The sequence below is a fragment of the Nicotiana attenuata genome, unplaced genomic scaffold (assembly GCF_001879085.1).
Source record: "Nicotiana attenuata strain UT unplaced genomic scaffold, NIATTr2, whole genome shotgun sequence".
NCBI lineage: Eukaryota > Viridiplantae > Streptophyta > Magnoliopsida > Solanales > Solanaceae > Nicotiana > Nicotiana attenuata.
Window position 1 is genome coordinate 11,709 of NW_017672099.1, and position 72,089 is coordinate 83,797.

General features: G+C 38.6%; 3 protein-coding genes and 1 non-coding gene across 6 annotated transcripts; all 4 read left to right on the forward strand.

Moving 5' to 3' along the window:
- The first annotated feature begins 1,761 nt into the window (after positions 1–1,761).
- LOC109211812 (glutathione S-transferase 2-like) lies at positions 1,762–8,546 on the forward strand. Of its 3 annotated transcripts, XM_019375394.1 has the most exons (11): positions 1,766–2,116; positions 2,235–2,332; positions 2,469–2,568; positions 2,693–2,749; positions 4,345–4,430; positions 4,549–4,620; positions 5,119–5,172; positions 5,266–5,341; positions 6,528–6,589; positions 6,996–7,055; positions 8,206–8,546. In XM_019375394.1, the coding sequence occupies exons 2-11, from the start codon at positions 2,312–2,314 to the stop codon at positions 8,302–8,304; spliced, it is 687 nt and encodes a 228-aa protein (XP_019230939.1). In that variant the 5' UTR covers positions 1,766–2,116; positions 2,235–2,311; the 3' UTR covers positions 8,305–8,546. The 3 variants fall into 3 exon arrangements, with proteins under 3 accessions (XP_019230938.1, XP_019230937.1, XP_019230939.1); XM_019375393.1 differs by having other exon boundaries at positions 1,762–2,332; positions 2,472–2,568; XM_019375392.1 differs by having other exon boundaries at positions 1,765–2,332.
- A 22,812-nt stretch (positions 8,547–31,358) lies between these two features.
- On the forward strand, positions 31,359–31,832 carry LOC109211809. Its single transcript, XM_019375388.1, has one exon. The coding sequence runs from the start codon at positions 31,359–31,361 to the stop codon at positions 31,830–31,832; it is 474 nt and encodes a 157-aa protein (XP_019230933.1).
- Positions 31,833–33,513: 1,681 nt separating this feature from the next.
- Positions 33,514–37,150, forward strand: LOC109211816 (methylsterol monooxygenase 1-1-like). The gene is made up of 5 exons (XM_019375398.1): positions 33,514–34,095; positions 35,431–35,756; positions 36,003–36,150; positions 36,494–36,526; positions 36,852–37,150. Exons 1-5 carry the CDS (start codon positions 33,766–33,768, stop codon positions 36,918–36,920), a joined length of 906 nt encoding a protein of 301 aa, XP_019230943.1. The 5' UTR covers positions 33,514–33,765; the 3' UTR covers positions 36,921–37,150.
- Positions 37,151–37,498: 348 nt separating this feature from the next.
- On the forward strand, positions 37,499–37,571 carry TRNAK-CUU. The gene has a single exon. It is a non-coding gene; the product is annotated as a tRNA-Lys (tRNA).
- Positions 37,572–72,089: the final 34,518 nt, after the last annotated feature.

A 72,089-nucleotide genomic window follows, 5' to 3' on the forward strand; every position in this document is an offset into this window, starting at 1 on the left:
CCTTAAGTATTTACGTTGGCAGTTAGTTTTGTTTGTTGTAGCTTTATCCTTCTTTCTTTTATTTGTTCTATCTGTCCTTCTAATGAAATTTTAATAATGAAGTTATACTTAAATTGTTAGAAGACTCCAAAAGATCTATTTTTTCATGTGTGTTCTAATTTTATATGATAAAATGAAAGAACAAAAAACTGTGTTTTAATACATTTATGTTTGAGTAAACTTACGTATCATGGAAGAAAAATCATAAGAGTAAATGCATATGGCATCTTAGGCAAGATGCGCATAGTAAAATTCCTGCCACATATTTTACATAAGTTGTTATATATACCTGAAAGGAAACTAATTGCTTTTGTTGAACAAATGAATGTTAACAATTTGATTTTTGTCTAATTCAATGCAATTATCAGTTTCATTTAATATTCTGTAATCTATTTTTTTGTCTTATATATTCGGTATACCAATTGCTATATCTTAGGTAGATCCTGAAATTTATTAATTCTTTTACCGTCTTCATTTTATGTTGTCTATAATGATTATCAATTTTGCACTTATTTTCTTGGGTCAATGTTATTGTGGTATGTATCACTCACAGTAAGAAAATAAGTGACTAAATGTTCATGGACGTAGATGCACTCTTTGATATGTGACTGCTCCTCCAATGTCAAGTTTTAAATCTATTATCTGCTTTTCTGCTGTAAGTCCTATGTCTAGAACTCTACTCCTTTCGCATCCTAAAGTTTGTGATATTTTACATGTATATGCATTGGGCTCAGTTCATTAGCATATTTATCAATATGATGGTAATATGACTACTAGTTGTTCATGGAAACTATGACTATTCCACATGTCCTTTTTCATTTGTGGAGTAATCTGTTGAATGTTGCTTAACTTTAGGTGAACTTTGTGAATCTTTTTGGTGTTTTAGCTTTGCATCATTACTATTAGTAAGGAAAACAGTACAAAAGAGGGTTGCTCTTTTTCCTTATTTTTTCTTTCTTTTTTCTTGTCATCTGTAGAATCAATACAAAAAATATTTATAGCAGCGATTACACATAATTCTCCTAACTAACTTTTTAAAGCTAAGTTGCAGTATTCTTTATCATTCTCTTTATCTTCTTAGAAACATATACAAGGATATTTTGGTTTGCAGAATCACTTTACTACAATCAAACGTGGCATTTTATTGTGGCTACTTAGGAAATACTTATGTAAATCCTTGATCTGGACAGGTACTAAAAATATTTCCTTTTCATTCTGAGATTATGTTACTTCTAGACTGGATTGCAAATTGCGGAATTATATTATTTGTCCTTTAATCACGTTTTTTGTTGTTCACAAATTGCAGAGTATTTCTTGCAAACAAGTACTATTCTTTCAGCCTTAGTCGATATCCTTGATGAAAAAAGGATTAGAAAGACAACTGTAAATGTTTATGATTTAGTAGAATTCATCTTCTCAAGTAAATCACATCTATTCTTTGATATCGGATAGGCTCCACCATTTGCCACTAGCAGCTTTTGTAGTTACAAGATTCTAAGCAAACTATAGCCTGACTATAATGAAGTAGTTGTTATCCAATTTAACCCCTAATAATTGAGGTACTTAAAAATTCTATTGATGATAATTCAAGTAAGTTCTTTAATTTATGTGATCAACTAATGTAGAAGCATACTTTAAGTCCTTGTGGATTAGTAGGAGTATATTTTCAACCTATCTTTAATTTTTTTTTGTTAGGTAACTTATCAAAAGGAAGTGGCAAGCCGTTGGATATATTAGCAAATCTAAATGAGTTACCTGGTTTTCCGCCTTATGAAGAAATCAACAAAAAGACCAAATATCTTATGGTCAAGCCCTTTTTTAGCAAGTCACTTGGGATTGATAGCCCTTGGCAACAATAATATAGAGACAACCCTATGAAATTCTTCTCTTTGTTGTTTCTTTTAATTGTTTTGATTGCGATCCATAAATTTAATTTGCAATATTTATCTCTCTCCGCTCTCTTTTTTTCTTTGGATCGATTGCGCGGATAGTTATACTAATTATACTAAATAAAACATCCTCGCCTTTTATTAATTTAGATCTACAGCAGAGAACTGAAACAGTAAATTTGACTAAAGTGAGTAGAGCAATGAAGATTAATCCACCAATATTTTTGCAAATTAACAGATATTATCTTAAATTAGTCAAAGGTGATAATTTTCCGAGGTACTTTTTTCAAAGATGGTTTGGTGCAGATTTTTCTCACACTGAAACTCCAACTACCAAATCCAATATTGATGCTTCATCAGCTGTTCCCATTTCATCTTCATCCATGGAATCCAGTTACTCCCAGGTACAATTTCTTTCTCCCTCTTTTCACACACACCCACCAAAAACACATAGTTGAAAGGAGCAAATTTTATGTTGAACAAGAAACTGAAGGCATAACTTTTTATATAGTAAATTCAAATTTCAATGAATTTTGGCAGAAGATGGCTGCTGATTCAACATGGGTTTCAAAGATTATATTGTATTCTTTCTGGCAAAGTTCATGTTCTTGGAGAGTTCGCTTTGCCTTAAACCTCAAAGGTCTATTCTTGGCTATTTCCCTCCTACTAAGATACAATTTTAATGTACTAGTTTCTTTTCTTGGTTTTTCAACTGAGGAACTGTTTGACTGCTAACTTTGTGTTTTAGTTTATGGGGTGCTCAGGACTTGCTTATGAATATAGAGCAGTCAACATTGACAAAGGAGAACAGTTTACTTCAGGTATTATGTTTGACTTTTTGCTAGTCATTTTATTGAATTGCTTGGTCAGAAGTACCAAAGGCTTATCTTGAAATGCAATATTATGTTGATAAAAGAAAATGTAGTTAATGAATACCAAGAAAGCTCATTCCTTGTGGTGCGCCCGCAATGTCTCAGCAGATGCTTACATCGCGCCTGAATATTGGCTTATCTTTCTCCTGTGATAATTAGTTATTATGTGCTTAACTAGATATAAAGATAGTAGCAGCTGCCATATTGTTACAATAAGCACATCAGATGTGATTGATGGTTCAATGTCATGGTTCTTCCTAGTCCCTTTAGGTGGAGCTTTTGATTACTTATAAACAAAAAACTTATAGCTCTTGATTTTAATAGCGATGAACATAAGTTGCAACCATTTCAATAAAGAATATGAATAAGCTGTTTGACTTAATTTTTTAATGATTACAAAAAAAAAAGCGGGTTGACTATAACACTAGCTTGTGTGGATTATACCTCATGATTTTTATAGTGATGGGCAGAACTAGCAGCTATTTCCCTGAAGGGTAAGAATAAGAGCCCGTTTATTTCCCCGAAGGGTAAGAATAAGTTGTTTGGCTGTTTCTGATCAGTCACACTGATCAGAAGAACAAAAAAAATCTCATTGTCTGTGGGTTCTACCACCCCAGGAACCTTCATGAGGCTACCATATCTGTCTGAAGTTCTTTATTTTGCCGGTACCAATAAGATTCATCTTCCCCATTTTTATCCACAGGGTATCCTTTTCTCAGCATATCTTTCAAATTTATCTTAAAATAGCAGCTGCTTTTTAGGTCCTGATATCTAGTTTTTGTAGCTCAACCCTACCCTCCTTTCCAAGACAGCAAAGAAATGTCCAATTGACCTTTCTCTGATATGACTAATATTACCCCTCTCTACGGCGATATATGCCCATCTAACCACACACTTCCTTTGGTAAGGATGCTGGGCCAGTATCCTAGATTCCTTATATGCGAAGAAATATCCTTTCAATAAATTAATAACTTCCAGTACGAGTTAGCTCTCTGTTTTCCGGTGCCTGATTCTTCGTGTAATATAAGATCTTTTTTAAGTTAAAGGATCAGGGCATCCAATAAGTAACAGGAAGTCTTACAATGTGAAATCCGTAAATATTATGTAATTAGGTAGCCTCGGTTTGATTAAGCATAGGTATATATGCGCAAGCTCTTGCCGTGTTTGGATAGTAGAAAGAATCAAAGTAGACAAACTTAATCCAGAAAAAGTATTGGAGACGAAGCATAGAAGCATCTACTTAATTACATTAGAGGACATTCTCTCTTGATTGAGCTATGGAAAGCTAGTTTCTACTTCAGATTTCTACTGCTTAAGATTGTGATACCAGCTTCTGCTATCCAGTTATGAGTAATGTGAAAAAGTTCTGTTCCATTTATTTTTGCCCTAACGTGACCATAAACACAATCTTCTGTAGCAGTCAGTGATTCACTAGCGCAGTTTCTGAACTTGTGCAACGCTTCCAGAATAGAATATTGGTGGTATCTGCATTATCTTTTTGTTGCACCATTATATCTGGCTAATATCATAAGCATAATTTGCAGAGTTTGAGAAGTTAAATCCTCTTCATTATGTTCCTGTATTGGTTGATGGCGATGTGGTCATTTCGGACTCCTATGCAATTTTACTAGTAGGTTCTTTTATGTGTGAATAAGATCTTTTAAGCTCATGCATTCTTCTTTGATTCCTAACCCTGGCACCATCACAAATGATTCAGGTGTATGCTAATCTCTTTTCTGTTTGGCTAGTATTTAGAAGAGAAGTATTATCAGAGACCCCTGTTGCCAGTTGAACCTCAATTAAGAGCTCTCAATCTTCAGGTTAGATCCAAGTGTCTGTGGATCCTTCAGTCAGAAGTCCTCAAAGGGCATTATGAACTAATCAGGAAAAAACGTTCTTAAAGGGCATTTTGAAGAAAACATTTTAGAAATAAAAATGAGCTTATCGTGTTGCATGTGTTTGCTTATTATCTTGAATCCATAAGGGCAAGGTAAGGAAGGGGAACCTTGGCGTAACTGGTAAAGTTGCTGCCATGTGACCAGGAGGTCACGGGTTCGAACCGTGGAAACAGCCTCCTGTAGAAATGCAGGGTAAGGTTGCGTACAAGACCCTTGTGGTCTGGCCCTTTCCCAGATCCCGCGCATAGCGGGAGCTTAGTGCACCGGGCTGCCCATAAGGGCAAGATATCTTGAAGAAGGGAGATATATATTTTCTCCAGATTTAAGGTTGATGAACATTGACTTGTGGGCAATTTGTTCTCAGCAGCAAAGTTGGTTAAGACTAGGATAAAAACTGTGCACGCCTTCTTTTCTCTGCAGGCAGCAAGTATTGTCAGCTCTAGTATGCAGCCACTTCATATGTTGTCAGTGCTGGTATTCTCTGGCTCCAGCAGTTCCTTTCTGTGCTATGAGTTGCCGAGGAGGTTGTTTTGTCAGGGCAAATAATAGTTGTCATTCATTTTTCAGAGATACATGGAGGAAAGGGTTGGTCCCGAAGAGAAACAATCTTGGGCAAAATTTCACATACAAAAAGGTTTTAGTGGTAAGTTTCTTTGGAATTTCCCCTTGATTCTCTTGATATAAGTATGTTATTTGCTTTTTTCCTAACCGTCTTCTAACATTTATCCGCTATATCGCTATAGCTTCAGGGAACTATATCATTCCTTCCTCCATACTCAAAACATACTTATAGCAAGAGAATCTAGGGGAAATTCCTTGAGGCTTTATCAAGGATTTCATTGAACTATCACGTCCTTGCTGAAGTTTAAAATTTTGAAACTAACGTCATTTTCTTAAAAAAGAAAGGTAAAAATGGGAAATTAAGTAAAGCCGAGCAGGCTATCCTTACTTGTGTATCCATTGCAGGAAAGGCGCTCCTGTGGATTAAGTTGTAAGCATGTTCTATTTCCCATACCCATTTAGCCCACATGAAGAAAACAGAAGTCGCCAATAAAGCCTTCAAGTTAATTTTGATGCTTGAGCTTTGAGTTATTCTGGTACATAAGAATTTTCATCGTTGTAATATTTCAAAAAAAGAATGTTCATCGTACTGACTGAAAAAGAATGTTCATCATTGTTCTTTTTTAAAAAAAAAGAATGTTTATCATCTGGAGTCTCTTGTTCCAATTTGTTTCACATAGTTTCACTGGATTGGTTATAAGGAGTTAGTTTGATTTGCATATTTTATATGTAGCGGGGTAGTTTTGGCTTGTAAATAGAGCTTGTATAATAGGGAAAGTATCAAATGAGTTGGATTTCAATTTCTATATTACTCATTGAGTTATTAAAACTTGATTCCCTGTAACTTTTTGAATATGGTTAGTTGTACATATGCTTCAAAAAATTTGGATATCCAATTGAACATTTATTGGGTTAATTTTCATAAAAAGTATCACAGGGATCGGGATAGAGGTAATATTCTTCTTAATTGGTGACGAATTTGTTTTTTCATGAGTCAAAGGAGAAAGTTAGTTCTGAATTGGATAACAGAAGGATCTCTTTCAGCCTAACAGTGTTCAATATGCCCATTTGCTTAAGCTTCTGGTGTTTAGACAAGATGATTCTCTTTTGCTATAGATCATGATCCTTTTTCCTGTAGGTTCTAGGATAAGAATGTGGCAACTAGGCCTCCTCGTGTTGTCTGATGTAGGGGATTTTGTTTCCTTCTGTAGTCTTCTTCATCCTATTGTTTAATTGGTTCTGAAGAAATTACTTCTTTTTCGGAGCAGCTCTTGAAAAATTGCTCACAGGATCTGCTGAAAAGTATGCTACAGGAAAAGAAGTATATATGGTATGTTCTCAACACTTCTATGCTTGCTTGATAACATTGCTCTATTGTGAAGCTGAATTCATTGAGCTTCTATAAATGAATTGGAAAGTAGTAGAGGTAATATTTCCAGTTGTGAAGTGATGTTTTCGTTTTTTATGATGATAACATAGTTTTGTGTGCATACACAGAAACTGGAAATCCTCGTCTGGTGCATCATTTAGATGAACTTTGTAGTTTGGATCTAGAAAATTTTATTGTGGGTTGACTATTTTCCTGAGTATGGTTGTTGCTTCTCTCAAATAAAGGAGATCAGGGTATTATTTTGTTTCAATGAAAACAGCAATCACAACAACAGTTAAAACAATAACCTTGATTATATTATTCCTAAATGATCTTGGAGCTGATATTACACGGTGGAAAATTGCAGGCTGATGTGTTTTTGGCGCCTCAAATTGCAGTGGCTACTAAAAGATTTAACATTGACATGGTAAGTTTTGGTGGGTGTTTTTGTGAATACGGTGACAACTAAAATTGCTATTAAATGGATATGGGTCATTTTTTTGGCTGCAAAATGACTACCCATTACTTGTTTAAACTCTATTAGTTCTTTTCTATCACGGGTTCAAACCATGGAAACAGCCCCTTGCAGAAATGCAAGGTAAGACTGCATAGACCCTTGTGGTCCGGCCCTTCCCCGGACCCTGTGCATAGCGGGAGCTTAGTACACCGGGCTGCCCCTATGCATTGGATTTCAGTGCAAACAAACTTCATTGTCCTTAGCTGCAAGAGAGCCAAGTTAATCAAACTCTAAAGCTCCAACTTGCTTAGCCCTATTATACTGGCCATACCCGGCTGGACTAGTTTGATACACATGCTCGAGTTTGAGATTGAACTCTGGCCGATTAATTCCATGGTTGAGCTTGGCACAGCTTATTTGTCTAAACAACCAAGCTTGAGCTCGTTCGTGAACTTAGTTGACATGAAGATTGGCTCCGAATCATTTTTTGTCTGCGTGAGCCACCCTTATCCTATTCGTTTGAGTACAGCTAACACTCATCTGACTTTCTGTTTGTTTGTAATAAGTGAGCCGAGTTTGAGATTTATACGGGTGGATATCGAGCTTATGAGATGGGTTGAGTCGAGTTCTGTTATCTTGAAATACTACTATTTTCATGTAAATAAGATTCTTGGCAATGGTGTCTTTGGTATGACGTAAATCGTTTTCATGAAATATTCTCCTTATATCCAATGAATTACCAAAAACTAAGCAACTTCTGTTTGTTGTGGAGAACATTTCACATCACACTTAACGTGGATCATGCTTTTTTTCCTGGGGATATATACTGTCCAGTCATTGAATCTAACAATGTCTTCTTCAATTTTCTTGTCCACTCACTCCCCTCTCCTCACCCTCCCCTCAACCTTCCAAGAAAACAAACAAAACAAAACTTAAAATACTCAATCAGCAGGTGGTTTAATGAACATATCTACCAAAACTTACTTGCATTTTCTATCATTTTAATGAGCATATCTACCAACACATAATTGTAGTTTTATTTGCAGTCTTTCTTTTTGGAATAGAACTTCTAGTATTCTGTGATTTGATTTGAAATGCACCTTACGTCGTCTATGTGCAGTCCCAGTTTCCCACTTTAACAAGGATATATGATTCCTGTAAGGCGTTGCCAGAATTCCAAGCTTCTTCACCGGAGCGACAGCCTGATGCTGCCCTGTAAGCTATGCATAATACTGAGTTGCAAGAATATTGAAGTCTGCTAAATGTGATGAAGTTATAAGCAAAATGTAAAACCTTAACTTGTGTTTGGTATGATGTAAAAATATTTTCATACTATGTTTTGGTTGAACATCTTTTGAAAGAAAAGATTGTTGACGAATCTTGAAATATGAAAGTCACTAATCACATTGTTTTGTGATGTATAAGAAATTCAATTAAAATCAGGGATTTGTTATTGTAGAATTTTTTTTTTCAGGTAGACTTTTGAATCAACGTGGGTCTCTTTTGATGAACGAACACCAACAATGTATAATTGGTAGATTTGACTGCCACCTCCTATTTGAGTAAGGAATGAATATCGGCAGGGGAAGAGTTAGAGTGCCGAGAGCGGTTCGGTCTAACTCAGTAGCTTTGGTTCGAACCTTGTATTTGTCTTAAAAAGTTTATTGAAATATGTATAAATTAGGGATTTTTTCATTCCTATACACTATTTGAAACTTTATTACCATTAATCTCCATGTTTAGCTAATTACGTGACACAAACAAGTTTTGTTTACCAAATATATACAATCCACCTTAAAAGGCTCTCAATCCATTATTTGTGGTTTCAATCAAGGGATTTAATTATACCTTCTTCCTTTTTTTCTCTCCCCTTTCCCCTTTTCTCTCGAGTAAAGTTTTTCAATTATTTTTCTGTTGTTGATTTTAAAATTAATTTTTATTTTCGAAAACCATTTTTACAAATACGAAGCAAACTCCACGTAATTAATAGCGCTGAATGCTGATAATGGAGATTAAAAAAAGAAACAAGAACATAAGATGTAAAAATTCAATTAAGGGCCATTGAAGATGATGTTTCACTGAGAACATGAATCTTTGCCAAATCATGGATTATTGACCTCTGAAATAGCAGTTTTTTCTCCCTCTAGTTAGTTGATCTTTGTTTCTATTCTCTTAAGTAACTTTGATTGAAGCTAAGTTCACACTCTGTTTCTTATAATCACTTGAAGACGTGTGGGTAAATTAGTTTAATCACAGTTGCCGTATTGGTTCTTCTCTGCTACTATGTTTCTCGGAGGAAGAAGGTGCATAAAGGTGTGTGCAGCAGAGCTAATTTCACAGTGTTGTATAACATTACAATGTAACAAAATGTTTTAAACTCGCGATGGAGTCATGGTAATTGCATACTTTTAAAATGTAAAAGTATAATATATACATAATAATTATATATTATATAACTTATCTACAACTTTCATACATTATTCTACCTAGTTATATACAACTACAATATCATACCACGTAAATACAATTTTTATACAATATGTCTTTTGTATATTTTGTATCTGATTTATACGTAGTAAAAACAAATTTCATACAACTAATTATATATTGTACAACTTATTTACAACTTATCCACAACTTTCACACATTATTTCTACCCAGTTATATACAACTACAATATCATACAATTTAAATATAATTTTTATACAATATGTCTTTTGTATATTTTGTATCTGATTTATACATAGTAAAAACAAATTTCATACAACTAATTATATATTATACAACTTATCCACAACTTTCACACATTATTTCTACCCAGTTATTTACAATTACAATATCATACAACTTAAATATAATTTTTATACAATATTGTTCAACTTTCATACAATATTGCCGCCGTTAGGTGTGTATATATATACACACCTTCAATTCCTGCAAACTGTAGATGTAATTTTTTTTCCCCTCCTTCTATCTCCCGAATGTTAAAACTAAAAGCAAATGAAAATTTTGACCGAACAGATCTTTATTTGTTCTATTTGGGCAACATTAGTGCTATTAATCCTTATAAATATTAAGTTTTTACGGTAAAGAGTGAGTTATCTTTTTAATTTATATATTTTAAAAATTACAACACATCACACATCTCTTAAAGTAAAATATTTATAAAATTATTTGACTTTCTAAGAGGTTTTTGTGTCACATAAAAGTAAAGTAAATAAGTAATTATGATGCTGCTTAAGGAAATTTGCCGCCGTTATTATTCGGGTGCATACTGGATAACCTGTTTACTGTATAATAGTTCGTAAAGATTACATAAACATAAACATAAACAAACCCAGTATGTTCCCACCAGGTGGGGTCTGGGGAGGGTAGTCTGTACGCAGACCTTACCCCTACCTAACAGGTAAAGAGACTGTTTCCAAAAGACCCTTGGCTCAGGAAGGGTAATGAGAAGAAGTGGATAGCAAGAAATGAAGAAAGAGGGAAGAGAAAAGGAAAAGGGAGAATAAATGACAAGTAGTACCAAATACTAGCAACAAGGAATACAATATCTGAGGCGAAAAAAAATCATATAACGTAATAAAAATCTAAGATTATGAAGGGGCATGCGTGCTACTAAGACTATCGGTGAGCAACTAAAAATTACCCACTAACCTTCTACATTAATCCTCGACCTCCGCACCCTCCTATCAACAGTCATGTCCTCAGTAAGCTGAAGCAGCGCCATGTCCTGTCTAATCACCTCTCCCCAGTACTACTTAGGCCTACCTCGACCTCTTCTCAAACTCGTCATGGCCAACCTCTCACACCTCCTAACAGGTATCAATGCTTGCTCTCTTAACATGTCCGAACCATCTCAGCCTCGACTCCCGCATCTTGTCCTCCACGGAAGCTACTCCCACTCTGTCTCGAATAACTTCATTCTTAATCTTATCTCTCATGGTACATCCACACATCCATCTCAACATCCCCATCTCTGCTACTTTCATCTTCTACACGTGGGAGTTTTTGACTGGCCAACACTCAGCCCCATACAGCATAGCCGGTCGAACCACCACTCTATAAAGCTTGCCCTTAAGTCTTGGCGGCACGTTCTTATCACATAAAACACTGGAAGCGAGCCTCCACTTCATCCATCCCACTCCGATGCGATGTGCGAAATCTTCGTCAATCTCCCCGTTACCTTGGATAATAGACCCGAGATACTTAAAACTCGCTCCCTTGGGGATAACTTGAGCATCAAGCTTTACCTCTATGTCTGCTTCATGGGTCCCGTCACAGAATTTGCACTCCGAGTATTCTGTTTTGTTTCTACTCAATTTGAAACCTTTAGACTCCAAGGTCTGTCTACAAACCTCCAACCTCGCGTTAACTCCGCTTCGCGTCTCGTCAATCAACACAATATCATCAGCAAATAGCATGCACCAAGGCACCTCCCCTTAAATGCGTCGCGACAGTACATCCATCGCCAGGGCAAATAAAAACGGGCTAAGAGCCGATTTTATTGCGCCCCTTGAATGAATAGTTCGTAAAGATTGCCGCCTTATTTATTGTTATGAGTATAAATGCCCTTGTCATTTCTCCTATTCAGTCATCCCCATCAAGCCAGACAAATAAGTTGCCTCTATTTATGAATTCCAAGTGCTACAACACCTCTGTACACGTTGAAATCCTTTGACATCTGTTTATAGTCCAAATTGAGAAACTCACATGCACTTTTAGACCTTTAACTAGAGAATCTTGAGATTTTTTCTTGTACATCCAATAGGCACGAACCACCTAAGTAAAGATCTATATATTATATATGTTGAAGATGCCTGTATATTGTATATAGTTGACGAACGTTAAAAAATATATATTTGCATTAAATATGAAACCACATTCATAAAGAAGTTGTGAAAAATGCGTCTCTACAGAAAGAGTTGGGATAGAAGATAAAGAAATGGGCAGGGCTGAGCTAGCATTCTGGCTACGGGTTTGGCGAACCAGTAGATTTGGTTCTAACTCTTTATTTATCTTGAAAAATTTATTAAGGCAGGAATAAGGAAAGGAAAAGGAAAGAAGGCTGCGGCAGAAAATAAGGAAAGGAAATAAGAAGAAGAAGCTAGCTAGGGTAAAAACAAGAGTATATTCTCTGAATTGATTCCTCTAAAGCAGGAATTACAATATATATAGATAGGGTGAGTGAGGTACAATAGCCTCCTAGCACCCGTACTCCTGCATTTGGTCAGTTGGACCTTTCGTAAATAAGACAAGGAAAATTACAGAGCTAATGTGTAATAACTATAAGTTGAAATTTAAAACTAAGTGGACTAAAGTAATAATTTCTCAAACTTCTTTCCAGCTCCTATTTTAACTAACTTAACCGCTCCGTACTCCTCCGCAAGCACGAGGACTACTGCCTTAAGCTACTCGTATCAGATCCCCCTTGTCAAAATCTTCCTTGTCCTCAAGGAAGGAAAGATGGAAATCTTGTTCTCAAAGAATGATACTCCTCCCAAGTTGCTTGCTCAGGTGCTCCCACTGTACGAGTACCTGAGCAATGGCTTTGTTCCCTTTTTGCACCAGGCGTCTGTCTAGAATTTGTTGGGGTTGAGGGCAATAGGGGCTGGCAATATCAATGACTGGGGGGTGTGAAATCTTTTCAGGTAGTTTGTGGCAAGGTTTGAGCTGGGAGACATGGAATGTAGGATGGAGGAGGAGTTGAGAGGGTAAGGATAGTTTATAGGCTACATTTCCAATTTTTTGGAGGATTTGGTATGGCCCATAGTATTTGGCTGAGAGTTTGGAGAAATGAGAACCTGACATACTGAGCTATCTATAAGGTTGAATCTTGAGGTACACCCAGTCGCCTATTTTGAATTGTCTGTCAGACCTGTGTTTGTTAGCCTGTGAAGTCATCCTTTGTTGAGCTCTGTGGAGCTGGTGTTTCAGCAGTTGGTATTTGAACTCTCTAGTGAGTAAGTAGGCTTCTGTCGACTTCTTCCATGACTGAATCTCCAACAATGTAAGGTAAGTGGAGTGGGGGAGGCTGCCCATACAAAGCTTCATAGGGTGTGGTTTAGATTGATGAGTGAAATGTGGTATTGTACCACCACTCAGCAGCTGCCAAATATGAGAACCAATCCTTCTGGGAATCAGCACAGAAACACCTAAGATAGGTCTCTGGGCATCTATTTATAACTTCTGTTTGTCCATCTGACTGAGGATGATAGGCTGTAGAGGTACTGAGTGTGACACCATGCATAGAAAACAGCTCTTGCCATAGTTTGCTAGTAAATATAGGGTCTCTGTCACTGACTATATCTTCTGGCATACCATGTAGTTTGAACACATTCTCCATGAATAATTTGGCAATGTCACTAGCTGAGTAGGGAAGTGACACTCCAATAAAATGTGCATATTTGGTGAGCCTGTCAACAACCACCCAAATAACAGACTTCCCATGAGACTTTGGTAACCCCTCAATGAAATCCATACTAATACTACTCCAAGCCAGTGAAGGTAACTTGAGAGGTTGGAGTAACCCTGGGGAGGGTGTGGTCTCATACTTGCTTCTTTGGCATGTATCACACTGTTTGACATGATTTTGGACATCTTCTCTCAAGCCCTTCCAATAGAACAGTGCAGATAACCTTCTGTAGGTATGGTCTATACCTGAGTGCCCCCCATAAAGGGAGTTGTGCCACAACTGGATGATGTTCTTCCTGAGCTGCTCATCAGGCCCTACTACCAGTTTCCCATTCCTTCTGAGTTGATCATGAGTAAAGGAATAGCCATGATTCTCAGCATCCCCTAGCTTGAGTGTAGCAATAAGGTTAGTGAGATCAGTGTCTAGAACCCAACTTTGCATAATAAGACTTAACAGATCAGTTTTGACAGTGGATAATGTCAAAGCAGCCAACTCCACCAATGGTAATCTTGACAGTGCATCTGCAACCCTATTCTCCTTCCCTTTCCTGTATTCAATAGTAAAGTCATACTGCATGAGCTTAGTGATCCATTTAAGCTGAGAACCTGTGTGCAACTTCTGCTCCAAGAGAAACTTAAGTGCCTTTTGCTCTGTTTTGACTGTGAAGGGCCTCTCTGTCAAATACTGAGCCCACTTGGTAACTGCCATTACCAAAGCTAGGAGTTCTTTATCATACACAGATAGGGATTGGTGCTGAGGAGACAATCCTTTGCTTAAATAAGCAATTGGCTGCCCATTTTGCATGAGGACAACCCCTATTCCCATGCTACATGCATCAGTCTCTACCACAAAGGGGGCTGAAAAATTTGGTAGGGTCAGTACATGTGCAGAAGTTAAGGCTTCCTTCAGCTTGTTGATAGCATCAGTTGCCTTGGAGGACCACTGGAAGTTGTCCTTCTTGAGCAAGTCAGTCAAAGGTTTGCTTATAACCCCATAACTTTTGATGAACCTCCTATAGTAACCTGTTAAACCTAGGAAACCTCTTAATTGCTTGAGGTTAGCAGGTTGGGGCCAGGATTGCACAGCTGCTATCTTCTTAGGATCAGTGGCAACTCCTGCAGCTGATATGTAGTGCCCTAAGCATTCAATCCTATCAGCAGCAAAGACACACTTACTCCTCTTAGCAAAGAGTTGGTGTTGCACCAGTAGATCAAAGGTGGTCCTGAGGTGTTGGACATGGTCCTCCAAATTTTTACTGAATACTAAGATATCATCAAAGAAAAGCAGTTTGAATTTCCTTAGATAAGCCTTGAATATATGGTTCATCAATCCCTGAAAGCTTGAAGGGGCATTAGTTAAGCCAAAGGGCATAACTAGGTATTCATAATGCCCAGAATGAGTTCTGAAGGCTGTTTTATGAATGTCTGCAGGTGTCATCCTGATTTGATGGTACCCAGCCCTTAAATCTATCTTAGAATAGATCCTTGAGCCTCCTAACTCATCCAGTAACTCCTCAATGATGGGTATGGGGAACTTATCTTTGATAGTCAGTTTGTTCAATACCCTATAGTCCACACATAACCTCCAAGAGCCATCCTTCTTGCTTACTAAGACCACAGGGGATGCATAAGAGCTGGAGCTGTACTGAATTGTACCTTGGTTTAGCATTTCTTGGGTCATTTTTTCGATCACATCCTTTTGAATAGGTGAGTATCTGTATGGTCTAGAGTTTACTGGTAGACTACCTTCCACTAGAGCAATGTGGTGATCAAACACTCCTCTTGAGGGAGGCAGTTAGGTGGGTTCAACAAATAACTCACTATATCCCTCCAATAGCATTTGTATCTCCAAGGGTGTTTCCTCTTGCTTGGAATCAGACTCATCCTCACTGCTTCCTTCTGGACAGACTCTAATCATAAACAGTTGAGCAGAAGTGGCTGTGATCTTATTGAGGGCCTTAGCATTCATAGTCTTGAATGTAGGGTGGATTCCCTGCAAGGTGACTGACTTCCTTTGGTACATGAATTGCCCATAGCTTTGCAAAATTAATGTGAATATCCCCCCAGCTTACTTAGCCATTTTACTCCTAAGACCACATCACAACTCCCAATGGGAAGGACCAAGAAATCATCTGAAAATACCACACCTTGCATTAGCCATGTAAATCCCTTGCTACCCTTGACTGATTGTATCACTCTCCCATCTGCCACTGAGACATCTTGGGGATTCATCTGGTAAACCTTACATCCAAGCCTTTTTGCTGTATACTCATTTATAAAGTTATGGGTGGAACCACTATCAATCAAGACATTGATTGGTTTTTGCTCAGTGAACCCTTGGATCCTCAGAGTCTTATAGCCTCTAGAGCCATTCAGAGCTTCCAATGAAATCTCACAGTTTTCAATGGGTTCTTCTTCTTCTACTATCTCCTGTATTTTAGTGGCTTCCTCTAAGGCTGATTCCTCTACCTCATTCAATTGCTCTTCTTCAATTTCCAATGAATATAACTATCTTTTCCTTACACTTGTGCCCTGGTGTGAACTTTTCATCACAGAAGAAGCAAATTCCATTTGCCCTTTTTTCATCCATCTCAGCTGGTGTAAGCCTCCTTCTTCTATTGTTGTCAAAGTTAACCACCACAGGCTTCTTATAAGGAGTTTGATTTCCTTTAAACATGCCCCCACCTGTTGGTGCAGCAGGTGTCCTATATGCAGCTGAGGCAGTACATGCTCCTTGGATAGCCTTGGCTTGGGCAGCAAAGCTGGCCTCCTGCAGCCTGGCCAAGTAATAGGCTTGAGGAAGGCTGGTAGGATTGCTCACCTTAACAGCATGACTGAGCTCAGGTTTCAAATTATTCAGGAAAATACTGATAGCATGTTCTGTGGATAGGTTGATCCTAGTCATCACACTCACAAAGGCCTTCTGATAGTCCTTAACAGATCCTGTGTGCTTGATGTTCATTAGCTCAGTCATAGGGTCAGAATATTCAGCTCCAAAACTGTCACAAAGAGCCCACAAGTATTCATCCCAAGTAGGTAAAGTCATAGAGCCTCTACTCCTCATATACCCTAGGTGCCACTGTAATGCATCACCCTCAAAATGCAGAGAAACTAATTTCATCTTTTGCTGGATGGTAACTCCACTTTAGTGTCATCCCCATTGAACTTTGGGAACTCCACTTTAGTGTATTTAGTATAAGGAATATTAGGTAAAGGTATTGTTGGATTGTTTGGTGTTTGGGGGTGATTTTGTGAGTTGACATTGTACTGGTACTGAGGAGGGTTTGGTGCATAATTGGTCTGGTGATACAAGGGAGGTGGCATTTGTGTGGCTTGGGTGTGATAAGGGGAAGGGTACTGTGTGGCTTGGGGGTAATGAAGGTAAGAAGGCAAGGCTCCCATAGGTGAGCCTTGGTTCCAGTTCATCATGGGTTGGTAAAACCTTCCATTAAGGGGTGGATTTGGGAAGTTTTGTGGCTGAGGATTAGTAGTTCTAGGGTAAGGGGAAGGTAGTTTTTGGGAAACATAAGGCTGGGGTTGAGAGTGTTGTATGAGGGGAGTGTTTACCATGACTGAACGAAGGGAATGTGGTTGTGGCTGACCCTGAGTTGTAGCTGTAGGTACTGGCTGTGCCATTGGAAGTGTAGAAGAGGAAACATTACTGACTGGAGGATTGATAGCAACTGGCCTAGGGTTCTGAGTAGTGACAATAACAGGGGGCGGGAGGACAGCCATAGCTGTGGTGTTTGGGTTGCTAGTGCTAGGTGTAGCTAGATCTCCAAAATCAAAAGGCCTGTCACTAGGAGAATAGAGCTCACCTTCACCCAGCAGCGACTTCTTGTCCCTCTCAGGACTTTTTCCTCCATGAATGACCTCGTTAAGGACCTCTCTCAGCTCATTCAGTGACTCTTCTTGCTGTTTGCTGCTTTGTTCTTGAGCAGCTTCCAGCTGCTCCTGTCGAGCTGCATAACCAGACATCTCTGTGGATATCTTGTGCAGTGCATCCATGACCTCGTTCATTTCATTAGCCATAACCACAGAGCCAAGAAATTGCTCTGATACCACTGATCCGATTGAGCAATGAGACAGTAAAAGAAGAAAAGGAAAGAAGGCTGCTGCAGAAAATAAGGAAAGGAAATAAGAAGAAGAAGCTAGCTAGGGTAAAAATAAGAGTATATTCTCTGAATTGATTCCTCTAAAGCAGGAATTACAATATATATAGATAGGGTGAGTGAGGTACAATAGCCTCCTAGCACCCGTACTCCTGCATTTGGTCAGTTGGACCTTTCGTAAATAAGACAAGGAAAATTACAGGGCTAATGTGTAATAACTATAAGTTGAAATTTAAAACTAAGTGGACCAAAGTAATAATTTCTCAAACTTCTTTCCAGCTCCTATTTTAACTAACTTAACCGCTCCGTACTCCTCCGCAAGCACGAGGTACTACTGCCTTAAGCTACTCGTATCAGTCTAGCTCTAAGGCTGTTTATTTATTTGTGAAGTATTATCGGCAGACTTTTATTATGTTAATATTGATGATTTTCTTCATGTCATGCCTATGATCTATTCTACAGAAAAATTATTGATGGATCTAATATATATGTTTTGTTCGCGCATCTCACGCCATTCTTTCTTGGCTATTATAGGGAGGATAGCCTCCTTGGTTTTCAAAAGGCAACAGTTAATATCTAGGTAAGTTTTTTACTTCTTTTTCGTGTTTGATTCAATCCTTCCGTTCTAAATATGTTTGATATCTTCCTTCTTTCTCCTTGGTCATCGGAAATTTTCTATACCAAAAATTATGCTTAAAGATAAATTAAATCTTAACATTATAATTTTGAATTCAGTTAAAATTTTCTTTACTAGTTCCTTAATTTCTTTAGTTAAACTATGGAGGAAATCGGAATATAATGACTTTTAAAAGAAGATATCTTTATACTAGAACAAATATAAAATAAATTCTCTTCATCCTTTGAAATCTTTATTAAGCTTAGCTAAATCAGATCAATAGTGATATTTTTAAGAATTTACTCTTTTTCCTATGATACTTATTTTGTAACTATTTCGGTAATTTCTTTAAGTCATGTTTAACCAAAAAAAAAAAAAAAAATTCTTTAAGTCATGTACTTCATGTGTGGGGTATATAATTTTTATTGATTGCCGGTAAACACGTGCAACGCACGTGCTCCAAAATTAGTATACCAGAAAAAACTAAGCTTCCGTTTGGCCATAGATTTTGGCAATTTTTTTTCAAATTTTTTTTGAAAACATTGTTTGTTCATAGATTAATGATCTATTTTTGAAAATTTCTGAAATTATTTTTCAAGTTCCCAAAATCTAGTTTAGGGTAGTTTTTGGGTGAAACTTGTTCTCCCACTCACAAAACTTCAAATTTTTTTCAAATAAAATGCATGTCCAAAGATAATTTCAACTTTCAAAAAGTATTTTTCAAAACTACTTCAAAAAATATTTTTTCAAGTTTCAACCAAATTTATGTCCAAACGCTAGCTAAGAGGAAAGCTAAAAGGCGGAGTAATAATTAGCAGCAAAAACAGACGTGGGAAGTGATTTGATTAACTATCGCTACAGTCTGAGTGGTTCCACCATTTGTTTTAGCCAAATATTTGACCTAATAAATAGATTGTTACATCATTTAATGGATTAAAAGTGCTTCTTTTTCCAAAAAATGGGAAGTGCATATGTTGGAGATTAGTCGGCGTTTGGACATAAGATTTGTGAAATTTCGAAAAAAAATAATTTCTTTAAAGTAAAAATAGTATTTAAAAATTAGAGTTGTGTTTGGACATAACTACAATTTGAACTGTTTTGAATTTTTCTGAGTGATTTGAAGCGATTTTTTTTAAAAATCACTTTTTGAAGTATTTCAAGTTTTCGAAATAAGCAATCACAAGAAGTAAAGGTAGAGAAGTAAATGATACATAATGTACAAAGAAAAATATATTTTAAAATTTAAAAAAAAATTTAAAAGTAAAAACAAAATTAAAACATTAAAAAAATAGAAATAAAAAGTTATAAAGAAAATAAATTAAAAGTAAAATAAAAAGAAATGAAATTAAAAAGCAACCTTGTAATTACATAGTGTAATTATCACGAACTCTCACCTCCCCCTTGAGAATTGGAAAGTGTAATTACACCCATCCAATTACACTCAATTCCATGCAAACCAAGTAATTATTTGGCCAAACAAACATATGAAATTGTATAATTACACCCAAATCCAATTCTCAAATGGCTTTCCAAACAGGCTAAGTACATGTGTTAAATGTTAAAGTTTCAAGAAAATACTACGTGTAGGTCTCTCGTCCAAAGGAAGAAAAAATCAAGAAAAGAAACTCATTTCCTCAAATGATTCCTCTTCCATAATTCTGATAGGAACTAGATTAGGGACTATCAGTATTTACGGGTTCGGTCGAACTTAATAATTTTAGTTCAAATGTTATATGTATATTAAAAAATAATTAAAGACTTATAAATTATTAATTTAAAATCCAATGAGTTAAAAAGACTAAAAATTTTAAAACCAAAAACTTCAAATTCTACCTCTGTTTGTTGGGAAATAATTGCATCAGCTGAGACAGTACAGACAGCATTTCCATGCAAGTAAATTCAAGATGCACCATTTTCAATTATGTCTCATTCTTCATAAATATGAGGGGGTCCATATAACTTTCTTTTTCCTTTAAATTGATAGCGAGAACAAATCAGTGGAGACTATTAGGTTGGCAATAATTAGAGCCCTTTCGGCCATGAATATTTTTTTTATGAAATTGGTGTTTGGTCATAACATTTTTAATTTTTACTTGAAAATGAATTTTGGAATTTTTTGAAAATTTGAAAAACTCCAAAAAGCTGTTTTTCAAAATTTTTATTCAGATCACTCACAAAAATTTAAAAACAGTCCAAAATTGTATTCATGTCCAAACACAACTCTAATTTTCAAATATCATTTTACTTGAAAAAGAATTTCACTTTTTAGGAATTTTACAATTATTATGTCCAGCCCACTTAGTTTGCCCCAAAAGTAGAATAAAGTGAAAACTACGGAGTAGTATTTGGAATCCGGAACCCAATTATGGTTCTTTTGGACTCAAAATACCGAAATAGGTGGAAAAAAAATTTGATAACCAAAGTATATAAAATGTGCTTTTGAACCGCGTTTTATCTTAACGTCCGTTTGGGACGTTAAGATAAACGCATTTTAAGCGTTTTATATAAAAAGCCTTTTTACTTTTTTTGATTGAACGTTTATATAAACGTGATTTATTAAAGCTTTTTATATAAAAAACCTTAATAAACCACGTTTTGCCTCTTAAAGACTAGAGTGAGCGGCTTGGATTAAACAATTCAGATGGTTACCTTCCCGGAGAAGAGAAGAGTTGATTTTTTTTTAATTGCAAATTAATAATCAAACGGATTACTACGTGAGAGAATCAAACGGATGAAATTTGGTATGATAAAAAATAAAGTTAATATGACATGAAATTTGACTTCACTTGTTAAGGTAAAACGCGCCAAACGGACGTTAAGGTAAAACGCGGTTCAAATGCACGTTTTATATACTTTGGTCATCAAGTTTTTTTTAATCTATTTCGGTATTTTGAGTCCAAAAGAACCACAATTGGGTTCCGGACTCATAGTATTTGTATATCTTTTTCTTAATAATATGATTTTCGTTTTCATCAGTCTGTTGTTTCCGGGGCCCAGGCTTACTCCCAAGTTAACTACTAAAAATCAAAGAATAGCAATCAAATTAGAAAGTTCTTATTATAAAAACATAAACGAGTTCAAAAGTTCTTATTCTAGAAGCTTATAATTTGATATCATAATAAAATTCTATTATTTCGATTTCTTTGCTGTAATGCTTGAGGACTTGAGAATTTTATTCCATGTTTTTCATCCTTCTTTTAGAAAATAGATAGCTTAGTAATTAGACAAAAAAAAAGAGAATATAAACTACAAGTTTTATTGTTAGAAAAAAATAAAATATTAATATTAGAATGTAAATTAACTATTAGTCACCATCATTTACAAAAAAATTCTATTTTATGAATATCTTATAGTCTTTTACTATAGATAGAATTTTTTACCTTTTCTCGAAAAAAATTTACTTTTTTTCGAAATCAGTGTTTTGGCCATAAAATTTTGAATTTTCACTTGAAGATGAATTTTAGAATTTTTCGAAAATTTGAAAAACTCTTAAAAACAGTTTTTCAAAATTTTCGCTCAGATCACTCACAAGACTTCAAAAACAACCCAAAATTATATTCATGTCCAAACACAACTCTAATTTTTAAACTTGAAAAGAGATTTTACTATTTTTTTTTTGTTGAAATTTTACAATTCTTATGTCGAAATGCCCACTTAATATTTCTTAAAGGAAATTGCCATAAAATTAACATATTAATTTTAAACTAGGGCCCAAAAATTTGGGGCCTAAAGTAGCCGACACTATAGTTAAACTCAAGCCTCATTTATTTCTTTTAAGATTAAGACGTCTAAATCTGAATACACATCCGAATATCAAGATGTGGATTAAGATTAAGATATCTGAATCTGAATACACATTTGAATATTAAGATGTGTAGTAAAATCTGAATACAAAATGATTAAGACTGTTTGTATTTTAACATCTGAATGTACAGAATTTATCTTTATTAGAAAATTACTAAACATAAAACTTAAATAAAATATTAATTAATCTAATATTTTATTAATAAAGTATATATATATATATATGGTAGTTAGTGGCGGTGATGACTAACGATGGTGTTTGTGAATGCTGACTAGAGGCGGTGGTTGGTGGTGGTTTTGGTTGATGGTGGTGGTTCTGGGTAAGTAGCTAGTGATAATTGGTAGTGATGGCGATTATGGTTGAGGATGGTGGTGGTGGGTGGTAATAATTTATAATGGTGGGTGGTGGTGGTGGTGGTTGTGATTGAGGAAGGTGGTGGTAATTTATAATGGTGGCAGTGCCGGCTATGATTTTTGATGGTGATGGGGTGGTTAGTGTTAGTAAACTGTATTTGTAAACTAATTTTGGAAAAGATAGAATAACATATAAACAGAAAATGTAAACGAAACAAAAGTTAAACCGAGCCCACTGAATTCACAGTATTTCCTTAAGGAATTTAATCCCATCCTAGTACCCAAGGTTATGGATTATTTCCTCCAAGGATAGAACGAATTACACACTGGAGTAGTGGTACTTCAAACCCCAGTGTTTCAGCGAACACAAAGTTCGATAGCAAATCACACTTACTATTTCTTTCTTTGAAGGTAAAAGTATGCAAAAGAAAGGAGGAGAACTCAGAAAACATATGGAAATTCTGAGAGAATGGACTTGTATTTATAGCCAATGTTGGGTTGAAAACTGAAGAGGTGCAACTCTTCAGAATCGCTGTTTATGCAAAACGGCCATAGCATAAATGCCATAACATAAATGGCTAATTTATGCAATAATAAACCGGAAATTGAAGAGGAAAATTTAATTTTCAGTTACACAACTGAAAACTGAAAACGGTTGGATTTTAATATTAATATTCTGTTATTAAACGAATATTTAATAACAATTCTGTTAATATTTACTATTAACAAATAAATTTGGTCCAAAAAATTAATCAATCAATCGTTTGACCAAATCCAAATCCGAATCCGAATTCGAATCCGAAGCCGAAGCCGAAGCCGTAGCCGAGTCGAGCGAGCGAGCGAGCGACGGCGACGACGACGCGAGGCTTGCCTTCTTCTCAACTCTTTAAGAGCTAGAAGAAGAGCAATTGCTTATATACTCATCAAAAACCTCTTCCTCTTCCAATATGGGACAATGTCCCTTTGTCAAGGGGGAAAACTTAAAATTTCACTCAAAAATTTCATTTTCCTCCATTTCCCATTCACTCTCTTTTAAGCCATATGAAATGCTTAAAACCCAACAATCCCCCACATGAATGGGGAATGGCTATATCACGGAAATATGCATGAAAAACTGTGTGATCGCAAGCAAGGATTAATTGCATCTGGATAAGTAGGTTTCCCTTTGAACTTTCCGTAGTGAACTTATGTCGGATATACTCGGTCAATCGGTAGATTTGATATCTTTGAACCATCGAACTTTGGTGTATACCTAGACAACCATAAGTCACACAACCAACCCTTAACCGTCTTTAGTTCTCATTGTTGTGTTCGTTTCAGCCATGAATACCGCCTGGTTTCATAAGTGCGTAGAGAACTGGCCTTACAAAATTCTCCTTGAAGCGGCTAACACTTCACACTTACATAGGTGATTCCTAAACGTGTCATCCCGTAGATACACTATTTGATATACCCCATATCAAATTTAGAAATCATTAAAAAATATTAATGCTTTATCCTTGGTACTGAACATTGTCTCATCACGAGAATGGACCAAAATTTTAGTTGACAATGTTGAACCGTCATTAACGACTTTGTTTTGATCTCCTTGAACCTAGATCTTGGGATCTCCAGTCTTCTAGGTAGAGTTACCGCCACAATGACTTGTTCTCGGCCATAGTCTCATTCCTCTTGATGATTACTCAACTACCTCTCTGTCTAGGCCTTTTGTAAGTGGATCCGACACATTATCACTTGACTTTACATAGTCATCGTTATAATTCCTCTAAAGAGTAATTGCCTAACGGTTTTATGTCTTCGTCGTATATGACGAGATTTACCGTTATACATAACGCTCCCAGCCCTTCCAATTGCCGCTTGACTATCACAATGTATGCATATCGGTGCCAACGGTTTGGGCCAAAATGGAATGTCTTCCAAGAAATTCCGGAGCCATTCAGCTTCTTCACCGACTTTATCTAAGGCTATGAATTCAGCCTCAATTGTAAAGCGGGCAATACAAGTTTGTTTGGATGACTTCCAAGATACCGCTCCTCCACCAATAGTGAATACATAGCCACTTGTGGACTTCGAATCAGCTGAACCGGTGATCCAATTTGCATCACCGTATCCCTCAATCACCGCAGGATATTTATTGTAGTGCAAAGCAAAGCCCTGGGTATGTTCTCAATATCCCAAAACTCGTTTCATTGCCATCCAATGAGATTGACCTGGATTGCTCGTGTATTGACTCTATTTACTTATTGCACAAGCTATATCTGGTCGTGTATAATTCATGATGTACATTAAGCATCCCAACACACGAGCATAATCCAATTGTGATATGCTTTGGCCTTTATTCTTTGCTAATGCAAGATTCACATCAATTGGAGTCTTTGCAACTTTAAACCCTAAATGCTTGAACTTTTCAAGTACTGTCTTAATATAATGAGATTGTGACAGTGCCAGACCTTGAGGAGTCTTATGGATTTTAATCCCCAGAATTAAATCAGCAACTCCCAAGTCCTTCATATCAAACTTGCTAGTTAGCATACGCTTAGTAGCATTTATGTTGGCAATGTCATTACTCATCATCAACATATCGTCCACATATAAGCAAACAATGACTATGTGATTTCGAACATTTTTAATGTACACACATTTATCACATTCATTTATCTTAAAACCATTTGACAACATTGTTTGGTCAAATTTCGCATGCCATTGTTTAGGTGCTTGTTTTAGTCCGTAAAGGGACTTATCAAGTCTACATACCTTTTTTTTCTTTATCTGGAACCACAAACCCTTCAGGTTGTTCCATGTAGGTTTCTTCCTCCAAATCTCCATTCAAGAAGGCCGTCTTAACGTCCATTTGATAAATTTCAAGACCATACACTACAGTTAATGCTACTAACATCCGTATAGACGTAATTCTTGTAACTGGAGAGTATGTATCAAAGTAGTCAAGACCTTTGTCGCGCCCCTTTTTTTCCCCCCTCTCGCGAGTAGAAGTCTGGGTTTCGACATTCACGGGGTGTAATGACTCATTTCCTTTTTGAGAATTGGGTATTTGAAGAGTCGCCACCTAACGAATTATGGTGCGTTAGGGCACCTAGAGCGATTAACTCTTGGGTTGGTTTGCATTACCAGAGATTAGGGTAAGGGCTCGAATTAACCTCGAGGGGAAGGTGTTAGGCACCCCTCTTGGTCCACAACTGTGGGTCCCGGCCGAACTTATATTCACACATTAGTCCATAAATAAACAATTGAAGCAAATAATTGCAAGTAGAGCATGTTGGGCATTGTATAAAATAGGAATTTAAATATGTTGTAGAAAAAAAAAGAAAATAGAGTTTCAAGCAAAGAGAATTTGGGGAGAGGGAGGTCCTAGGTTGGTTATCCTATAGGATCACATCAGTACAATGCCCGATAATCACTCCTTAGAAAGGGGCTACGCATGGCATTAGCGCACCGGTCATCATATCCATATCTACCCTTCCCATACCTTTAGTGGTCATGCAAAGCGAGTGTTGGTCAGCGATCTCTATTGCGTGCTGCTACCTGTCCCTTCTTAATGGTCCTGGAGGGAGTTAGGACCTCTACCTATAGGTGGTTCTAGACGTACCCCTAAGGTTTTAAAAGGGCAAAATTCTAAGGTGATAGTCAAAACATGTAGGAATTTAAACATAATAGAAGCAGATAAGAGGCTCAAAATTTCCTCCTCGAGTAAACATACAAGCAGCACGACTCAAACACAGTTACGGTCTTTATCAATCAAAGTCCTAAAGCAGGATCTCTAGGTGACCATGCAGAAACCAACAAACCCTTTTAGGTTCAGAAATTATACCTTAGAAGTTGCCTAAGGACTCTTTTAAAAGTTATTAGAATCAGAAACATTAAACGACGGAGAAAGAGCTTCAGGGCGAAGAAGGCCGGAGAAGAAGGTCGGCGGTTGAAAGCTAGGGTTAGGTTGAGAGTGTTTGAGAGCAAAGAGGATTTCAGGGCGGCAGGGTTTTGGAAATGAGTAGGGTTAGGGGGTCGTTTAGGAATTAAAAAGGAAAGGGCGTGTGTGGACCGTTGATCCGGGAGATCAACGGTTAGGATTCAACCGGGTAGGTGGGTTCCGAGTTTGGGTAAGGGTTTATAGGGTTTGGGTCGGGTTATCTAATAGGAAATTGGGCTGGAGATTGGGTCCAATTTGGGCTACAATTGAAAGCCAAATTTGGCTATGATTTAAATAGCCAATTTTCCCCTATTTTAATTTTATAATAAATAGTAGGTAATTCCTGAAAAATAATTTAAGGTGCCAAAAAGATTTAAAATACATGATTAACATTTTAAAAATATATGGACCAATTTTATGCATATAAAATATAATTATTCCTTAAAATGGGCTAACATTGCAATTATATGCAATGTAGCTTAAAAAATACTAAATGTAATTATAAAAATATATAAAAAATATATTAACCATATTTTGACATAAGTATAAAAATTAAATGAGATTTCATCATAACAATAATTTGGAAAATATTTATTGGGGATTTTATGAATAAAAGGAAAAAAATAAATCAATTTAAACTCTTAAAATTATGGAAAAAAATGATAAAGCCTTGTGCATGCTTATATTATGCATATATATGCTATTTTGAAGGTATTTATGCATATTTAAAATATATAGGGAAAAATTGGGTATCAACAACCTTCTCGTTGTCTATACCCTTTGACTACAAGTCTTGCTTTAAATTTATCAATAGTGTCATCATCTTTCATTTTCTCTTAAAAATCCATTTAGAACCCAAAAGTTTATTTATAGGAGGAAGATCAACCAATTTCCATGTATGATTGTTCAATATGGATTCTATTTGACTATTGACTGCCTCTTTCCAAAATAATGAATCCGGTGAAGATATAGCTTCTTTAAATGTTCGAGGCTCATTTTCCAATAAGAAAGTCACAAAATCTGGCCCAAATGAAGTAGACGTTCTTTGACGTTTACTACGTCTTGGATCCTCCTGACTAAATGCACTTTCTTTTGTTTCTTCCCGAGGTCATTTAGATCCTTCACCAATCGACTCATATTCCTTTTTATACGGATATATAGTTCCCAAGAACTCAGCATTGTCTGATTCTATAAGCGTATTATTATGAATGTCGGGATTTTCTGATTTATGAACCAGAAATCGATATGCTTTACTATTGGTCGCATATCCTATGAAAACACAATCAATGGTTTTCTGTCCTATTTTTACCCTTTTTGGTTTAGGAACTTGCACTTTTGCCAAACACCCCCACACTTTAAAATAATTCAAGTTGGGCTTCCTTCCTTTCCATTTTTCATATGGAATGGATTGTGTTTTGCTATGGGGTACTCGATTTAGTATCCGGTTAGCCGTAAGAACAGCTTCCCCCCGCAAGTTCTGTGGCAAACCATAACTTAACAACAATGCGTTCATCATCTCCTTTAATGAACGATTCTTTCTTTCAGCAATCCCATTGGATTGGGGCATGTAAGGGGCCGTTGTTTGATGAATAATTCCATATTCTAAACATATTTGTTCAAAAGGAGATTCATATTCACCACCCCTATCACTTCTTATCATTTTGATTTTCTTGTTAAGTTGCGTTTCAACTTCATTTTTTATTGCTTGAATGCGTCTATTGCTTCTTCTTTACTATTATGTAAGTAAACATAGCAATATCAAGAACTATCATCAATAAAAGTTATGAAATACTTCTTTCCACCGCGAGATGGTATTGACTTCATGTCACAAATATCTGTGCGAATTAAGTCTAAAGGATTAGAATTCTTTTCAACTGACTTATAAGGATGTTTAACATACTTAGATTCCACACATATTTGACATTTTGATTTGTCGCATTCAAACTTAGGCAATACTTCTAAGTTAATAATTTTTCGCAAGGTTTTATAATTGACATAACCCAAACGTATATGCCATAATTCATTTGACTCAAGTAAGTAAGACGAAGCTGAAATTTTATTATTATTCTCAACAACCATTACATTCAGCTTGAAAAGGCCCTCAGTGAGGTAACCTTTTCCTACAAACATTTCATTCTTACTTATTACAACCTTATCGGATACAAAAACACACTTAAAACCATTCTTAACTAGAAGTCCACCAGAGACTAAATTCTTCTTAATCTTGGGAACATGAAGGACGTTGTTCAAAGTCACCACCTTTCTAGAAGTCATTTTCAAAAAGATCTTCCCATATCCTTCAATCTTGGCAGTTGCAGCATTTCCCATAGAAAACGTCTCTTCGGGTCCAACAGGAGCATATATTGCAAAGGCTTCCCTAACAGCACAAACATGGCGAGTGGCTCCAGAATCAATCCACCACTCCTTAGGATTTCTCACCATGTTGCATTCAGAAAGCATAGCACGCAAGTCATTAACATCTTCATGCTTTTCAGCCATGTTTGCTTGACCCTTCTTCTTGTCTTTCTTCGGAGCACGGCACTCCGTAGATTTGTGCCCAACTTTTCCACAGTTGTAGCAATTTTCGTTGAACTGCTTCTTGCTTGGGTTGCTTTTTGATCCAGAAGCTTGCTTCCTCTTTCTCTTATTTTGAGAAGTATCCTCAATAATATTTGCTCCCATTATTGTTGAGTTTCCACGGCCTCTCTTTTCAGCAGCTTTGTTGTCCTCTTTGATTCTCAACCGAACAATGAGATCTTCAAGCGACATCTCCTTGCGTTTGTGTTTCAAGTAATTTTTGAAGTCCTTCCATAAAGGAGGCAACTTCTCAATCATCGCTGCTACTAGGAATGCTTCATTGATGACAAGACCTTCAATGAAAATTCTGTTAGTAAAAATACTAAAATTACCACTTTCAACATCAGTATTAATTCGATTTATACCTTCAGCAAGGAGATCGTGAATAATCACTTGCAATTCCTGGACTTGGGTAATAACAGACTTGCTATCTACCATTTTATAGTCCAAAAACTTAGCAACAACGAATTTCTTCAACCCGGCATCTTCAGGTTTGTATTTCTTTTCAAGCGCAATCCATAATTCTTTTGACGTCTCCACGTCACTGTAGACATTATACAGATCGTCCTCCAGTCCGCTCAGAACATAATTCTTGCACAGAAAATCAGAATGCTTCCACGCCTCAATCACGAGAAAGCGTTCATCCTCTGGAGTTTCTTCGGGTAGAACAAGAATATCTTCCTTAATGAACTTCTGCAGACTTAAAGTAGTCAAGTAGAAGAACATCTTCTGCTGGCACCGCTTGAAATCTAACCCGAAAAATTTTCCAGGTTTCTCCGCCGGTGCCAATACCGGTGTTCGGCTTGTCGATGCATTGGCAGTCACCATCGGAACAGCTTGGTTTCCGTTATCATTAGTCATTTCTGTTAAAGAATGACACAAGCAAACGTTAAAATCACGCAAATTTTAATCTCTAACGGAGTAGAAAACCACAAAGGTTTTAATCTCCAGAACAGTGAATATAACACAAATACAGAAAATATATTAAATTCCTTAAGCTTGTTAGTAAACTGTATTTGTAAATTAATTTTGAAAAAGATAGAATAACATATAAACAGAAAATGTAAACGAAACAAAAGTTAATCCGAGCCCACTGAATTCACAATATTTCCTTAAGGAATTTAATCCCCTTATAGTACCCAAGGTTATGGATTATTTCCTCCCAGGATAGAACGAATTGCACACTGGAGTAGTGGTACTTCAAACCCCAGTGTTTCAGCGAACACAAAGTTCGGTAGCAAATCACACTTACTGTTTCTTTCTTTGAAGGTAAAAGTATACAGAAGAAAGGAGGAGAACTCAGAAAACCGTATGGAAATTCTGAGAGAATGGACTTGTATTTATAGCCAATGTTGGACTGAAAACTGAAGAGGTGCAACTCTTCAGAATGGTTGTTTATGCAAAACGGCCATAGTATAAATGCCATAACATAAATGGCTATTTTATGCAATAATAAACCGGGAATTGAAGAGGGAAGTTTAATTTTCAGTTACAGAACTAAAAACTGAAAACGGTTGGATTTTAATATTAATATTAATACTAATATTAATATTTTGTATTAAAATGAATATTTAATAACAATTCTGTTAATATTTACTATTAACAAATAAATTTGGTCCAAAAAATTAATCAATTAATCATTTGACCAAATCCGAATTCGAAGCCGAAGCCGAAGCCGAGCCGAGCGAACGACGACGACGGCGCGAGGCTTGCCTTTTTCTCAACTCTTTAAGAGCTAGAAGAAGAGAAATTGCTTATATACTCATCAAAAACCTCTTCCTCTTCCAATATGGGACAATGTCCCTTTGTCAAGGGGGGGAAACTTAAAATTTCACTCAAAAATTTCATTTCCCTCAATTTCCCATTCACCCTCTTTTAAGCCATATTAAATGCTTAAAACCCAATAGTTAGTTGTGATCGTTGAGGTGGATGAGTTTGTGGTTGTGGTTGAGAATGATGGTGGAGGGGGTAGCGAGATGGTGGGTGGTGGTTGTCGATAATAGTGGTGGTGGCGGGTGGCGTGGTGATAGTTGATAATGGTAGGTGGTGGTGGCAATTAATAATGAATGTGGATGATAGCATCTTAATGAAATTAAGTCTTTGTTATAGATCTTAATCATACCGACCTATTCAGACCCATTAAGTGATTGTGAAATAAAAAAAACTCGCTTAATGATTAAGATCTGAATGATTAAGATTCAGACTTTAAAAATAAATACACTTAGTCTGAGATCTGAATGATTAAGATTCAGACCTCCATTAAGTGCAAACAAATGAGGCGTGAGAAACATGTGATACATAAATATACACATAAAGCACATGAAATACCATAGCATGTAGAAATAGATAAAGGCGAATATAGGAAACAAGTAAAAATTTACCTAAACCTAAAACATCACGACGTAAAGTTGGGCATAAGAATCTGTGTTTTGTAATGTAGAAACAATTATTTAACTCAGAATAAAATAACGAAGATGCTCTTCTTCAAAGTTAGGAGGTTGATGGAGCAATCTAGGGAAAGGAAGCGAGATTTACATATGGTGTTCATCGACTTAGAGAAGGCGTACGATAAAGTGCCGAGGAAGGTGTTGTGGAGATGTTTGAAGGTTAGCGGCGTACGTGTTGCATACATTAGGGCTATTCAAGACGTGTACGATGGAGCTAAGACTCGGGTGAGGACAGTGGGAGGGGACTCTGAACACTTCCCGGTTGTCATGAGGTTGCATCAGGGGTCAGCCCTTAGCCCCTTTCTGTTTGCCCTGGCAATCAACGCACTAACGTGTCACATTCAAGGGGAGGTTCTGTGGTGTATGTTATTTGCAAATGACATTGTACTGATTGACGAGACACGAGGTGGTGTTAACGAGAGGTTAGAGGTTTGGAAGCAGACTCTCGAGTCTAAAGGTTTCAAGTTGAACAGGACAAAAACAGAATACTTGGAGTGCTAGTTCAGTAGCGCGACTCAGGTTGTGGACGAAGACGTGCGACTTGATTCACAAGTCATTTCTAGGAGAGAAAGTTTCAAGTACCTTGGGTCTGTTATATGGGGGAATGGGGAGATCAACGAGGGTGTCACACATCGTATTGGGGCGGGGTGGATGAAATGAAGGCCTGCTTCTAATGTTCTGTGTGATAAGAATGTGCCGCCAAAACTTAAAAAGATAAGTTCTATAGAGCGGCGGTCAGACCGACTATGCTATACGGGGTGGAGTGTTGGCCAGTGAATTCCCATGTACAGAAGATGAAGGTGGATGAAATGAGGATGTTGAGATGGATGTGCGGGCATACCAGGTTGGATAGAATTAGAAATGAAGTAATTCGGGACAAGGTTGGCGTGGCCCCTGTGGAAGATAAGATGCTGGAGGCGACTTAAATGGTTCGGGCATGTTAAGAGGAGAGGCACTAATGCTCCGGTGAGGAGGTGTGAGAAGCTGCGTTGGAGGGCCAACGGGGATGTAGAGGTAGGCCGAAGAAGTATTGAGGTGAGATGATTAGGCAAGATATGACATTGCTCAAACTGACTGAGGACATGACCATAGATAGGAAGGTATGGAGGTAGAGAATAAATATAGAGGGTTAGGTAGCCGAGTGTTGTCCTTGTTTGTCACAGTAACTTTGATACATCTCTTAGTGTCCTTCGGGTTCTTCTTTTTATCCCTAGATTGTTATTATTCTTATTGCTGACTTGTTTCGGTTTTCTGTTTGCATTACTTAGTGTTAGTTTTGTATTTTTGCTTTGGTTGTCAGATTGGTTTGCTTGTTATTGTCCCTTCCCTTTTTTCTACCTGAGTCGGGGGTCTACCAGAAATAACCTCTCTACCTTTTAAAGGCAAAGGTAAGATCTGCGTACACTCTACCTTCCCTAGACCCACTTGTGGACTAGACTGAGTTTGTTGTTATTTTTGTTGTTGCTCTTCTTCAAAGTTCTTTAAGTAAGTTAAGATTACAATTAAAAAGTTTATCCAAATTTTGTGTAAAACGAAATACATGTACTATGTTATAGTTGGTATATCTCCATTTTAGTCTAATAAACCAAATTATATTAGTCTAATATATATATATATATATATATATATATGTATATATATATTCTGCCCAGTCGATTTTCCGCACCTGCGGAACTCCTTGTGCTTTTGCGGCTCCGCTTCTGCGAAAGCTACCNTATATATATATATATCAATAAAAGTATATATTGCACAAAATAATCACGCCATTTTGTAATCTCGTATTATAATTCTCACATTATAATCCTTATATAACTTATTCACAAATCAAATTTTATATTACTATTAAATAATTTATATAACTTATACTAAAATCTACGAATTATTTTACACAAGATAAAATATAAGAAAATATATTCACAATTTGCAAATAAAAGTAACTATTCACAAATAAATATTCTCATATTAGAAAATCTCTACATAACAATTCATGTACAATTATTTATCCCCATAAAATCCATATATTAATATTTACAACATCTAATAATGGACTAACAAAATGCAAACAAGAAAAAGTGAAAACAAAGTACGGATACTAAGCAAAAAGGGGCAATGGCCAATCCACATTTATAGTACACCTAATGATAGTCCTAAGAATTCTCTTCACCACTACTTTCCTATAAATTTTAAAGTCCTCCACTTTCCTTTCTCCTACAGTACCATCTTCATCATCTCCTTCTTTTTTTCTATATAAATCTTGTAACTCCTATCTGCAATTTTTTCTTTTCATCTTCTCCCCCCCCTCTCTCTCTCTGTATATATCCAAAATATATAGAGAGAGAAAACAAGATTTTCAAAAAAAAAAAAAAAAAAAAAAAAAAGAATTAAGCATATGAGCCAATATTGTTGAAATACATTAATCAATTACATATCCAAAATGTTGCCATTTGAAAGCATTCAAGAAGCAGAAATGTCTCTGGGGAGGAACTTGACATTTGCAGAGACATTGTGGTTCAAATACACAGCTGATAAATCAGATTTGTATCTTTATTGTCACAACACCATTTTCTTGATCATTTTTTACACATTGGTCCCTTTACCTATGGTGATTATTGAGCTACTAAGGTCCAAGAAGTTGGAAATTTACAAGATTCAACCCAAGATCAGATTTTCTTTATCTGAAATGATGGAATGCTACAGAAAAGTCCTTACCACTTTTGTATTTGCTGTCAGTCCACTACAGTTCTTCTCTTACCCTATTATTCAGGTGTGTGTTCGCACCTTATATAATTTCTTTTTCTGTACATTGACCGTGTAAATTTTCTATCGGTAACAATAGATAACTGTGTAAATAAACCATAAAGTAAATAACTTGTTATATATCATGTTGGTGTAAAAAAAAATTACACTATCGATATGTATCAGTTATACTGTTTGCATGTGAGATCACCCTTATGTGATGTTGCATGAATAAATTAAATACTTTTGTTACATATTCCAAAATAGGGGAATTTTTTTTTAAAGTGAAAATGGTATTTGAAATTTTTTAGAGTTGTGTTTGGACATGAATATAAATTTGGGTTGTTATTGAAGTTTTATGAGTGATTTGAGTGAAAATTTTGAAAAATAGCTTTTTGGAGTTTTTTAAATTTTAGAAAATTTTCAAAATGCATCTTCAAGTGAGAATTAGAAATTTTATGAACAAACGTCTGATTTCGGAAAGAGTGAAATTTTTTTGGAAAAAAGAAAAAAAAATTCTTATGTCCAAACAGGCTCTACATGTAGAAAACTGCCAATATTACCTTGCATGTATGAGTTGGTTTAAAACTAACAAAAGAAAATTTTGAAGCATTTCCTTAATCTCATTTATACATGTATATACTTTGATACTTTAATTTGAAGCCCTTAGAGATATATAATATCCATAAAAAATAGCTTACTGACAATGACGTGTACTTCGTTGAATTATGGACGAGTTTTCAGTAATTTATACTGAAAGTTTCGATTTCTTGATTACAGTTTAAGTCAAGGGATTAACAAACGTCTAATCAACTCTAAAACGGTTGTGTTGAGATTTTGACATTTGTTTTCTCCTCCATCTCCTTACTTGTAGGATTAATAATATTCTCGAACTTTCTTATACTTAGACTTATATTATTATCGGTTCTTTCTTTGCTTTAATTGTCTTGTTATCCTGCTGTTATTGGTACTATTTCGTGTTACTGTTTAATTTTCATGGTTTATACATTATTGTTTTCTTTCAACAAATATTGTGACTATGTTTCTCCTGAGCCGAGGGTTTATCGGAAACATCTTTATCTTCGCAAAGTAAAGGTAAGGCTGCATATACATTATCCTTCTCAGACCCCACTTGTGGTATTACTCTGGTTTGTTGTTGTTTGTTCCTTCCTCTCCCTCTCCCACTTCCCTTTTTTCTTTTTTGTAAACCAGATATCTTGGTAAATTAAATAACCTTAAATGCAGCCCAAAATTTCATGTTATTGCCCTTGACATTTTGCAAAACAAGGGAAGAAAATGCCAAGAAAGATAGAATATTTTTCTCATTATTGATTTTTGTACTCTTGTTTGAGTTTTTGTGCAGTGGGTTGGAATAAGGACAAGTTTGCCCCTGCCATCTGCATCAGAAGTGTTCTGGCAATTACTGGTTTATTTCTTAGTTGAAGACTATGCAAACTATTGGCTTCACAGAATGCTCCATCATTATAAATGGGGTTATGACAAAATACACAGAATACATCATGAATATGTGGCCCCAATTGGTTTTGCAGCACCTTATGCTCATTGGGCTGAGATTATTATCTTGGGCTTGGCTTCTTTTCTTGGCCCACTTATGGTCCCTTGTCACATGTTTACCTTTTGGCTTTGGTTCGTCTTGAGGCAAATTGAAGCCATTGAAACTCATAGCGGGTACATATGATAATTTAATTAAGGAATTTCCATTTCAAAAAAGATAGTTTAACAGTCCAATTCAAATCTTAACGTCACGAGTTTGAAGCTCAGTGACCCCGTGGTCGTTGCTTGCTGCTTAGTGACCAAGATATCACAGTTCAGGATCTCTTGATAGTTGCGGCTCAATTGAGCCTTTTTCTTAGTACTTCCTATCAACTTTTTTTCGTCTAAATTATTTTTTAATATATGATTTAATTAATGCAGCTATGAATTTCCATGGAGTCCTTCAAAATATATACCATTTTATGGGGGAGCAATATATCATGACTATCACCACTTTGTTGGGGAAAGTTGTCACAGCAACTTTGCTTCAGTCTTCACTTACTGTGATTACATCTATGGAACCGACAAGGTGAGTCAGTCTACTATTAACTTTATATACAGAAATGAAATTTCAGTAGACAAAATGATTTCCTAATAAGAAAATACAAAAAAAGTTAAACTATGTATTGATAAAAGACCGCATGCATGTTGGTAAGCTGTTATAACAAAATTTTGATATGTAAAAAAAATTTCCTTTTTCTTTTTTCCTTTTGTTGCTTATCTCAAAACACAAAAGAAAAAGAAAAGGAATAAAATATTGAGGTTTTTGTTGTTGCACTGAGTGGTATGGTTTAGAATTTATATATTATTTATTATACACTTTATTTGATTTAATTAATGTTTTACCCTCTCCTACAACTTCTATTTTCCAGGGGTACCGCTACCAGAAGGAAGTCTTCGAAAAGGTATCAACAAAAATATTCTCTCTTTTACTCTTTTGACATAGAAAAAGTAGCCACTCTAGAGGACTGCTATTTAGGAATTAACCAATATGTTCAGAATTTTAGTTTTTTAATTTAATTTTTCGGGACACAAATGTCCTAAAATTAAAAAAAATTAGTTCAAAGTTTCAGGATAAAAAAAGTACTGGCTAATCTTTAAATATCGGCCCTAAGAATGGTTGTTTGTGTACTTCCCCCGCTTTTCATTCTTTTCGTAAGGTAGAAATTAAATCGTAGAAAGAAAGCATGTATTATTCTCTAATTACTTGTGTTTTGTGAATATTGACAGAGAAGAGAGAAGTTGAGAAGCATGGAAGACAATGTTAATGGATCTACAACTCCCTTCAAATCTGAATAAATAATGAAATAACTTTTTGAACCTCTGCTTTTTTCATGTGTAATCTATTTCTCTTTCTCTTTTGAGGACAAGTTTGTTTTAGTAATATGTTGGATTAAGTGTGAATGTGCTCCTCTATCAGGCACTGCTGAGTGCTTGCATAGTCTGTGTTTTTCATGTTAGCTTAATTAAGTAACAGTTGTAGTTCTATGGCTAGTTTTATATGAGTATATGACTATCTTTTGCAACGATATTAAGCTAAACTATTTTATATTTTCCTTTTGATTTTATACAATGGGAGTATACTTAACGTTGCACTAATTTATTCAAATCTTGAACCATTCGTACATTTCACAAGTATAAAAGTAAAATGCCCTACACTAGTACTATGCTAGTTAATCATGAGAACAGACGTGAAAGATTGAGATATACACCATTTGTTTTTGTTTTTTTTTAAATGAAAAAAGAAAAAAGAGAAAAACCTCTCTTTCTCTTAAAGGTTGAAATTCGAAGACTGAAAGGCCAAATATACTTCAAGACGATGCTTCAATTTATCACTCTGTCTTCATAATTCTGGAAGAATACACCATAGCCAACAAGCCCGTCTAGCTCAGTTGGTAGAGCGCAAGGCTCTTAACCTTGTGGTCGTGGGTTCGAGCCCCACGGTGGGCGTTGGATGTTTTTGTTTATGCATCAAGTATCAACTGCTCCAATCTATTCCCGCTAATTATTAACCTTTCCACAAGTTGATCAACGAGCAGATCTGTTTTCACTTTCTACAGCCAGAGGATTGAGGTTTTTTGGTTAAAATGTCAAGCGATGAGATTGAAGGAAAAAAGAATTAGTTATTAAATTTGGGCAAAAACTTATTCGTATCGGTTGTTTATGTCTATCTATAAGGTTTTCTTCCCCCCTTCCCTTCCCTTGAAAGAAAAATATTTTGTTAAAAAACTTTTTTTGCTCTCTATAGTTCTCTAATTCTTCCACTTTTTTTCACTCATAAAATAAGCGAGTAATACCTCAATTTATGATAGTACAAAAACCTATGTCCACTAGAAACATGAAAGCCTATTGCTATATTAATTCCGACTACAAATCCTATTTAGACATGAATTAAATAACCTAAATCCTAAATAACTAATATTTCCTACTACAACTTTGAATTAGTTTTACAGCATTCTCACGTAATTCATAGTTGTATACGTTTGAATTGTTTGTATTGTTTTCTTGGAGAACTTTTCTCCAAATTCTACTTTTGTTGAAGCACTTGTCTCCAACCCTCGTTGATGCACTTTATCACCAATACTCAATTTTGTTGAAGCACCTGTCTCCAACTCCCGTTGATGCACTTTGTCACCCAGTTTTGTTGAATCACCTGTCTCCAACTCCCGTTGATGCACTTTGTCACCAACACCCAATTTTGTTGAAGCACATGTCTCCAACTCCCGTTGATGCACTTTGTCACCAACAGTCAATTTTGTTGAAGCACCTGTCTCCAACTCCCGTTGATGTACTTTTTCACCAACACCAATTTTGTTGAAGCACCTGTCTCCAACTCCCATTGATGCAATTTGTCATCAACATCCAATTTTGTTGAAGCACATGTCTTCAACACCCGTTGATGCACTTTGTCATCAACACTCAATTTTGTTAAAGCACGTAATCAACTTCCAACTTTTTTGACCCTCTCTCCAACTTTTAGAGAAGAGTTTCTTCCTTTTGTTTGCTCCTCTTTAAACTTGCTTTTTTTTCTTAAAAATTTTCATCGAATAGTCTAATTCTGTCGACAACTTTCTATGATTTTGCCAACATATTTTTTAGCCAGACGGGCGACACACATTGGCTAGCGCCTTCCACCGGCAGCGGAAGCTACTTGATTCTCAACCAAGATTGTAGAAGCTCTGATACCAATTTGAAAGAAAAATATTTTATTAAAAACCTTTTAATGCTCTCTACAATTCTCTATTTCCTTCACTTTTTTTCATACATAAAATAAGCTAGTAATACCCCTATTTATAATAGTGCGAAACCTATGTCAACTAGAAACATGAAAGCCTATTGCTATATTAATTGTAACTACAAATCCTATTTAGACATGAATTAAATAAACTAAATCCTAAATAACTGTCACGACCAGGATTTTTCACCTTGGGGAGTCGTGATGGCGCCTACTCGTGAAAGCTAGGCAAGCCAACAGTTACAGTTTTACCATTATTATTATTAACTCAAACAGGAACTGATAATAACTAAAACAAAATAATTAGGAAATGCGAAAGTGATATAGCAATCTAAAAATTCTAATACATAACTACCCCAACTGATCTAGTGTCACAATTCACGAACGACTAAGATGTACTACAAATATAAGTCTGAAAGACGTACAACTGTTCTCGAAATAGAAGAGACAGAAGAAACATAAAACAGGGAAAGGGAACTTCAGGCTCTGCGAGCGCCAGCAGATCTACCTTGGTCTCCCTGGACTGAAGGCAGCAACCTCAAATCTACTCACAAGGTCCGGCACCGAAATCTGCACAAAAAGTGCAGAGTGAAGTATCAGTTCAACTGACCCCATGTACTGGTAAGTGTCGAGCCTAACCTCGACAAAGTAGTGACGAGGCTAGGACACGACAACCATATAATCTGTGCAGTTAAATCATATACGAGCAGAACAATAATAACAAATAAAGATGGGAAGGGGAAGCATGCTGCGGGGGATATCAAATTCTAACAGTAATTCAACAGAGAAGCAAAATGAACACCATATTTATATCAATAGGGATAATGAAACAGTAAAACGTGCACGGCATCACCCTTCATGCTTTTACTCTCGTCCTCACCATAAGAAACAATTGAAACGGCACGGCATCACCCTTCATGCATTAACTCTCATAACCATGGCATGACATCACCCTTCATGCATTAACTTTCAATTCATAGCAAGGCATCACCCTTCGTGCATTACCACTCACAATATCGGCACGACATCACCCTTCGTGCATTAACACTCACTCACAATATAGGCACAACATCACTCTTCGTGCTATACACTCTTCCTCACCCAAAAAATAGAAACAACACATCCCGGCAAGAAAATCAACAATAGAAACAATAACATTTCGGCAAGGGAATCAACTATAACCAATCTCGTTTCAACATTTAGTTCCATGAAATAAGTCTCAACTTGAGTCAATACTCATCAATGATCAAATACTCAACAATATCATAAAACTTGCTCAACATAGAGGAACATCATTTTAAACATGAACAATACATGATAAGAGACGTAACGGTCACAATATAAACTCCCTTGCACGCTCAACATCAACGTATAGATACTCGTCACCATGCCTATACGTCGATCTCAATACTAACACGTGGCAAATAAGACAACAACACCTACTCCCTCAAGCTAAGGTTAGACTAAACACTTACCTCGATTCCACAGCCAAAATCAAGCCTCAATTACCACTTTACCTCTCGATTCCACTTTTAATCCGCTTGAATCTAGTCATAATTTACTTAATAACATCAATAAACGCTAAATAAACCAATTCTAATGCATGAGTATAGATTTCCCAATGTTTTCCTCAAAATGTTAAAAACCGACCCCGGGCCCGCTTAGTCAAAACTCGATGTTTGAACCGAAACCCGATTACCCATTCACCCACGAACCCAAATATGTAATTGGTTTTAAAATCCGACCTCAATTTGAGGTCCAAATCCCCAATATTTGAAAATCCTAATTTCTACCCAAGAACACCCAATTTCCCATGAAAAACCCCAGATTTTGAAGTGAATCATGTAAAAAGATGAAATAGATTGAAAAAAAAGAGTTAAGATTCATTTACCTATGATTTGGGGAAGAACTTGCTCTAGGAAAATCGCCCTTTGGAGTTTAGGTTTTGAAATTTTGAAGAATGAAGTGAAAATCCCGTCCAAATGATGTTTTGATCAGGTGCAGATGTCGCAATTGCGACAAGAGCTTTGCAATTGCGAAGCTCGCAAATGCGAAACAGGTTTCGCAATTGCGAAGCTCGCAAATGCGAAACAGGTTTCGCAATTGCGAACCTGCTGCATGTCTGCTCCCCTCGCAATTGCGAGCAATTTGTCGCAATTGAGGTCGTTCACCCTCCCTGTTGACTTCGCAATTGCGAAGGGATGTTCGCAAATGCGAACAATGCAGGCCTGGGCTTTTTCGCCATTGCAATAAAGCCCTCGCAATTGCCAGGCTTGTTAGGCTTGCAATTGCGAATTCTGACCTCGCAATTGCGAGATCAGAGCCTGTGACAATACCAGATGCAGCAACAATTTTTTTCTAAGTCCCAAAACACTCTGTGGCCTATCCAAAACTCATCCGAGCCCTCGGGGCTCCAAACCAAACATGCACACAAGTCTAAAAATATCATACGGACTTGCTCTCGCGATCAAATCACCAAATAATATCTTAAACAACTGATTTGACACCAAAACTCGTGAATTCCTCAAGATAGTTCAAAATTTCTATTTTCTCAACCAAGGGTCCGATTTATATCAAATCTCTTCCGTTTTCACCAAATTTCACAGATATGACTTAAATATTATAACAGACCTATGCCGGGCTCCAGAACCAAAATATGGGCCCGATACCATCAAGTTCCAACACTATTCAATTTCTAAAAACCTTTATATTTTCGAGCAAACAATTTTCTTTAAAAATTCTTTTCTCGGGCTAGGGACCTCGGAATTCGATTCCGGGAATACACCCAAGTCCCATATTTTACTACGGATCCTACGGGACCGTCAAGTTATAGGTCCGGGTCCGTGTACCAAAAATGTTAACCGAAGTCAACTTTAATCAATTTTAAAGGCCTAATTTAATAGCTTTTCTTAAATTTCACATAAAAGCTATCCGGAAATGCGCCCGGACTGCGCATGCAAATCGAGGAGAAAGAAAATAAGGTTTCAAAGGCCTCGAAACCCAGATTCGGGTTCTAAAACAAAAGATTACCCTTTGGATCATCACAGTCTCCACCTCTAAAACAACCGTTCGTCCTCGAACGGACATAGAAAAGTACCTGAGTCGGTGAAAAGATGGGGATATCGGCTCCGCATATCAGACTCGGACTCCCAGGTAGCTGCCTCAACAGGCTGACCTCTCCACTACACACGAACTGAAGGGAAATTCTTCGGTCTCAACCGACGAACCTTCCGGTCTAAAATAGCTACCGGCTCCTCCTTATAGGTCAAGTCCTTGTCCAACTGGACAGTGCTGAAGTCTAACAGTGAGATGGATCGCCGTGATACTTCCGAAGCATGGACACATGAAACACTAGACACAACTGATAAACTCGGCAGCAACGCAAGTCTGTAAGCCACCTCTCCTACTCGATCAAGGATCTCAAAAGGCCCGATGAACCTTGGGCTTAGCCTGCCCCTATTCCGAAATCTCATTACGCCCTTCATGGGCGACACCCGAAGCAACACTCGCTCTCCGACCATGAATGCCACATCTCGAACCTTACGGTCGACGTAACTCTTTTGCCTGGACTGAGCTGTATGAAGCCTATCCTGAATGATCTTAACCTTGTCCAAGGCATCCTGTACTAAATCTGTACCCAACAACCAAGCCTTCCCCGGCTCAAACCACCCAACTGGCGATCGACACTGTCTGCCATATAGTGCCTCATAGGGAGCCATTTGGATGCTCGGCTGATAGCTGTAGTTGTAGACAAACTCCGCTAATGGAAAGAACTGATCCCAAGAACCTCCAAAGTCAATAACACAGGCGCGGAGCATGTCCTCCAAAATCTGAATAGTATGCTCGGACTGTCCGTCCGTCTGAGGATGAAATGTTGTGCTGAACTCGACCCGTGTACCCAACTCACGCTGAACTGCAGTCCAGAAATGCTAGGTAAACTGCGTACCCCAATCCGAAATGATAGACACGGGCACACCGTGGAGACGAACGATCTCTCGGGTATAGATCTCAGCTAACCTCTCTGAAGAATAGGAAACGCCACAGAAATGAAATGCGCTGACATAGTCAGCCTATCAATAATAACCCATACCGCATTGAACTTCCTCTGAGTCCATGGGAGTCCAACAACGATGTCCATGGTGATACGCTCCCATTTCCACTCAGGAATCTCAATCTTCTGAAACAAACCACCAGGTCTTTGATGCTCGTACTTTACCTGCTGACAATTCAAACACCGAGCTACATATGCGATGATATCCTTCTTCATTCTCCTCCACCAATAATGCTGCTGCAAATCTTGATACATCTTGGCAGCGCCCAGATGAATAGAATACCGGAAACAATAGGCCTCCTCTAGAATCAACTCACGAAGACCATCCACATTAGGCACACAAACTCGCATCCTCAGAACCCCGTCATCTCCAACTATAACCTGCTTGGCACCACCGTGCCGCACTATTTACCTAAGGAAAAGCAAATGAGGATCATCATACTGCCGATCATTGATACGCTCAAATAATGAAGACCGAGCGACTGTACAAGCTAAAACACGGCTAGGCTCAGAAATATCCAACCTCACGAACTGATTGGCTAACGCCCGAACATCTAAAGCAAGCGGCCTCTCACAGAATGGAATATACGCAAGGCTACCCATACTGGCTAACTTCCTACTCAAAGCATAGGCCACTACATTGGCCTTCCCCGGATGATACAAGATGGTAATATCATAGTCTTTCATTAGCTCCAACCACCTTCTCTGCCTCAAATTGAGCTCCTTCTGCTTGAACAAATACTGTAGGCTCTTATGATCTGTGAACACCTCACATGACATGCCATATAAATAATGCCTCCAAATCTTCAGTGCGTGAACAATGGCTGCTAGCTCCAAATCATGAACTGGATAATTCTTCTCGTGAATCTTCAACTGCCGCAAAACATATGCAATAACTTTGCCATTCTGCATCAACACCGCACCAAGTCCATTACGATATGCGCCACAATATACTGTATATGGCCCTGAACCTGTGGGCAAAACCAACACCGGCGCCGTCGTCAAAGCTGACTTGAGCTTCTGAAAGCTCGCCTTACACTCGTCCGACCACCTGAACGAGGCACACTTCTAGGTCAACCTGGTCATCGGGGCTGCTATAGATGAAAACCCCTCCATAAACCGATGGTAATAACCCACCAAACCTAAGAAACTCCGGATCTCTGTAGCTGATGTGGGTCTAGGCCAGTCCTTGACTGCCTCTATCTTCTTCGGATCCACCTAAATACCCTCTGCTGATACAACATGACCTAACAAAACAACTAAACTCAACCAAAACTCACATTTCGAAAACTTAGCATACAACTGACTGTCCCTCAGAGTCTGAAGAACGACTCGAAGATGCTGCTCATGCTCCTCTCGGCTGCGGGAGTAGATCAAAATATCATCAAGACAATCACGAAGGAATCCAAATACGGCCTGAACACTCGGTTCATCAAATCCATAAATGCTGCTGGGGCATTTGTTAACCCAAATGACATCACCAGAAACTCATAATGCCTGTACTGAGTGCGAAAAGCTGTCTTAGGGACATCGGATGCCCTAATCCTCAACTGATGGTAGCCAGATCTCAAATCAATCTTCGAAAACACTTTGGCACCCTGAAGCTGATCAAACAAGTTATCAATCCTCGGCAATAGATACTTATTCTTGATGGTGACTTTGTTCAACTGCCGATAATCAATACACATCCTCATCGATCCATCCTTCTTCTTAACAAACAACACCGGTGCACCCTAGGGAAAGACACTAGCTCTAATTAAGCCCTTATCAAGCAAGTCTTACAACTGTTCTTTCAACTTCTTTCAACTCTGGCGGAGCCATACGATATGGCGGGATAGAAATGGGCTGAGTGCCCGCAGCCAAATCGATGCAAAAGTCGATATCGTTATCGGGTGGCATCCCCGGCAGGTCTGCAGGAAATACCTCTGGAAACTCCCGAACAGCTAGCACGGAATCCATAGAAAGAACCTCAGCACTAGAATCACGAACATAAGCCAAATAAGTCAAACACCCCTTTTCAACCATACGTCGAGCCTTCATATAAGAAACAACCCTATTGACAGAATGACCAGGAGTCTCTCTCCACTCCAAGCGAGGCAACCCCGGCAAAGCTAAGGCACGGTCTTGGCATGACAGTCCAATATAGTGTGATAACCAATCCATCCTCAAGATAACATCAAAATCGACCATATCCAGAAGTACGAGGTCTACACGGGTATCAAAGACCCCAATAATAATCACACACGAGCGATAGACACGATCTACAACAATAGAATCACCCACCAGTGTGGACACATATACGGGAGGACTCAAAGAATTACGAGGCACAACCAAATACGTAGCAAAATAAGATGACACATAGGAGTATGTAGACCCTGGATCAAATAGAACTGATGCATCTCTACTGCAAATTGAAACCGTACCTGTGATAACGGCATCGGATGCCTCAGCCTCAGGCTTGGCTGGGAAAGCATAACATCGGGGCCTCCTCTAGATGAATAGAATATCGGAAACTATGGGCCTCCTCTAGAATCAACTCACGAAGACCATCCACATTAGGCACACAAACTCGACCCTGCATCCACAGAACCCCGTTATCTCCAACTATAACCTGCTTGGCACCACCGTGCCACACTATTTCCCTAAGGACAAGCAAATGAGGATCATCATACTGCCGATCCCTGATACGCTCAAATAATGAAGACCGAGCGACTGTACAAGCTTAAACACGGCTAGGCTCAGAAATATCCAACCTCACGAACTGATTGGCTAACGCCTGAACATCTAAAGCAAGCGGCCTCTCACAGAATGGAATATACACAAGGCTACCCATACTGGCTAACTTCCTACTCAAAGCATCGGCCACTACATTGGCCTTCCCCGGATGATACAAGATGGTAATATCATAGTCTTTCAGTAGCTCCAACCACCTTCTCTGCCTCAAATTGAGCTCCTTCTGCTTGAACAAATACTGTAGGCTCTTATGATCTGTGAACACCTCACATGACACGCCATATAAATAATGCCTCCAAATCTTCAGTGCGTGAACAATGGCTGCTAGCTCCAAATCATGAACAGGATAATTCTTCTCGTGAATCTTCAACTGCCGCAAAACATATGCAATAACTTTGCCATTCTGCATCAACACCGCACCAAGTCCATTACGATATGCGTCACAATATACTGTATATGGCCCTGAACCTGTGGGAAAAACCAACACCGGCGCCGTCGTCAAAGCTGACTTGAGCTTCTGAAAGCTGGCCTCACACTCGTCCGACCACCTGAACGAGGCACCCTTCTAGGTCAACCTGGTCATCGGGGCTGCTATAGATGAAAACCCCTCCATAAACCGATGGTAATAACCCACCAAACCTAAGAAACTCCGGATCTCTGTAGCTGATGTGGGTCTAGGCCAGTCCTTGACTACCTCTATCTTCTTCGGATCCACCTGAATACCCTCTGCTGATACAACATGACCCAACAAAACAACTGAACTCAACCAAAACTCACATTTCAAAAACTTAGCATACAACTGACTGTCCCTCAGAGTCTGAAGAACGACTCGAAGATGCTGCTCATGCTCTTCTCGGCTGCGGGAGTAGATCAAAATATCATCAATGAAGACAATCACGAAGGAATCCAAATACGGCCTGAACACTCGGTTCATCAAATCCATAAATGCTGCTGGGGAATTCGTTAACCCAAATGACATCACCAGAAACTCATAATGCCTGTGCTGAGTGCGAAAAGCTGTCTTAGGGACATCGGATGCCCTAGTCCTCAACTGATGGTAGCCAGATCTCAAATCAATCTTCGAAAACACTTTGGCACCCTGAAGCTGATCAAACAAGTTATCAATCCTCGACAATGGATACTTATTCTTGATGGTGACTTTGTTCAACTATCGATAATCAATACACATCCTCATCGATCCATCCTTCTTCTTAACAAAAAAACATCGGTGCACCCTAGGGAAAGACACTAGATCTAATTAAGCCCTTATCAAGCAAGTCTTATAACTGTTCTTTCAACTTCTTTCAACTCTGGCGGAGCCATACAATATGGCGGGATAGAAATGGGCTGAGTGCCCGAAGCCAAATCGATGCAAAAGTCGATATCGCTATTGGGTGGCATCCCCGGCAGGTCTGTAGGAAATACCTCTGGAAACTCCCGAACAACTAGCACGGAATCCATAGAAAGAACCTCAGCACTAGAATCATGAACATAAGCCAAATAAGTCAAACACCCCTTTTCAACCATACGTCGAGCCTTCATATAAGAAACAACCCTACTGATAGAATGACCAGGAGTCCCTCTCCACTCCAAGCGAGGCAACCCCGGCAAAGCTAAGGCACGGTCTTGGCATGACAGTCCAATATAGTGTGATAACCAATCCATCCCCAAGATAACATCAAAATCGACCATATCCAGAAGTAGGAGGTCTACACTGGTATCAAAGACCCCAATAATAATCACACACGAGCGATAGACACGATCTACAACAATAGAATCACCCACCGGTGTGGACACATATACGGAAGGACTCAAAGAATTATGAGGCACAACCAAATACGTAGCAAAATAAGATGACACATAGGAGTATGTAGACCCTGGATCAAATAGAACTGATGCATCTCTACTGCAAATTGAAACCGTACCTGTGATAACGGCATCAGATGCCTCAGCCTCAGGCCTGGCTGGAAAAGCATAACATCGGGGCTGGGTCCTACCACTCTGAACTACATTCATGGGATGGTCTCTTGCTCGCTGGCCTCCACCTCTAGCGGCCTGACCTCCACCTCTAACACCTCTACCTTCACCTCTAGCTATCTGACCCCTGCCCCTAGCTGGCTGAGCGGGAGGTGGAACACCCGGTGCCTGAACCATGGCACGAGATCCTTGATGCTGAGAACTGCTCGACGCTCGAGGGCAAAATCTAGCAATGTGCCTCGGATCTCCACAACTATAACAAGTCCTCGGCTGCTGGGACTCCTGACCCTGAAATTGCCCTGACGGCCTGAGTAACCACCCTGAAAACTCTGGAGTGGAGGTGCATTGATAGGAGCTAGTGATGCACTGTAGGGTAGCTGATCTGAATACTGCATATGACAACCACGGCCACCTAGAGCACCGTGAGAAGCCTGTAGTACTGAATGAAACGGCCTGGGAGGATGGCCCCTACTAAAAGAATCCCTGCCTCTAGATGAGGCACCACTGTATCTACCAGAATGAAGAGGCCTCTTGTCAGACCCCTGACTGCTTGCCTGAGCTAGAACATCTCAACCCGCCTGGCCACATTGGCTGCATCCTGAAAATTCTCGCTCCCTGTCTCCTTAGCCATCTGCAATCGAATAGGCTGAGCGAGCCCCTCAATGAACCTCCTCACTATCTCTCTCTCGGTAGGGACTATAAGAAGAGCATGACGAGCCAAATCAATAAACCTAGTCTCATACTGGGTGACAGTCATAGAACCCTGCTGGAGGCGCTCAAACTGCCTCCGATAATTATCTCACCGGGTGATAGGGAGAAGCTTCTCCAGAAATAGCTGAGAGAACTGATCCCACGTCAAAGCAGGCAACTCAGCTGGTCTAGACAAACAAAAATCCCTCCACCACTTCTTGGCGGAACCTGACAGACGAAAAGAAGAAAAGTCGACCTCATTGGTCTCCACTACCCCCATGTTCCGCAGAACCTCATGACAACTGTCCAAATAATCCTGGGGATCCTCTGAAGATGTACCGCCATAGGTAGTAGTAAAACACTTGGTGAACCTGTCCAACCTCCACAAGGCATCAACAGACATAGCTGACCCATCACCGGTCTGTGCTACAACACCCGGCTGAACTACCCCAACCGGCTGAGCTGGTGGAGTCTGAAACTGGGGAGCCATCTGCTCCGAAGTGCGAGTAGCAGGAGTCTGGGCTCCTCCTCCAGCCTAACAGATGGCTGGTGCTACAAGAAATATGCCTGCTTGAGTGACACTCTCCATAAGGCCCACTAGACGGACTAGAGCATCCTGGAGTACCGGGGTGGCGATGAACCCCTTTGAAACCTGAGTTGGCCCTGCTAGAACGGTCTGGGCCGGAACCTCATCATCAAACTCAACCTGAGGCTCCGCTGTTGGTGCTGCTGCTCGAGCTCTGGCTGAGCCCTGTCTCTGCCTAGGCCTCTAGCACGACCTCGGCCTCTGCCCCTCATAGGAGCTGCCACTAGGGGCTCGGGCTTCTGGTCAGCTGATGAAGCGGTACGTGTCCTTACCATCTGTGAAAAAATAGAGTGGAAGTTCAATTAGCATTGAGAAATCAAGTTGCACGACAGGAAAGAATAGATGTGAGGTTTTTCCTAAACTCTGTAGCCTTTGGGGAATAAGCACAGACATCTCCGTACCGATCCCTCAGACTCTACCTAGCTTGTTCGTGAATTGTGAGACCTAAGAAACCTAGAGTTCTGATACCAACTTGTCACGACCCGGATTTCCCACCTTCGGGAGTCGTGATGGCGCCTACTCGTGAAAGCTAGGCAAGCCAACAGTTACAGTTTTACCATTATTATTATTAACTCAAATAGGAACAGATAATAACTAAAACAAAATAATTAGGAAATGTGAAAGTGATATAGCAATCCAACAATTCTAATACGAAACTACCCCAACTGATCTGGTGTCACAATTCACGAACGACTAAGATGTATTACAAATATAAGTCTGAAAGAAGTACAACTGTTCTCGAAATAGAAGAGACAGAAGAAACATAAAACAGGGAAAGGGCACTTCAGGCTCTGCGAACACCAGCAGATCTACCTTGGTCTCCGTGGACTGAAGGCAGCAACCTCGAATCTACTCACAAGGTTCGGCACCGAAATCTGCACAAAAAGGGCAAAGTGCAGTATTAGTACAACCGACCCCATGTACTGGTAAGTGTCGAGCCTAACCTCGGCGAAGTAGTGACGAGGCTAGGACACAACAACAATATAACCTGTGCAGTTAAATCATATACGAGCAGAACAATAATAACAAAAAATAACAGATAAAGATAGGAAGGGGAAACATGCTGCGGGGGATATCAAATTCTAACAGTAATTCAACAGAGAAGCAAAATGAACACCATATTTGTATCAAAAAGGATAATGAAACAGTAAAACGTGCACGGCATCACCCTTCGTGCTTTTACTCTCGTCCTCACCATAAGAAACAACAGAAACGGCACGGCATCATCCTTCATGCATTAAATCTCAATTTTTCACGACCCAAAATCCACTAAGGGTCGTGATGGCGCCGGACACCATTGTCAGGCAAGCCAACAGTAAATAACTAGTGACTTCTCGTTTTAGATATTTCTGGATTCACTTCTTTTATACATTTAAACAATAAAGAATAAATTTTGCTGAATAAATAATGATATCATTAACAATTTCAAAATACTGACTAATCCCATAGACATGTCAGAACCCGGTGTCACAAGTGCATGAGCTATCTTTAGGAAACAATATAATACAACAACTGCCCGGAATACAAATAGGACAAAAAGTAAATATGGAAATCTGAAAGAGACTCTGCTGGCTGCGGGTCGTCTCGAGAAGTGCAGCTCACCTAAGTTTCCTTGTCAACCATGCTGCTACGCCCACTAGGCCGCTAGAGATGCATGTGCTTGTGCAAAAAAAGTGCGCAGCAAGTGTAGCATGAGTACGAAAACAACGTGTACTCAGTAAGTATCCCGCCTAATCTCGAAGAAGTAGAGACGAGAGGTCGACTTCGACACTTACTAGTAGTCTAATAATGATACACAATTAATATAATAAAATCAAGGATTTTTATAAATCATGGTGGTAACTCAACAGAATGGAACAAGTAAACAATTTCTTTATTCAAGGGTAATTTCCAAATTTCGTTTTCATCAATTATACATTTATTCTCAAGCTAGGGAGTGACAATATCACATTAATAAATTTCAAGGCAAGCAATACAAACATGCGCAAATCATGCCGAGGACGTACGGCCCGATCCAACAATATTTAAACTGTGCACTGCCAGAGGGTCAAATGGCGCGAACCATAGATGCATCTATTTATTCTACCGAGGCGTTCGGCTCGTTCCACAATAGATAAACACATTCAACAGTCAAATCAATAATTCATCGAGGAGCAATTATTCAGGAAAAGGCAAGTTTCTCTTTTAAAAGTCATGTAATGATACTAGTCTTTTAGAAATTCATTTACATTAAATTTGTCAACAAGGTTGCATTTATTACAGGTAAGCATGCTTTTGGGTCCTAGACTACCCGGACATAAACATAATAGTAGCTACGCACGGACCCTCGTCACCTCGTGCGTACGTAGCCTCCACAAATGGGAGCACATAACCAATTGACTCACCTATGGGGACAATTCCCTCTTACATGGATAGAAAGGAGACTCACCTCGCTCCGAAGTTCCATAACCGACATCCACGCCCTTCCGAAGACTCAAATCGATGCAAAATGCTCCAACACTAGCCAATAATTATGTAAACCCATTAATATGAGATCAACTACTCATTATAATCCAATTTATAACAATTCCTAACCTCGATCGAAAAGTTGACAAAAACGCCCTCGAGCCCACGTTCCCGGATTCCGAAATTTTTCGAAGATAAACTTTACCCATAACCCCACGAACTCAAATATATAATTTACTCTTAATTTCATACCCAAAATCGTAGTCAAAATCTGAAAATACAAATTCTAGGTCTTTCCACCAAAACCCCAAGTTTCTACCAATTTCCATACTTTAATCCGCGGTAAAACCATGTATTTAACTTACGAGAGGTGGGATTAACTTACCTCATGATTGATGATGAAATCCCTCTCTTCAATGGCTCCAAAATCGCCCAACCAGAGTGAAAAATGTGTGAAAATGAGCCAAAACTCGTTCTTTAAAGAACACACTGCCCATCCCAACCTCCCGCACCTGCGGTCACTTGACAGCTTCTGCGGTTCCGCAGGTGCGGTTCCAATACCGCTTCTGCGGTCCTCCTCCAGCTGCCCCAAACCGCTTCTGCGCTGCCCAGACTGCATCTGCGACCTCGAAGGTGCGGGAGATGCATCGCACCTATGGTCTCTGACCCTTCCACTTCCAACCGCTTCTGCGGGCCACCCCTCGCTCCTGCGGGCTCGCACCTGCGGTGCTCCTCACGCAGGTGCGGTTACACCAGAAGCCCAGCTGCTTCAGCCCTTCCTCCAATTCCATTTTCGATCCGTTGACCATCCGAAATCCACCCGAGGCCCCCGGGACCCCATCCAATCATACCAACCAGTTCCAAAACACATTACGGACGTGCTCGAGGCCTCAAATTTTGCACACATCAAATCACGTCCGATTGACCTCAAATTTTGCACACAAGTCATATTTGACATTACGGACCTACGCCAACTTCCGAAATCGGAATCCGACCCTGATATCAAAAAGTCCACTTCCGGTCAAACTTCTCAAAAACCTTCAAATTTTTATCTTTAGCCAAATGACTCCAAAATGACCCACGGACCTCCGATTTCACTTCTGATCGCGCTCCCAACACCAAAATCACCATACGGAGCTATCCCCAGACTCGAAATCCCAAACGGACATTGATAACACTGAAATGCACCTCAACCCAAACTTATGAAATTCTTCCAAAAATGCTAACTTCCACAATAGGTGCCGAAATGTTCCCGGATCTTCTAAAACTCGATCCGGACATACGCCCAAGTCCGAAATCATCATATGAACCTGCTGGAACCTTCGAATCCCGATTCTGAGGTCGTTTATTCAAAAATCCAATCTTAGTCAATTCTTTCAACTTTTAGCTTCCGAAATGAGAATTCTCTTTCCAAATCAACTCCAAACTTCCCGGAATTTAATTTCGACCATGTGTACAAGTCATAATACCTGAAGTGAAGATACTCAGGGCCTCAAACCGCTGAACGACGCGATAGAGCTCCAAACGACCGGTCGGTTCGTTACATTCTCTCCCACTTAAACATACGTTCGTCCTCGAACGTGCTAAGAACTGTGCTGGAGTTGTTCGAAATCACTGTTTAACACCTCGTGCACCTACCCGTGCTACCACAACCCAGTTGGGCGCATTAGCTTGATCAAATCTAAAGATAACCTCTTCCATTTAGACAAATAAGCCTTAGAACCCAGTTTCAACATCCAAAATTCTCTGCCAGGCTTGCTTTCAACATATGAACGCCGTATCAATCACCAGCAGTGTACCAGAACATGACTGCATACCTTTGCCGAATTGTCACCATGCACCACATCATCTGCAGAACCATAATAACATTCTCTGATCATAATAACCGACATTCCCCGAATATGATGCTCACAATGCACCTCATGACATGTATAAGTCTTGTTCCAATTCTTACAATACTGCCACGACGGAGGAGACGCGTAGAAATTCATAACCAACTGCCAAGTCAACAAATCATTGAGGCTACACTCCTGACAAGAATATTACCTCGTTCTGAACCAAATAGCGATCTTTGCTCTTTAATATATTTCATACAATCCGATTGCACTGATCCTAGATCCAATAACCTTGTCTCACCCAGTACGAACTGCTCAGGCAACAAGTCACCCTAGACATAACCAAATGTCTCATATGATGCCACAATGTGCCAATAGGCTACCAACTCAAACGTGATACATAAGAAAGACGAGCTCTAGAAGGGACTACTCCACTCACACAGCTAAATATGAACTTTCCTCCGAAAATGGAGAACAAAACATACAGAACAGAATATTAGGGACTTAATCATCATCACATTGTTGCGGCGTGCAACCCGATCCAAACAACATACTCACGGCGGCGTGCCACCCGATCCACACATAAAATTCACATAAGGAGATACACATTGAGCTAAATTGCTCATTACAACACAATACAGAATATCGGTCACAAGCACGCTAAGTGCATAATACCTTCCCTGAGGGGACATATAGCGCCATAAGCTAACAAACTCAAGCACAACTAAGGTGCGATATATGTTCTGAAACTAAAGAGCCATCTTGCTCCCATAACACCATCGCTATGCGGAACCTCAATACATAAGAAATTTACCAAGCCGTTTCGCAACTCACACGGCACAATATAGCATTACATGAAATAGCCGACGACGAAATAACAACGTTCGAATACTCCTCCATAAGGAGAGCTACACTGAAATGAGCATATTCGGCCTAATATAGAGCCCATATTCATATTTAAATCCATCCACAGACCTCAAGCCGATTCTGATCGTACTGAACTAGGCCAATAATCTTTTCTGAGTCCATAATAACCCCCTTCTTCCCATAACACACAAAATAACCATCATAACCGGAGCAAACCTCCACAGTCCATAACCCAATAAACCGAGTGCCCTCCATGCATAAATTCTCAAATTAATGATATCACCACAATCTTCATACTTGGTTTCAATCTTCAATCAATCATTAACTACACCCCACACTTATACAATCTTCTCGTGGGGCACGCTCCCACGACCTTCCGTAATAGATAACAAGCCTGCACATCCATACCACCGGCCGCACTAACACTGAAAAGCGATCAAGAATCCATAACCAGGGTGCAAAGCCTTTTTCACAAAACACCGATCCCAGGTGACGCTGAGGACAATGCCAGCTTACTCTAAACATTCAAATCCCTTTCATGCTCATCCGAGTTTGTGACGTCCTTGTCAACACCAAACCGCAACCTCGTTCCTCACCTTCAAATTCCACACCACTCACGGCACCTAACATCCCAACATGTGATAGTACAAGAATTTCATCACCACTCCTGAACCACTAACATGGTAAATACTTCCTCACATGGAAACTTTTTACTTAACTCATTCCAAGAGAACCATAGCAACACACGAGCGAATTCTCGCAACCGCAGAAGATGCAATTCTTCAAGTAGTGGCCTAAGCCACCATGGCTCTTTCCGGGATCCGCCTACACATAACAGACCATAATACTAGAATAATTCCGAATAAAATCAATTACGGTGGACGACAAGCCTCACACGTACCATCACAAATCACTTGCGTAACTTAATCACGCTGAAGGAACTGATCACTGCCACTAGTATGCCAACTCAACCATGGCTAACCAATCCAACCTCTTCCAATTCTTCCTTGATTGCCTTAGAATAATATTAACTTCAATCAACACATAATGCACTCAACCCGAGTGGACTTGTAACACGAGACCAAGCTGTCTCAAATCCCACGAACCACTTCATACCTTCCTTGTGCGCATATTCGCATCTCGACTGGCACATCCATTCTGATAATTCCTCTACGAATCCGAAGTCCTTTTCTCCCTTTCCTCCCTATGCTACACTGCAAGCCAAAACATCTTAGAACATCCTGAGCCTCTTATCATAAGCTGCTTCACAAGCTCGATTCTTAAACATACCGTGGGCTTGAATCCTTAGGCACCGTATTTTTAACCTTTGAATTCACGAGGACCGTTATTGAGAGTCACCCACTCTGGCATGGTCCCGAATATAATCAACTGCAAGGCTCCGCTAGCACATGACCACCCTCTCAAAGAAGCACCCGGTCAAATCACCTTCCTTGCTACTCACTTCTATGCGAAGCATAATTCCTGAGTCTTCCCAAAGCCTGAACATGAATCGATGATGCCAATTATAGAACACATTCTTCAATTCATTTGCATCAAATTACTAATAATGTTCTCTTTCCTTAGCCAAAATAACTTACCAATACTCCGATAACCTGAAACCTCACAAGAAAATAATCATACAACCCAATCGTAGGCGGTGGGACTCTCCCACTTAGCTTGAACCCACCATTACGCAACTCTAGAACCCAACAAGATTCTTTCTCATTGTTGACATGATCTAGCACAACCAACCCGCCAAGCTCCTCGAAACCTTTCTGTAACCCATTTATGAATACTCTGAATCATTAACCACATTTACATGTCCGACCTCCTTACCAGATAGCCAGTAGGATTCTTCGCAGAAGCTTCACCAACCACGACCGCTGATCTGCTCACAGGAGATAACCCACCTATGGAGATTACACGCCGACATCTTTCAACACCGCTACACGAGGCACAATCGCTACGTCATTATACCCCATCATCAGCCCGTGCTCATTTACCAATCGTACTAGTCTGTTCACTCCTCGTGGACATTAACTAAATGTGCGACAATATCTTCCAATTCAAAGTTATGTCCTATCCTTCTTCCTATCCAGCAGCTCCTTTCCGTAATATCAAGTCTTCCACCGTTATGCTAGCCATATTTCAAATTAAGCTCGTAGACCCAATCACCATCCACTAAAATTTCCCAAATCACTCCAAACTTTCCTCAAGGGTGTAGTTATCCTGCCACTACATCCACGTGCTGCTCGGCCACTCTCCCACTTTGGCCAAACCCTCTTCTTTAAACAACTATTCGACTTCCGCTTATTACACTTAGCCTTCTAAAAATTTAACCACCGCATGACACATTCCACATGTCCTTCATCATCCTTCACCGCTCCGCTGATGCCTTAGATCAAAATCTAACTCAGTAGCCCTTGAGCCAATAGATCGCTACTAACTTTAAATCTCTCCGGAAATCATCTCTTCTTGAGCCATCGACATTATAAACATCGATTCAATCCTGAACCACCGCACCCCGCGATCTCTGACAGCCGCTTCTCCATTGCTATCTTACAATATCCTGCCCCAAAGGCGAGTTGTAGAAGGTTTTAACACCGGCGAACTTTGTACACCCAATAAGGACAACGGCACCTCATCATAGATGGAAATTCCACCACGCTCGCAAATACCAAGCCTCGTTACTCCATCAACCCAAATCTGAACATTCTTAGCCCGATTGCCTTTCCCCTGCTAGGAATAAAATACCGAATCTCTAAATCATGCACTGAGTAAACCCCCCTTCAAGTCATTCTCTGCCCCGACACGTAGGCAAGCATCCTACCATCACATCAATACCGCGTGACAACCGTTCATAAGCATCAGGGCAACTTGTGCCTAGCCTCAAAGCTCTCAGAAGTACGACTACTGAGCTGAAACGAAAGAATATCCTTCTACAAGGCGACGACAATAGTCCAATCAACTATGTCGGGAGAAGCATCCCGCACCACCTCTGTAGTACCTTTAAAATTTCTCAATTCCTGATTTATAATAAGCGCTTCGCGTGGCATAAGATCGACTGGGATGGAAACAAAGGCATAAGCCTCAAAGGAATTAAATCGCACGATGAGGAATCAAGAAGGGAAGCATTCCTAACAGCCCTGTAGCCTCCCGAAGATAAGTACAAACGTCTCCGTACCAATCCGCGAGACTCTACTAGACTTGATCATGACTCGTGAGACCTAAGGGAACCTAGTGCTCTGATACCATGTTGTCACGACCCAAAATCCACTAAGGGTCGTGATGGCGCCGGACACCATTGTTAGGCAAGCCAACACTAATTAACTAGTGACTTCTCGTTTTAGATATTTCTGGATTCACTTCTTTTATACATTTAAACAATAAAGAATAAATTTCACTGAACAAATAATGATATATTTAACAATTTCAAAATACTGACTAATCCCATAGACATCCCAGAACCCGGTGTCATAAGTGCATGAGCTATCTCTAGGAAATAATATAATACAACAACTGCCCGGAATACAAATAGGATAGAAAGTAAATATGGAAATCTGAAAGAGACTCTGCTGGCTGCGGGTCGTCTCGAGAAGTGAAGCTCACCTAAGTATCCGTGTCAACCATGATGCTATGCCCACTAGGCCGCTAGAGATGCATGTGCCTGTTCAACAAAAATGCAGAGCAAGTGTAGCATGAGTACGAAAACAACGTGTACTCAGTAAGTATCCCGCCTAATCTCGATGAAGTAGAGACGAGAGGTCGACTTCGACACTTACTAGTGGTCCAATAATGATACACAATTAATATAATAAAATCAAGGATTTTTATAAAGCATGGTGGTAACTCAACAGAATGGAACAAGCAAAAAATTTCTTTATTCAAGGGTAATTTCCAAATTTCGTTTTCATCAATTATACATTTATTCTCAAGCTAGGGAGTGACAATATCACTTTAATAAATTTCAAGGCAAGCAATACAAGCATGCACAAATTATGCCGAGGACGTACGGTCCGATCCAGCAATATTTAAACTGTGCACTGCCACAAGGTCAAATGGCGCGAACCATAGATGCATCTATTTAATCTACCGAGGCGTTCGGCCCGTTCCACAATAGATAAACACATTCAACAGTCAAATCAATAATTCATTGAGGAGCAATTATTCAGGAAAAGGCAAGTTTCTCTTTTAAAAGTCAAGTAATGATATCTAGTCTTTTAGAAATTCATTTACACGTTCGATATGTTTTAAGCATTTTTTTTAAATTTGTCAACAAGGTTGCATTTATCACAGGTAAGCATGCTTTTGGGTCCTAGACTTCCCGGACATAAACATAATAGTAGCTACGCACGGACCCTCGTCACCTCGTGCGTACGTAGCCCCCACAAATAGGAGCACATAACCAATTGACTTACCTATGAGGACAATTCCCTCTTACATGGTTTGAAAGGAGACTCACCTCGCTTCGAAGTTCCATAACCGGCATCCACGCCCTTCCGAAGACTCAAATCGATGCAAAATGCTCCAACACTAGCCAATAATTATGTAAACCCATTAATATGAGATCAACTACTCATTATAATCCAATTTATAACAATTTCTAACCCCGATCGAAAAGTTGACAAAAACGCCCTCGGGTCCACGTGCCCGGATTCCAAAATCTTTCGAAGATAAACTTTACCATAACCCAACGAACTCAAATATATAATTTACTCTTAATTTCATACCCAAAATCGTGGTGAAAATCCGAAAATACAAATTCTAGGTCTTTCCACCAAAACCCCAAGTTTCTACCAATTTCCATACTTTAATCCGCAATAAAACCATGTATTTAACTTACGAGAGGTGGGATTAACTTACCTCATGATTGATGATGAAATTCCTCTCTTCAATGGCTCCAAAATCGCCTAACCTGAATGAAAAATGTGTGAAAATGAGCCAAACTCGTTCTTTGAAGAACACACTGCCCAGCCCAACCTCCCGTACCTGCGGTCACTTGACCGCTTCTGCGGTTCCGCAGGTGCGTTTCCAATACCGCTTCTGCGGTCCTCCTCCAGCTGCCCCAAACCGCTTCTGCGCTACCCAGACCGCATCTGCGACCTCGCAGGTGCGGGAGATGCATCGCACCTGCGGTCTCTGACCCTTCCACTTCCATCCGCTTCTGTGGGTCACCCCCCGCTCCTACGGGCCCGCACCTGCGGTGCACCTCACGTAGGTGCGGTTACACCAGAAGCCCAACTGCTTCAGCCCTTCCTCCAATTCCATTTTCGATCCGTTGACCATCCGGAATCCACCCGAGGCCCCCGGGACCCCGTCCAATCACACCAACCAGTTCCAAAACACATTACGCACGTGCTCGAGGGCTCAAATCATATCAAACAACGCTAAAATCATGAATCGACCTCCAACCCAAGCTTAATGAACTTTAGATTTCAAAATTCTACATTCGATGCCGAAACCTATCAAATCACGTCCGATTGACCTCAAATTTTGCACACAGGTCATATTTGACATTACGGACCTAAGCCAACTTCCGGAATCGGAATCCGACCCTGATATCAAAAAGTCCACTTCCGGTCAAACTTCTCAAAAACCTTCAAATTTCTATCTTTTGCCAAATGACTCCAAAATGACCCACGGACCTCCGATTTCACTTCCGATCGCGCTCCCAACACCAGAATCACCATACGGATCTATCCCCAGACTCGGAATCCCAAACGGACACTGATAACACTATAATGCACCTCAACCCAAACTTATGAAATTCTTCCGAAAATGCTAACTTCCACAATAGGTGCCGAAACGATCCCGAATCTTCCAAAACCCGATCCGGACATATCCCAAAATCCGAAATCATCATACAAACCTGCTGGAACCTTTGAATCCTGATTCCGAGGTCGTTTAATCAAAAATCCAATCTTAGTCAATTCTTTCAACTTTAAGCTTCCGAAATGAGAATTCTCTTTCCAAATTAACTCCGAACTTCCCGGAATTCAATTCCGACCATGCGTACAAGTCATAAAACCTGAAGTGAAGCTACTCAGGGCCTCAAAACACTGAACGATGCGATAGAGCTCCAAACGACCGGTCGGGTCGTTACACAACTCATGGCACGACATCACCCTTCGTGCATTAACACTCACTCACAATATAGGCATGACATCACCCTTCGTGCTTTACACTCTTCCTACCCCAAACAATACAAACAATTCATCCCGGCAAAGGAATCAACAATAGAAACAATAACATCTCGGCAAGAGAATCAGCTATAACCAATCTCGTTTCAACAGTTAGTTCCATGAAATAAGTCTCAACTTGAGTCAATACTCATCAATGATCAAATACTCAACAATATCATAAAACTTGCTCAACATAGAGGAACATCATTTTAGGCATGAACAGTACATGATAAGAGACGTAACGGTCACAATATAAGACTCCCTTGCACGCTCAACATCAATGTATAGATACTCGTCACCATGCCTATACGTCAAACTCAATACTAACACGTCGCAAATAAGACAACAACACCTATTCCCTCAAGCTATGGTTAGACCAAATACTTACCTCGATTCCACGGCCAAAATCAAGCCCCAATTACCGCTTTACCTCTCGGTTCCACTTCCAATCCGCTTGAATCTAGTCATAATTTACTTAATAACATCAATAAACGCTAAATAAACCAATTCTAATGCATGAGCATAGATTTCCCAATGTTTTCTCCAAAAAGTTAAAAACCGACCCCGAGACCGCTTGGTCAAAACTCGAAGTTCGAACCAAAATCCGATTTCTCATTCACCCACGAACCCAAATATGCAATTGGTTTTGAAATCCGAACTCAATTTGAGGTCCAAATTCCCAAAATTTGGAAATCCTAATTTCTACCCAAGAACAGCCAATTTGTGAAAAACCCTAGATTTTGAAGTAAAATCATGTAAAAAGATGAAATAGATTGAAGAAAAAGAGTTAAGATTCATTTACCTATGATTTGGGGAAGAACTTGCTCTAGGAAAATCGCCCTTTGGAGTTTAGGTTTTAAAATTTTGAAGAATGAAGTGAAAATCCCGTCCAAATGATGTTTTGATCAGGTGCAGATGTCGTAATTGCGACATGAGCCTCGCAATTGCGAACCTGCTGCATGTCTGCTACCCTCGCAATTGCGAGCAATTTGTCGCAATTGCGGTCGTTGACCCTCCCTGTTGACTTCGCAATTGCGAAGGGATGTTCGCAAATACGAACAATGCAGGCCTAGGCTTCTTCGCAATTGAGATAAGCCCTCGTAATTTCCAGGCCTATTAGGCTCGCAATTGCGAAGCCTGACCTCGCAATTGCGAGATCAGAGCATGCAACAACACCAGATGCAGCAACAATTTTTTTTGTAAGTCCCAGAACACTCCGTGGCCTATCCAAAACTCACCCGAACCCTCGAGGCTCCAAACCAAACATGCAAACAAGTCTAAAAACATCATGTGGACTTGCTCGCGCGATCAAATCGCCAAAATAACACTTAAACATCTAATTTGATACCAAACTCATGAATTCCTCAAGATAGTTCAAAATTTCTATTTTCTCAACCAAGGGTCCGATTTATATCAAATCTCTTCCGTTTTTCACCAAATTTTGCAGATATGACTTAAATATAATAACGGACCTGCACCGGGCTCCGGAACCAAAATACGGGCCCGATACCATCAAGTTCCAACACTATTCAATTTCTAAAAACCTTTATATTCAGCAAATAATTTTCTTTAAAAATTCTTTTCTCGGGCTAGGGACCTTGGAATTCGATTCCGGGCATACGTCCAAGTCCCATATTTTACTACGGACCCTACGGGACCGTCAAATTACGGGTCCGGGTCCGTTTACCAAAAATGTTAACCGAAGTCAACTTTAATCAATTTTAAATGCCAAATTCAATAGCTTTTCTTAAATATCACATAAAAGCTTTCCAAAAATGCGCTCGGATCGTGCACGCAAATCGAGAAGAAAAAAAATAATGTATTCAAGGCCTCGGAACCCGGATTCGGGTTCTAAAACAAAAGATGACCCTTTGGACACAATAACTAAGGTTTCCTACTACAACTTTGAATTAGTTTTCCAACATCCCTCCATCCTTATCTACCACAAGGACGGAGCCATGCTTGTTGATACCCATTTTTTCCCATAATATTTCAAAAACTTTCCCTAGGCATCAATTAGCATTTTTCATACAATTTCTGCATTTTAAAAAAAATATTTTAACTAATTTCCCCCAACATTTATTTTATAAAACAATCATTAAATTGCATCACAAAATAGATTTAATAATTTTGTGGCTTAATTTTATCATTTGCATTCGTATTACGTTTTGATTATTGCACAAATAGCCACATCTGTATTTTTAAGATACAATTAATTACTTTGCAATTGTCTACGCATGCATTATTACATTATTTTACCGAAAAATAGCCTTTTATATATATTTTTTTAAATATTAAGTAATTACTTTAAAATAATTCCATGCATTAAAAATCATTTTTTATAATTTATTAACCATTTTTTAAAATTGTTTAGCAATTAATTACGTATTTAACAAGTAGCCCCTTTTTATTTAAAACTTAGCCTATTAATTGGCCCAATTTTAACCCTTTAAACCAGCCCAGAAACCCCAGGCCCAAATACCCATCTGCCCAACCCAATACCCGGCCAAATTCTGGCCGTTGATCATTTTGATCAACGGTCCAGACTTCCCGTTTCCATAATCAAACTAACCTATACCCCAAAACCCTAATCATTCTTACCACCACCCCGCCGTCACTCATCTCCCTTCTCTCTCGAGTTCTCTCAAATCCCAACCCTAATCCCCCTCGCCGTCACCGTCGATCATGGTGGATTATCACCACCCTCAAGCCTCTAATGGCTCTCCTACGCCGGGTTTCTGCTATCTTTGAGGTCCTCAAGGGACCAGGGCCAGTCCACCTATGACTTCAATCCTGTCCTGGCTTGTCTTAGGCCTTCATGGCTCGATCTCTAGTAAGATCTTCCTATTTTTCGGCTAAACCTATGGTTTCTAAGCCGATATTTTCATCTCTGGGTTATTTCCTCGAAACCCTAATTTCGTCTCTTAAACTTATCAGATCTGTACAAATCTGAGACAAGCCAAACCTATTTCATGTGTTTTCCTATGAAAATTTCTGATTTTCAAACGATGTTTCATTTTCCTAAAACTAGGGTTTTTTGAAAACCTTTGTTCTTCAAATGTTTTCTGATTTTTAGGTGTTTTAATCATGTTCTTATGTGTTTCGACTGCTTTTGTTAAGCATTTCCTAACCCTAAATAGTTATGCTAGAATCCCCAATTTTTGGTACCCTGTTTGGATTCTGAGTTCATCCTCGATTATTTGCTACACGATCTTGCTACGTGTTTAACTCTCATGATTACTGCCTTGTTTAATTAGAGTTTTGTAATTTTTACCCTAGTATGCCTCTATTAGGGTTTCAGGTTCGATCCTTTCTGTTTATACTTGGTTTACTTGCTTATTCCTGGAAAATCTATATTATTTTCCTTAAAATCAGTATTATTTTGAATCTCGGATTCGCTGATTTGCTGTGGTGATACTTATGTGCTGATTTTCCCTAATTATTTCCATATTTTACAGTCTTCAATTATCTCCTACCTTATTTGTAACTAACTGTGTTATTCACTGATTTTTACTACTTATTTCCTTAAATGAACCCTTGTGTATCAACCCCCAATTGCCTACTCTGTACCTAAGTTATTTGATTTCTTTCCTTATTTGTTTCTTGTTCTTTACCGTTGGTGAATTACTCCCTTAATTAAGGGAAGGTCTTACTAATTTTTATGCTTGATTGATTCTGTGACTCTCCAATCACTGAACAATTTATTGCTTACCTTATTTGTCTAGCTCTCAACTGCTATATATATACCCTCTTCTATTCTCACTAGAGACTAGTTCCGCAATTCTCCCTTACACTTAAAAGCTTTTTGCTCTTTCTTGTTACTTGCTACTCTTACTGAACTAGCCGGCTGTAAGTCAAGGCTATTTATTGCAACACACTTGCTTCTATATTCTGTGTCTGCTCCTCTTAACTGGTATGATCTGATTCAATTTCAAGTCCAAAACCCTATTTGTTCTGTTATTGCTTTAGTTTACAGATTTCTAGTCTTGTTCCTGCTTATTATCTGGCTGTTCAATATGTAATTAGCCCGCTTAAATCTTAGCATGAATGAGTCCTGTCCTGTTCAACTTATGATTAACATGTCTAAGGAATTACCTATTGCTTCCTCTAGCATGCTTCAGTCTAACTGTGCTCTATGTATGTCAGCATTGTTTGCTTATTTTCCTATCTAGGCTCTGGTATTAACCCGTTTTGCTAAGTGATCTAATACCCCTATAGTAATTCTGATTCTATGTTCAATTCCGTATAATACAACTAGGTTCCTAACTGTCAGTTCTGAAGTCCATGCCTTATGTTTGTATCATTAGCTATATGACTAACTCCTTAACCCTATAAACTCCTAAAAAGCTTCAGTGTTTCTGTTGTTATGTGTTTCACTATGCGAGTTGCATATGTCTCTCAATCCCAATATCCCTGTGTGCATTCTGTTGTTAAGTGATGCTGAATCTGTAGTTAATCTGCTGCTTGTTGATTTTTCAAACGTTCATACTGTCCCTTCAAAACTGTTTACTACCAATCAATTCCTTTTGTCATAAAACTTCCTTACTTAATTGAGTCCTTTTCAATACTGTTTTTCATATCAAAACCTTTTCAAAACTATCTCAAGCACTCTCACATTACTCCTAGAATATTAGATTCTGCCCCTCTAGCATGTGTACTGCCTTGAGATCCTTGAGATCTCTCTGAACTTTGGCATGTCAGAGCTGGCCTTTCCACACTTCACCTAAATCAGTTATTGTTTGAGAAAGGGTCTAGGTGTGAGCACTGCCCGGGATCCTTGAGGTTCTTAGGGAACTCTAACACACCTAGACAGGATATCGTCTATGGAACATTGGCATTTGAGGCTATTGGAGGCTTGGAAGTCATTTGGGCCTACTGCAGGCTCCCTATAGATTAATTCCTGTTCATTTATGTACTTTGATTCATTTGGTTTGTAATAATGATTGTAAACAACATTGGGGTGATTAGTGAAAAAGGGGCGGGTAGTTATATACGTGTTGGGTAAATTGGGTAGATACCATGCCTATAGGATTATGTTAATTCGAATGTGTTTGTTAAGTTTGCTTTACAATATTAGAAACTATGCCTATAAGATCTAAATGGCCTTATAATTAGATATCATGCTTATAGGGTTAGAATCAGCCTTATAATTAGATATCATGCCTATAGGGTGTAAAGTAATTGAAGTCCAGTTTTGTTACAGCATGTATTCAAACTAGCAATCTTAGAAGTCATGCCTACAGAACTTAAAATTAGTTTAGTTGAATAAATCAGTTTAATTCATGTTTATTCATTCTGAACTGGTTTAATTAATATGTCGCCTCTTTAATGAGTTTTTCAAACACTGGCTTAAATTAATGCCGCTTGAAAGCATGTCTATAGGATCTCAAGTTGTTCGTTTAAAAATTGTTCACTGTTTTACTAATCAATATAGATATCATGCTCATAGGACATCACTGTTATGCATTTAGGCAAGCCTATAGGGCGATTAAACTCTGTAACTATGAAACTACGCTTTGTTATTTAAAACTGCTCGTATTCACAAGTTTAAAATCAGTAGGCAAGCTAATAGGTCTTTGACGCTTAGCCCTAATTCATGTTGTATAATTCTTGCTCACCTAGATATCATTTCTAAGTTTATCAAGTACCTGAAATAATTGTCTGAGACGTGCATTTATTTGTTCTGCTTGTGGAGGTAAAATGTGAGCCATTACTTGTTCCCTCTCTATGTGCATTCCTATTTGTTTTGGTTGACGCTTAGACTTTTCTCCTTTAAGTAACTTAGGATGGTCTAGAACTGCCCCAAAATAGAGGTCCTAAATACCTCCAGGGCCATGAGGAAGGGATGTGTAGTGCACGCAAAGAACGCTTTAGGCTATGACCAAGGGGAGGGAATTGGGTAGTAAGGATATGATGACTGCACGCTAATGTCATGCGTAGCCCTCATTGAGGAGTGATTACCGGGCATTGTGTGGGGTGATCCTGTAGGCTAACCAACCTAGGACCCCTCTTTCCCAATTCCCGATTTTTAAACTTTACTTTTTCTCTATATATGCAACTTGTTCAAATCCCTTCTTTCTTTTTGTCTCCTTATTTTAGTCATACAATGCCCAAAATATGCCTTTATCTGCAAGTATGTGTTTAAACTATTTATTTGTTTAAAGGACCAATTCATAAGTATAAGTTTGGCCGGGACCCACCGTTGTGGACCGAGAGGGGTGCCTAACACCTTCCCCTCAACGTTATTTCGAGCCCTTACCCTAAATCTCTGGTAATGCAAACTAGTCTAAGAGTTAATCGCTCTAGGTGCCCTAACGCACCATAATTCGTTAGGTGGAGACTCTTCAAAAACCTAAATTCCCAAAAGGAAATGAGTTATTACCCCTATGAAATGTCGGAACCCGGACTTCTCTCCGCAAGGAGGGAAAAAGGGGGTGCGACAATGCTCTTTTCCTTTGATATTTTAAATTATAGTAGTTTAGTTTGTTAGCTATCTGAACGCTCATTTTGTTGGTTAGGGTTCAATTTTTCACCTTGTTATCCTCTTCTCTATTTCCCAATTTCCTCCCCCATGTATAGCAAAAGAAGAAAAAGTTATATATCCGATATGTCGTAGCAGGTTACTTATCTCCATTTTTATGTTATTAATCTCCCTTATTATGGATAATATGTATCTATAATTTAAATAATTTGATAATGTAAAATTTTATTTTCCTTGACCGTATATAAAAGTTGTATTGACATGTAATAAGTACATTTGGATCTAAGTTGCATGAAAACTATTATTTGGATAAAGAATAAAGTGTACAAGGAATTACAAATACATTATGCGAACTATCCTATCTGGCTTGGATAACCTTTGTGGAGTAGCGTTATCTCCATAAATAAAGTCATTATTGAAACTTTCATAACGAGCATTCATGTTTTTATAAGGCTCATGAAGGATTTAACTACTTTTTGGGGAGGCTTGAAGACATGAAATTCCTCTCGAATATATTAAAATCTCCCATCACTGTCATTGTCCAATAATGGTTTTAAATCTACGACATGAGTTGGGTCTCCATAAACTCTATGAACATTGGAAGTTATACTTTCAGCACAATAACCCAAATTTTGATGATATATATATATATATATATATATATATATATATATATATATATATATATATATATATATATATATACACACACACACACACACACACACACACACACATGTTGTTCTCGTGGCCCCATACTAATACCAAGCGGTTGTATTGAATGCCAGTTTTCCATGGGATCAATACGTCAAGACTCTTGCATTATAAATAAACGAGGCTCGTACTGCTCAAGAAAATCTCGTATAAACATCTACTTTTGATGAATTTCCTAGGTCGTGTATATTGATATTTCACGAAATAATTTATAAGGATTATTTTTGTGCAATGAAAAATTCCAACGAACTTGAAACTCTGCTTACTGTGTTATGCGTTTTGTTAGGGAATAGCCTCCAATCATTAATTAAAGTCAAAATGGCATGGCGTAACCATTTCTGCGGATGGCTATTCAAAATTAGCCACCATCGCTGATGTCATTGATTTCTAGCCATTTTAACTTAAAATAAATGGATAATTGATATTTTGCCCTTCTTCTTTTAAACGTCTTTTTTTAGTTATTTTTTTCACATTGATCTTTTACTTTCTTCCTAATTTTTCTCTTGAGAACACTGTACGGATTTTTGCGACTTCTGTAGGTCAAAATATTGTCCAATTTCTTCTGGGTAAGTGTGGTTTTTACAGTACTATTGTTGAATTTCATTCTAATAGTTGTTTCATTTGTTTTAATTTTATTTTCGTTAATGTGAGCGTTTAAATTTTCGTGGCATTTTAACATCGACAAATTTTTTTAATTTTTTTTGTTTAGTTGTTCGACTTATTTCTGATAATTGTGTCACTCTGTTCTTAGTTTTTATGTTGTAATCGTTGCGTAACTTGTTTTCATAAGTTATTCAAATATTTTGTAGTCGTTGTATATTAGTGTGGATTTTAAGTAGTTTGTTGCTTCTACTACACTATAGATTGCTGGAGTTCTTGTCATAACTTGAAATCCAGAACAATGTGCTGGACTTCATACGTCAAAATTTAATTCCAATGTATTACGCTGGAAAGTCGTTGTATATTATGCTATTTTTTAATTAGTTTGTTGATTTCTACTCCAGTATAGTTTGCTGGAGTTATTGTCATGTAATTCAAAATTTGGTTCGAGTATATTATATTAGAAGTATGATATCTGAAGGCTGGCGTCCAGTACTTTATACTGGATGAGTATTTTATACTCGAATTCTTCTTATTTCTGAAACTTATTTTATATGTTGTATTTAATTATGTTTTTTCATTCTACTCCAGTATTTTTTGTTGGAATTTTATTGTTTCTAATAAATTTGGTTCCAGTATATTATACTAGAAGTCTGATCTCTAGAGGTTTGTTGGCCAGTATTTTATACTGTATGAGTATTATAATATAGTGGAGTTCTTTTTATTTCTGATAACTTGTTTTTAATGATAATTTGCACCTGTTTTTTTATATGATGTATTTGATTATATTTTTTTACTCTACTCTAGTATGGTTTGCTGGAGTTGTATTATTTCTAATAAATTTTGTTCCAGTATATTATACTGAAAGTCTAATCTCCGAAGGCTTATTGTCCAGTATTTTATATTGGACGAGTATTATAATATACTGGAGTTCTTTTTATATACTGAATTTTGATCATGTTTATTAATCTAATTTATAATATGCTTGTTTTCATGATTTTGGAGAAATGGAATCATCAAGTAGAATATTGAAGGTGCGTATTCCTAAAACGTTCAAGTTTCCATCTTTAAATTATATGTAATGTTGCTTATATTTTGTATATTTTAATTTTAGGAAGGAGATAGATTATATGAGTTTAACGATTGATTTCCTGCTGATTGTTACTGTAAATGTGATATAAACTTTAAGAAAATTCATTCTTTTTGTCTGAACTCAAATGGATATTAGAAACTTTTTTTGAGTTGGATGAAGTTAGTCATTCTGGAAGTTGACTCACTGTATGTTGTTGTCTCAACTGTTCTATAAGGATAAAAGTAAAATGATTTTTAAATTTTTTGGCCATGAGGTAGTATTTACAGATGAAGATTTTCATACTATTATTGGACTTAAGGTTGAGGCAGTTGATTATAGCTTTATTGATGTTAGAGAGAACCGTTTGAAGGAACGGTATTTTCCTGAAGTGAAGAGGGGTTTGAAGGTAGAGAATTTTTTTTTGATGCAAAAGCGATCTCTATTGTGTGATGGTACAACTGTTGAAGTTTTTGTTGATGTTGAGGTCTGTGATGAATATGCGGTGAAGCTTGCTCAGATCTACCTATTGAAAGTCGTTCTGTTGGGTAAATTTGAAAGTCAGAATATGAGCGATCGTTCTATGAAAATCACTAACGACGAAGATCTTTGTGTTTCTTATCTATGGGGTTATGTCGCGTAATGTCACGACCCATTTTCCATAATAGGTCATGATGGCGCCCGACACCATTTGTCAGGCCAGCCAACGCGGAAGTATAATTAAATTCTCATTTTACCCTTACCAAAAGAAAACCATTATAATAGATTTTCCCCCCAAATAAAGTCATAAACCAGTAAAGATCAATAAAATATAAAGACAGTTATACAACCCAAAATGACGTCTACTACTGTGTGTGCCAGAACCTGGTATCACAAGCTAAGGGCAACTAGTAGAATATACACAAAATGAATAATGCCCTATCCTACTGTCTGAATCAGGATAGACAGAAACAACAACAAAAAAAATACAAGGAAGACTCCTTCGGCTGCGGATCGGCAAGAAGGGAGTGCAGCTCACCGTAGAAGTCCCAGATGCGCTCACTGATATACACCAGAGTGATGTCCGGATCCACCTGCCTCAAATCCTGTACATTTAAGTACAGAAGTGTAGCATGAGTACATAAACAATATGTACCCAGTAAGTATCCCGTCTAATCTCGAAGAAGTAAAGACGAGAGGTCGACTCGATCAAATCATGGAATTTACAAGTATCAACAGTTTATGGCAAGTGGTATAAGTCAAGAACTTTACAGCATCAAGTTTATAATTTATCATAGGAGATAATGGCAAATTAAAGCATGTATAAGCTTTTCCACAATTTACATGCGCACATAATACCGAGGCGACGGCCCGATCCAGCAGAAATAAACTGTGCACTTGCCGAGGGTCGACGGCGCACCTATAGATGCATCTATTCATACCGAGGCGATCGGCCCGATCCACAAATAAGGATGAAATATCAAGTTCACACACATGGCACATAAATGGTCAAGAATACCAAATCAAACTTAATTAACTATACAAGTATGCTCCTATCCCCTTTTAAGTCTCTAGTACACGCTAGATGTTCATAACAACGATTTAACATAAGAGATATATTTAATAGGCATGTTGTAGGTCCTAAGCTACCCGGACATTTATCATATTAGTAGCTACGCACGGGCTCTCGTCACCTAACGCGTGCGTAGTCCCCGCATTTAGCAACAAACACTCAAACATTAATCCTAAAGGGGACAATTCTCTCTTACGAGGTTAGAAAGGAGACTCACCTCGCTCCAAAGTGCACTTCCAATGTTCAAGAACGAGCCCAAGTCCTTAATTCGAAGATGGACAATCCCAAACTAATCAAACGAAGTAAGAACTAGTAAATAAAGGCTTACAAGGTTGAATTCTAGCTATTTAAGCAATTTCCTAACCATTTACACAAGTTTCCTAAATTCCGACCCCGGGCCCACGTGCCCGGACTCCGAGATTTTTCAAAGGAAGTTGTTCCCTATCACCTAAGGATCACAAATATATGATTTCTAGTTCACTACATGGCAAATCATGTGATAAAACCTTAGTTTTCATTAAACCCTAGGTCTAGCTCAAATCCCTTGATTTTATCTAATTTTTAGTGTTAAATCTACCTAATGTTTATGTATTTGAACTAAAAATGAGTGGGGATTACTTACCTTGCAATGTTATGTTGAAACCTCCTCTTTGAAATCACCAAAATCGCCTAAGTGTTGAGAGTAATATGGAAGAAATGAGTTTGGGTTCGTATTAATGAACCCTTCTGCCCCCAGTTATTTTCGCATCTGCGGAAGTATTTCCGCTTCTGCGAAATCCGCTTCTGCGGAATTTGGCCGCTTCTGCGGCTTTTGGGATTTGGGGCTCGACCGCTTCTGCGGTCTGGGGGCCGTATAGGCGGAATCGCTTCTGCGGTCCCTTGGCCGCTTTTGCGGTTTCCCCTGGCCTGCCCCTTCTCCGCTTCTGCGAACTATTGACCGCATCTGCGGTCCCGCTTCTGCGGTCCAAGAACCGCAGATGCGGTTATGATAGAAGCAGCAAGCTTCATTCATTTTCCAAATTCTAACTTCACTCGAGCCTCGCTCGTTTGACGCTCGAGGCTCCCGTGCCCCGCCCAAACATACCGACAAGTCTGAAATCACGAGGCGGACCTACTCGAACCCTCGAAACACTCAAAACAACGCTAAATCGGGGAATCAACCCCAAAACCAAATGAATCAAATCATTGAACTTCAAGTTCTTAATTCTCCTCCAACGGGTCAAAACGCCCTTAAACTACTCGGATTGACACCAAATTTTATGGGTAAGTCTTAGCTGATATTTCGGACTTGTACCAAGTTTTGGAATCGAGATCCGAACACGATACCTAGGAAAACAATGATTTCTTAGTTTATTTAAACCTTTGAAACTTTAACTTAACAATTTCACATAAAAATTCATTACTCGGGCTAGGGACCTCGGAATTCGATTCTGGGCATACGCCTAGGTTCC

What these genes read in the sequence shown, in the direction of transcription:
- LOC109211812 (XM_019375392.1), top strand. Translation starts at nt 2,129, where the DNA reads ATGAAGATTAATCCACCAATATTTTTGCAAATTAACAGATATTATCTT. An exon ending in TTCATATGTTGTCAGTGCTG is followed by an intron (nt 5,173 to 5,265) that starts GTATTCTCTGGC and finishes TTCATTTTTCAG; the next exon opens with AGATACATGGAGGAAAGGGT. An exon ending in CAGGAAAAGAAGTATATATG is followed by an intron (nt 6,590 to 6,995) that starts GTATGTTCTCAA and finishes GGAAAATTGCAG; the next exon opens with GCTGATGTGTTTTTGGCGCC.
- LOC109211809 (XM_019375388.1), top strand. Translation starts at nt 31,359, where the DNA reads ATGCTCTTCTTCAAAGTTAGGAGGTTGATGGAGCAATCTAGGGAAAGG.
- LOC109211816 (XM_019375398.1), top strand. Translation starts at nt 33,766, where the DNA reads ATGTTGCCATTTGAAAGCATTCAAGAAGCAGAAATGTCTCTGGGGAGG. An exon ending in TCTCTTACCCTATTATTCAG is followed by an intron (nt 34,096 to 35,430) that starts GTGTGTGTTCGC and finishes GTTTTTGTGCAG; the next exon opens with TGGGTTGGAATAAGGACAAG. An exon ending in ACATCTATGGAACCGACAAG is followed by an intron (nt 36,151 to 36,493) that starts GTGAGTCAGTCT and finishes TCTATTTTCCAG; the next exon opens with GGGTACCGCTACCAGAAGGA.